This window comes from Pinus tabuliformis, chromosome 1_1 (assembly GCF_031772625.1).
Source record: "Pinus tabuliformis cultivar Carrire ecotype Pingquan chromosome 1_1, CPIR1, whole genome shotgun sequence".
In the NCBI taxonomy this organism is placed as follows: Eukaryota; Viridiplantae; Streptophyta; class Pinopsida; order Pinales; family Pinaceae; genus Pinus; species Pinus tabuliformis.
In genome coordinates, this window is record NC_142297.1 from 438,493,485 (window position 1) to 438,565,573 (window position 72,089).

A 72,089-nucleotide genomic window follows, 5' to 3' on the forward strand; every position below is an offset into this window, starting at 1 on the left:
AGTTTTTCATATTTACAATTGTTAATATGCATGTTACAAAACTGAGGCTTAATAGAACTATCAATATGCATATTACAAAACTTGGGCCTAGAAAAGTAATTGAAGATAAATCTTCTTGATATTGATGATGATATTGTCAATAAAAAATGTAAAGGTTCCTTTTAGTGAATACGCATGTAACATGAAAACAGTTGTAGAGATGTTCTACTTATATTCTGCAAAGGATATTTGTAGGAGTCTTGGAGACAAGATTTGAAGAAGATCGTTTGAGAGGATGGAATCTAGCTTGCCATCTACATATTTTATTGTACATTGTAAACTATGTTCATAAGAAAACAATTTTTTGTCACCACAGTTTGTGAAATAAAGAATTTTATCAACTGGACAGTCTGTTGTTCTAATTAGTTGCTTATAGTTGTTGCAGAATAGCTTGTATGGTGGGAAAAACATATAAGTGGGTTTGATAATGTCAATATCTACAGTAGTTCGATTAGGAATACAAATATTTTTGTTAGGTTAATTCAACTAAAAAATTTGTTGAACATTTGTTTCTGGTAGAGTCTATAAATAAGAATAATTTGAAATGCAATTGAGAACTTTCCTCGAGCTTTTTTAGGCAAGAGTATGTAGGTGATATTTTGTCAATTCATCATTAAGTGGCTCAAAGAAGATTGATAAGCATGTACATATGGTATGTGATTCTCTTGGTCCACTTCGAACCATGTTTTTGAAAAGGAGAAAGATTGTCTTTCCCCTTACTATATCTTGTTGTAGTTGAACAAATTTGTGTTCGTGTTGTTTGGCCAAAAACACCTGAAAAAAATTAATTGAAATTTTTATTATTTGCAAGAAAAATAGCATTAAAGCATAGATCCTTTTAGCAAGATAAAGAAAAGATGCACACGTAAAAATAAATGCATAATAAAACAAAACAATTGACACAATATCGTGGTGCAGTCACTGTTTGTTTCATTGTCTTTGACATATATTTCAAATTGGCAATTGTTTTGTTGGCATCCTGTGACCAGCATTGTGAAGCTTCCAACTGAATAATCTATACTTGCTTCTAAAATCATCATAGCAATTATAGTGTATGGAGTAAGTCGACGTTCATAACAAAGCATGGGTATTGTCTAAATGACAGATGCTAGAGTCAAGGAGATGCAGTGGCTAGCATCACCTCTTTCATATTTTCTTTTCTTAGTGACGTTGAACCTTGTTATACGAACACTTTTCCTAATAGAGAAAAAGGAGACAATTTGAGAGATTAGTTTATCACTTATGTTGATGGTTATTGTAAGTTGTTCGTGCACATCAACAAGGTTGGCGTGTACAACTTGTGCCTTCGGTGGTGAGGAGGACACTGGAATAGAAGAAGGATCATATAACACTAACACATCACCTTCAAAAATATTTGTTAAACTTCCCATGCAGATGTTGATTATAGACGATGCCACTATTTATCCCTTTGCTATTTTTTCTTTTGCTTGCCTGATATTTTAGAAAGAGTAAAATGGCAAAAGGAAAAGCGAAATTAATTGGTGTATAAATACGAAGACTAAAGACACTAAAATGGAAAAAGAAAATGTAAAATTTAAGTAATGTATAAATGCAAAGATTGGTCGGCGTGTTCTTGATTGCGAAAGGAAAACGAGTGAACCGTTTGTCCAAATGGCTAGATTCATTTCCGCTTGTTGCACTATCGGCTTTATTATTAGATTCGGTCCTGCTTATTGCACTCTCTTATTTAGGATTTGAAATTTTCCCTATTGGTACACCTATGGAAACACAACATATGGAAACAAATATATTCTAAAGCAATTATTGAAAACATTCCACGGGAGTTAGATGTTTGAAACACTAGTTGTGTAACTCAAAGATATTTCAGTTTTGACACAGCGAATTTACTAATGAAAATAGGAAGCCATGAAATTAGAAAACAAAAAAAAATAGATGCACTGTCGATCCTAAAGCAAGATACATTATTGTGCCTGGATTGCTGCAAACGAGGGATGCAGACAAATTTGGTTTTTGTTGTGATTAGAAATGCAACAAAGCATATACCATGTTTTGATTAGAGTTGTAGCAAAGCATAAATTATGCCATGATCTAACCAATATGCATTGGCAAGATTGATTTCACATTTCTCAATAGGAAAATTTGTCCAGATATGATCTATTGTTTTTTTTAATCGTGGGCATAACTTGTTATTTCTTGCAAGTTTTCAGTTTTCATATATTTTGTAAGAGCTCGACTGCAAGTTGTTTCTAATTGAATATCAATGTTAAAATCACCAATGATTAAGAAGACACAATTAACATGTGTAGTTTGCGATTTTTCTTTTCTAATCATTTCTATTATTGTAGACATGTTCAAATGGCGTTGGATAAATATTGATTAAGCAAATTGGTTGTTGGAAGTAGATTTCAATTGGCATTAGTTCAATTTTGTTGTTACAAAATGATTTTGTTTCTTTGATCAATATATTCTTCTCTACACAAGTAAGGATGCCATGCATGTAATTTTCTATGGCAAAGTTTAATGGTAGGAATTGTTTGTTTTTGGTTGGAATGTACAAGTGTGTTTCTTGAAAACATAGAATCATATTGTCCAATAAGTTTGTGTCATGGATGATGTCACTAAGATGTGCATGTAGACTGCATGTATTTAAAGTTGCAATTGATAAAACATTTGGGTTGGTAGGCTTTTTTTTGGTAAATTCCAGTTTCCATGAAGCAATTGTTTCTAGTCGTTTCATTTCATCTAATATTTTGTTTTGTACATGAAAGTTTTGGGGTGTTAGTTTGTTAATCAAGTATAACGAGTCAATGGTTTTAACACGTGATAGTGAAGTATACACTAGCCCATGCTTGGTGACACCAGTTGGGTCAAATGCAACTTGATCCAATATTAGTCCTTGTGTTTGGTGTATTGTTTGTGCACAAGCTAATTGTATTGGGAATTGTTTCCGTATTTTGATTTGTGATTTGTTGTGAGACATTGCTAATGCTTTTGCAATTTGAAAAATTGGTGTCCAAGTTGACAATATATTTATCTCATATAGCTCTTTGAATTTGTTTCTTTGATGCTTTCAAATGTTTACATCTGGAAATTCTATCCAAACAATGTCAGATCCATTCTTATTGGATGAGTAGCATCTGAGAATTCCTTCATCACCATTGGCTAATCCATCATTGGTATTTTAGTTTCGTGTATATAACTCAACTAACATGTTTTGTTTGACTATTATTTTTTACGGCAATGCTATTGTCTTTTCAAAATAAAAATAATTTGATCCGGAAATTTCATGCTCATGGTTAGCATTCAGTGTTATTTGTTGACCATGTGCTAGTGAAAGAATTTTTGTATTATGATTATGAACATCCTTGTTTCAGTAGAAAATGTATGGGAAAAGTGGATTTAAAGGTGCTAACCTATGGTAATTTTCATTAATGTATGAAATATTTGTATTGGTTTACTTGTTTAATCTCATCCTATTTAGGACATTGATGAAGATCTGGTATTTTTTACGCATTGATCTATACAATTGATAACATTTTATTTTCTCTGTCCAAAAGCCATATGAAATTATGTTTTTGTTGATTCTTGGGTTTTCAAATATAAGAGAGTCTCTTACTGGGCTTACTTGGTAGAGATCACCAGAAAATATCATGTCAACATTATTGAAATATGAAGTTGGTGTATGCAAGATTTGACGGAGTCGCTTACCAATATGATAAAGCACTGTCGCACCAACAAGTGACGCCTCATCTATAAGAACTACACGGAGTTGTTCAAAGTTATTTGATAATGTATCTAACTTTTCATTGTTTAGGGAAGAACAATCATTGTTGTTAAAGGGCAAATAGAATGTAGAATGTAATGTGACACCGCCTGCGTTGAATGCATCCTTTCCTATATGTGATGTGATTATTCCTTTTAACTGTGATGGATTATGTGCCATTATGTATGCATACTAAGCACTGGAAATATGCTAGTGCTGTAAATGTTTTTCCTATTCCTGCACCTCCTGTCAAGAACAAATGACTTGGTTCATCTGGCCTATAGAGTTTTCTTGCTATCACATCAGCAACTAATTTTTCTTGTTCCGGGTTTAATTATCGCATTAACTTATAATACTCTATGTCTTATAGTATATTTGGTTATTTGACACTTTCATATGGTCTTGTAGATAGTAGAGTAAAGTTCTTTGCATCCTGAAAATGATGCAAATCACTTTGGAAATCATAGGTTTCGTATTTTTGATTGACACATTTGTCAAATATTGTATTCTTTGTTTCGTTTTCTTCTAGGCTATCTATGTCAAATAATTGTTTAGTATGTGTTTCTATTGCATTGATTGCATCATCTATGTCACCCCGTGTAGGTCCTATAACAAATCTATTTTTTTTTCATTTTGCCTAATTATTTTTTCCAATGAAACATATGCAAATTGCCAACTTCGGTGATGTTGCTTGATCATAGTCTCATTGACCCAATATGGATAGTATAACATTAATTGTTCTCTACAATAATTTTCAATGTCTTTGTATTTTTTATATCTCACGCATCGAATGTCATATGGCTTATTTGCTTGTTTTCGTTTTTGTCCTTTGTTTGTATAACTATATGAAAATTCTGCTAAAAATATAGCATCAATAGCTACAGGTCGTAGAATATAATAGTCAATAATTGATGGACACATTATGCCTTCAGAGTCATTTGGTTCCTTTTGCAAGTGTTTTTTTCTTTTCAAAACAAATGCATGTTCTTCTATAGGAGATATGTTAATGAAAATACATTTTCACATTAGAGAACTTTTGAGGTCTAAAATGGGCCTCCTAAGAAAAATGTACAACCAAAATAAACTTTATAAGAACCAATAGGATTCAATATGATGATGTCAACCATGGGGGATGATTCACCATTTTAGGGGTAAAACAGAAAAAGATTAAAAAATAATAAAATAATAAAACTACTTTTTCAACTTGTATTTTCAACTTATCTTCCTAAGGTTTTACTCAAATTTCAAGCAAGAGTACTCATTGGACTCAAAATTTAATTCCTCGTCCAAGGCATACCCATGTTTCATAATTTTGATGGACACTTCTACACAAAAAATGAGTAATACATAGAAAAACGTTATTGCAATCATGTTTTTCATGTATTTCTCATTTTTCATGTAGAAGGGTCCATCAAAAGTATGCAACATGGGTCCTCCTTGGATAAGGAATAAAATTATGCATCCAACAAGTGTTCCCACTCAAAATTTGAGAAAACCCATAGGGAGATAAGTTGAAAATACAAGTTAAAAATATTTTCTTTTTTCCCTCTAAAATTTGATGATGTAATGTAAACTTATTTTATTATTTCCACTGTTATTTTATAATTTTCTTAGGTGGCTGATTTTAGACCTCAAAATTCCCCTAATGGTGAACTACAGTTTAATGGAAGCGATAGCACGATGTTCACTACTTGTTGTGCAGACATTTGTTGCATGTTTACTAAAGCTTTCCCTAGACAATTAATAGTGTTCATGATATCAAATTTTGTTTCAAGGTGGTTTTCACATATGTTCTTAAAGGTTGATGTAAGTGTTTTATCTTCTTTTGTCATATAGGAACTATAGTACATTGCAACAACATATGAATCGAGCACAAATAGGGAGTCAGTGTTTGAAATCCAAATTTTTGGGATGTGTTGAGCAAAGCTATTTGTCCAGGTGTCAATTGGCTTTCTTCATAGGAGTAAAGTTGTGTGATTTAATGTACATTTGATAGCATGTATGTATTCATCATTTGTTAATCCAATGCTATGCAAGAAGCTATCAAATGTATCCTTTTCATCATAACTGACATCGTTTATTGTGTCAAATATTAGCTTTGCATTTGTTTTCGTTTTAGCACTATCAAATTCAAGAGGTTCAAGTATTTTCATTGTTTTCATTGGAGGTATTGGGAAATTAAATCTGCAATTAGAATTTTTATGTTTCCTATAGGTTCTTGTGTGACAATTATGTTGGATTGTTCTAAGGTATTTTGTTAGAACTAATGAATCAGTTGATAAGTATTTATCAACAAAATTTTCAACATCAATGTTTGTGTCTTTACCATAGATCGGTGCATATTTTATCCATAATAAGCCATGTTCATGCTCACTTCCTCTGTTTTGGAATTTTTTGACGTAGAAGTAGTCATCAATTTCTCCATAATACTTGTAATCATGAGCTATTAATTGACGCAAAGCATCCATCCTAGATCTATAGTAATGTGCACAAGTTACAGGATCATTTCTTATTAATGAGTGTGCCTCATTTTCTTCTAATTCATTTTTGTTTGGTCTCATAATGTTTTGCCTTACATGTTTCAATGCATTTATCAAAGGCTCCCAAAGATGCTCTGCGCTACTAAAGGACATGAAAAAAGTAGGTGGACCTAGTTGTCAAATCATTACATATAGCTTTTTACGTATTTGTTGATGGTAGTATAGTGAAGTGCAAATTGTTCTTAAGTCCATGTACCAAATATCATATTTCAAAATGCAAACCAAATTTGGTTTGGATTTGACATGTTTTGCAAGTAGTTTTCTTCCTTTCAACTGACCTTTTCTAATTCTAATCTGCATAATATTCAGTACCTGGTTTATGATAATATGAATTTCTTTATAAAACATGTTAGTTGTATGGTAAGGAAAGTCATGATTTTAATGAAGGACTTCCCATTGACAAAAAAATTTATATGTAAAGTTTTTCAATGGAGCATTTGGGCGTTTGTTTCCATAGAATAATGATGGAAAACTCGTTTCTTCTAATTATTTATCTTGGAAAATTCCTAATGGCATATAGCTTGCAACAGGTGCAATATTATTTTTCCTATTTACAAGGTCATGGATAGTATGTGGATCAGTGAAACCATGAACCAATGTTTTTGTGATCAGTTCATCAATATCCTAATTATCATTTTCACTATCTTCAATGTCAGATGTATTGTTGTATGCTTCTTGGTTTTCTATGAACACTTGTTTCCAATTGTCGTCTATGTTGGCATTTTCTAACTTGTAAAGAGTTTTTTTGCATAATTGTTTTAATGCTTTCATAACTATGTGAACTCGAACCTGACCAAATACATAGGAAATTTTGAATTTTAAATACTTTTTTAGCACAATAACCACTGTGTCAGTGTCTTTTATGTTTCAGGGCAACACAAATTGAATTCTGCATATGTTAGTTGGGACATCGATGACTCCTCGAGTTAAACCTAGCTATGGTTTTTTTATGTCGATGGGTCATTTCCTTTATTTGCAAAAAGGGAAATCATAATGCCACTAGTATTTCTTCTAGTTTAGTAAGCTAAGTAAGCATTCTAGTGCCTTTATTTCATCTTATTTTGGCAGGAACTGCATATTTAGGAATTGTGTCATCTAAAAATGCTTTTTTGCAAAGCCTACAGATGAAGCAACCGTTATTTTTTACATTTTCAAATATAGGTTTTTCAATTTCATGGGAACAATCTAGTGGTTTTCTAATGTTCTTTGTGTCTTCTTTGGTTCACTTATTTCACTGTCAAAACATATATTCTAAAGAAAGTTTTTTCACATATTGAACAATGAAAGATAGGTGTATCATTTATATGTTCTCGATATTTTTGTTCAAACATTGATATTTGTGTTGAATTGTTTCTTAATATTTTTATTGATCTTGACTGACACAAATCTTCTAGTACTACTTGTTTCATTGTTGTGTTACATGCAAGGTTTATTTTACATCTTTTTTGAGTTTCTTCGAATAATGCCTTTAAGCAGATGGAAAGATAAGTTGTGCTATTGCTTGTTTAAGGAAGAAGATGGTTTGAATTTGTGTGAAATTAGTTGATCTATTGCTTCAAACTTGTTTACAGCATTGTGTTTCAAACACTGCATTGATTCAAAGTTGACATTATCCTTAGTGTTAATGTCAATTAGAACATGAGATGTTTTTTGTGGATTGATGCTCTAAATCTTCTAGCACTAGTTTATGTTTCATCGTTGTTGTGTTATAGGCAAGTTTGATTTTATGTATTTTCAACTTCCTTCGAATAATGTCTTTAACGAGACACAAAGATAAACTTTTTTTGTCCTTGTTTAAGCTACAAGATGCTTTAAACTAGGTTGCACCAAGATCAACTATTGCCTCACGTGCTTTGAATTTGGTTGCAGCAAGTTCACTTATTATTCGACTTTTAATTTTGCCTATTTGTTGTAAAGGGTTCATAGTAGACATGACCTATACTTGTTTCAAATTACAATATGTTCAAATCTCTAAGCATTGCTTTTGAATTACATATTTTCTTGAACATGAACATTATAATTGCAGACCAAATGAAAAGATGTATGTTTAGCATTTTTTCTAACCAAGCAAAGACAAATAGATCACCTTCAGTGTTTCCTTTGTTATAGGGTAATGCTAATTGTTTTATGTATTCCTGCAAAGTAGTTATTTTTTTGTACTTTTTTATACAACGAAAGTATGTATGCTCTGTGATGCATCTAATTGTCAATGGGTCATTTTGAACAACTTCATTTCAAAATGTTTGTGCAATGATAAGTCGAAGGCATGGCACACTATATTCATTATCTAGAAGATAAAAAATTGTTTCAAATGCACTCTCACCATATATGCTATTGAACATGGGCACCCTATCGAGGTTGGTCATGGCCCTAAATGTTCGATGTTCAAATATGGATAAGTTAATTTGTTCATATGCAATGTTTGTTTGCTGCCAGAAGGCAGAATCCATGATAGGGTCATTTTTGCAAAGCAATGGCTCAAAGTGGCCATTTATAGGATCTTCATCATGAAATAGTATATCATAAGTATTTGTTGCAATTTTTGAATTAAAGTGCAAATACATTTTCATTTTTGTTTTGGACCAAATTCTAATTGGAATTTTCAACCAATTTGATAACCAATGTATACAAAAAATGTCTCCCCATAGTCCTCGAGATTCTAGAGGTATATCAATTGAAGTTGATCTAGACATTTTTGCTAAATACAAATCACGATTACTGATGTTGTGCATTTCTGTTAATGACTCTTCATGGAGCTCATTTTGATAAAACATAATTGTTTCCTTGTCCTTTTCTGTTAAACATTTTAAAAAATACTCTACTATTCCTTTTCTTAATTCTATTGATGTATATGTACAATGTAGTAAAAGTTGTAAACTATCAAACAAATAGTCTCCAATCACATATGAGAAATTGTTTACTCGAAACAAGTTATTCTTTTCTAAGACAAATGCCAATTTCTATTTTTGAGATGATGTACACATGGTGATGCTTATGCTTATTATGTCAATGCAACTGTAAATGCTAGCATGTATATTGTGTACCTATTAAATTGCAAGTGCCAATGTCTACTAACCTATTCCAGTGAAACTTCAACAAGTGTCAAGTGCGCTGTTTTAGTAGAAAGACATGCAAAACCCAAAAATATGATGTATTAGTATATAAATCTAAGGATCAATGTTATATTTATGATCTACATATTTATATTCCTTTCATTGCATCTGTATAAATTTTACATATGTTGGTTACATGCTAGACATGAATGGTTCTTATTTTAATATAGTAAAGGTCATATGCAAAAAAATATATACACATACTAAATATGAACTAATCATGAATTTGGATCTCATCTAACTCCACTAACTTTTAATCAGAGAATATACTGTAACAGAGTGCGGGATTTATTTTGCAACAGATTGCACATATGCAACGCTGTGAGATATTTGTTTCTATATTTTTAATATTCTTAGAAAATTATTATTACCACTCTGAATCCACTGTTTTTCCTAAATTTGGGTGAAGCTTTTTTCCAACCTTTTGGACACCCACACCCACATTTCATAGGTTCCATAAACTTGTGCAAGCCCACATACAAAACATATATTGAACTGCTGCAAAATGTGTTCCCAAATGTGGTCACGAGGAAACCCGAAATGATAAAGAATCGAGAATTGGACACTTTGTTATAATAGGTTTGTTGTACTACTACAATGTGCAGTTTAGTTGTATAAAATTCTTGATTTTATAGTGAAGGTAGGGAGGTGTAGAACAATAGAAAGAGTTCAAGTTGTTAGGGCCAGGTTATGATCTTCATATGAGATTTTTACTTATCTAAGAATCATGAAGAGGATCCTACACTACAAGAATATGACTCTATCCATTCATCAAATAAGAGAAAGAATCGAAAAGTAAACTCTTGTTTATCACAGGTTTGTTGTACTTCTAGAGTGTGTAGTTTGACTGTATAAAATTCTTGATTTTATAGTGAAGATAAGGAGGTGTAGAACGTGTGCAATTTGGCTGTATAAAATTCTTGTTTTTATAGTGAATATAGGGAGGTGTAGAACAATCTAAAGAGTTCATGTTGTTAGGGCCAGGTTATGATCTTCATATGAGTATTTTACTTATCTAAGAATCCTGAAGAGGATCCCACACTACAAGAATATGACTCTAACCATTCATCAGATAGGAGAAAGCGCTTTCTGCACGTTATGAATCTTTATGAGAACCAATGTGAATGCACCGTTTCTTAAAAATGTAATTGCGCACCAAATGATACATATTCAAAATATCATAGTTTAGATAGTGCTAAAGACCAATGCCAACAATTGTATTGGTCATGGAAAGCTCACCAAGCAGACCAAAAGGGATAGATGTTTTTCTAATATGTCTATGATGGATTCTTTCAACCATCGGTTTTATTATTCTAGAAAAGTTTAATGAAAGTAAACATTTTCTTTAAGCGGGTTAGTTTAAGATGTCTGTGATGGGTCCTTCCATCAATTGGGTTACTATTCTTCAAACTTTAACATAAGAAATTGATGTTTTTAGATAAGCAATGTGCCTATAATGAGTTCTATTGATTTTTTTACTTTCAAGCTTTTTATCTCAAAAAACCATTATGTCTAGTGGTTATCACACAATTAAAGGGAGAATCAATCTGCTTGAAAGGATAACCCTACATTAGATATAGAGTGTTGGGACACAGGTGTAAAAAGATGGCAGTGATCAGTCGTAAATTCTTGCTTGTTTGATTTATATTGCTTTGCATGTTTTCTTTTTCCCTACTCTTGCTTTGCACTAGAAGTGAAAAGGATTGAACTTGAAGAGAGCAAAAAAACTAGATTTATAGGATCATGATAAACAACTTTGGGGGCAGCGTTTTATAATCAACAATTTTCCCATATTGTAGGAAACATGGAAAGTCTCAAAAGTAGAGATTTGCATTCCACCTCGTATCTTCAAAGGCTAAGTTTTCAAGCACACAATTTTGCTAGGGTCTAGGGAAAAGACAATGAATTTCAGTGAAAACTGAAGAGACCTCCAATTTTCATAGCACCGACGAAGTTGAAGGGATCAAACATAAAAGATGCTCCCATAAAAACATGGAAAACATCCCAAAAATAGCAGTGATATTATTAATCATTAATAAAAAATTCACAGAATGCAACATTCAATTCCACCATTTGAAATTAAATGGAAAAAACAAAACAAAAAAATTCATTGTAGGGAGATGTATTTGGCTTGGAGCAGCAAGAAAATCAACATATGGTGCAGGCAGTCACATGCTACAAGTTTGTAGGTTAGTTGGGTCATTGGTTTAAATCAAGTATAAGCATAGATTGGACAGAGCGTTGTGTGCATTACAGAGCGTTGTGTGCATTAAGTTGGGTCATTGGTTTAAATCAAGTATAAGCATAGATTGGACAGAGCGTTGTGTGCATGCATTAAGAAAGCACTTGGAGACGAAGATGTTTAGCTGCAAACACCACACCTCGTTAGCTATGCATATGTTTTGTTCCAAGAAGGAGTTCCTTAAGCGTACAAATATGATTTATTGCAGCTACATCACTTTATTGGAGAGGATGCCTAAAGTGCATGAACCATACAAGTCACCAGTCTCCTACTGTATTAACAAGCATAGCTTGGGCCATATTGATTGTTTCTGGAGGATCCACAGAACCTCGATCAGAATACTACAATTGTTATTGTAAACAGGGCCATGCCTATCATGCTTTCACATCTGATTATACAATGATGAAAACTCATTGTCTATAAAGCTAGCTACTCTTCCTTTGCACTAGAGGTGACAAGGATTGAACTTAGAGAGAGCAAACGAACTAGATTTATAGGATCATGATAAACAAATTTGGGGGCATCACTTTATATTGAACAATTTGTCCATATTGTAGGAAACATGGAAAGTGTCAAAAGTAAATATTTTCATTTCCACCTCATATGTTCAAAGGCTAAGTTTTCAAGAACACAATTTCACTAGGGTCTAGGGAAGAGGAAATGAATTTCAGTGAAAATTGAAGAGACCTCCCAATTCACAGAGCTCTAACTGCAATAAGAAAGAGAGGATCCTATGTGTTTGGAGGCAGAAAATTTTCAAGGTGTCCAAAATGTGGGGATCCTTCCGATACATTTTACCAATGCCCCCAACTCAAACATCCCAAAACAAAAAAGAAATATTTTTACTTATCTAAGAATCCTGAAGAGGACTCCACACTACAAGGATATGACTGTAGCCCATCATTAGATAGGAGAAAGCACTTTTTGTGGGTTATGAATCTTTATGAGAACCAATGTGAATGCACCGTTTCTGAAAACTACAATTGTTGAACAAATTATACATATTCAAAAGATTAGAGTTTAGATAGTGCCAAGGGCCAATGCCAACCATTGTATTGATCATGGAAAGCTCACCAAGCAGTCCAACAGAGACACTAGCATGCAGGATGTACTTGTTTTATGGCAGAGACTAAGGGATCGCCCTAAACCTTATTTAATAATAAGGCCATACAAAAATGGAAGATGGATAACCAAAGAATCAGATGGTTTAGATGTTCAATAAACTATACTTGGAAGAGGAAAAGATAAAGAAAAATGGCAAGAGGATAAATTTGATTCTGATTCATCTAGTTCAAATATCCTTAGCAATGTAACAGGAACCATCGATTTTTCTGAGTACTCACTACTATTAATCTGTTCACTTGCCAAAAGAGCTTAGTCAAAACTCTGCGAGTCAAACTCGCGTTGAGCAAGTTTGACTCGTTGACCAAGTTTGACTCGTGAGTTTGCCGATTTGCCGACTTTCCCAATTTCTGGTTCCACTGACTCAGCGAGCAGGGATTTAGTTTTAGGTTTTCACTTTAGTATCTTAAAGGTTGGTTTAACGTTGAAAACCAGCCACTGTCCATCAACTGTCTGGTGTCCAGTGCCCCGATTTGTCACAGAGTCGACCAACCGTTGTCCATCAACTGTTTGATGTCCACTGTCCCGATTTGCCACACAGTCGACCAGCCGTTGTCCATCAAGACAATTCCAGGGACTAAGACAACTCCAGCCATTGTTCACCAGGACGACTCGAGTCGTTGTTCACACTACATAGTTCATCACAGTTTTGTATCGTTGTTTAAGGTCGATGTCACCTTCAGTTTTAAACTTTTATATACAAAGTTGCTAGTGGTTCATCAGTTGGAAATATTCGAACCGATTAATTCGAGTATTGTGTTTAAATTTTAAAATTTAATTCAAGATGTTATATATTTGTTCGATCCCAAGCTCCAGGGGATGGACTCTATCTGGGGTTTCGTTCTAAGCTCACTAAAAAATCACAAACGATTTATGTCATAGTGATAGTGTTGGTTTTTCCAACACTTCTCCTTACTGAAAAATCAATGTACTCCATTCCCATCATTTCTCTTAGCTTCTGGTACTTGTATTTGCCAATAGGTTTGGTGAAAATTAAAATAAGAGCTTTGTTCTACAGTCTACTATCTGACAAATTTGTATTTTACTACTCTCTTCATGTAATCATCTAAAATCATGAAAAAGTACTTTCCATATGTAGACTGCCACAAAATACACCATCCTTGGCCAATTGTAATGCACTTCAATTATTACACCACAAGAGTTATTGATGAATCCTTTACCACACCAATGTCTGCTAGAATTCATCTTAGCCATACTGCTTCACATGCAGCGGTTAGAAGTATATGGTTCAGGACCAATAGATAGACTCTGTTTGGGCCTTTTGTTGGTTTTACTTTGTGGGTTTTCCTAATTACTTTAAACCTTTAAACCAAGATCTACTCCTTTGTAAGAAATTGAAATTAATGCACAGCGGAACTTACTTTCCATCTTCAAATGCTCCTGGTCTTTGCTTGAGTTGTTGGCTCTTGAATCCTTCCAAGAACTTGCAATCCTTTTCTCTGGCTATCCTAAATGACAGAGTATCTAGTCTTCAATGGAGCAGACAATTTTTCTGAGTGATTGCAAGCCTTGGAGACTCAACCCTTTTATAGCAGTGCAAAACCCCAATCCTAGGGCAACCTAAAATTTAGCTGAAGCAAGTCTGTCAAGAAATCTGAAATTTCCGATTTCATCAGATTTTGAAATCGGGAACTTTCCAGAAAAACTGAATTAGTTTCTGATTTCCTTATTCAGCTCAAGTTTAAAACTGCTATTACTTTAATCAACTATAATCGGTCCATTAACAATTATAATTGTTTAATTTTATTCTATATGTATTTGTATCCAAATCCTTATTTAAATACGTATAATGCCATGACTTAATTAATCACATTATTTGGCATATTATAAATGTAATCTTGCTGACAGTATTTGACATCATAATCATGATGCACGTATGTCCAACTTAATTATTGCAATTAGACGTCTCTAAATCCAACAATCTCCCACATGGACAAGTGCAACCTTTTGATTATATGTCCTTAACTTTATTGCATGCAACTTTTCTGTCTTTACTTATCGTATTTCTTAAACAATTCCGTCCATTAATTATGCTAACAAAGGACTTAAGCGGCATTTGTCACATTTATTCGCAACTGAACTGACATAAATCACGCTGCTAACATAACTGAATGACATGAATCTGATTTGGACATATAGTTTAGAAATTACACGCAAGTGTGATTAGACGTGCCTATTTCTAATTGAGTCACCTTTACTTTACTGTATGAGGCCAAAAACTTAAACTTTAAAGAAAGAAATAATGAAACTGAAACTGAATGCAACTTGTATATATCATCAAAATTGTTTACAATTGCATTACATAGAACATCAAAAAGAACTTAAAACATATTCAGACTCCCACATTTTTCTAATTATCCTAAACAGATATTACACCCATACAAGCAACATGTTGGTGAAACTTCTTGGGTGGTAATCCTTTAGTAAGAGGATCCGCAATCATGGAGTCTGTACCTATGTGTTTTATACATAATTCATTATTCTGCACTCTCTCTTTTACAACCAAAAACTTAATGTCAATGTACTTCGACTTTGACGAACTTCAGTTGTTCGTTGCGTATAACACTGCTGAATTGTTGTCACATAATAATTTGAGTGGTTTCTGAATAGAATCCACAATTTTCAGACTTGTGACGAAGTTCTTCAGCCATACGCCATGATTAGATGCTTCAAAACATGCAACAAATTCAGCTGCCATAGTGGAGGAGGCTACCAATGACTGTTTAGCGCTCTTCCATGACACGGCACCACCTGCCATCATAAAGATGTATCCTGATGTTGACTTCATGCTGTCAACACATCCTCCAAAATCAGAATCGGTGTATCCAATGACCTTGAGCTGTTCCGATCTCCGATACGTGAGCATATAGTCCCTTGTTCTCTTTAGGTATCTCAATACTCGCTTGGCTGCCTTCCAGTGTTCCATACCTGGGTTACTCAAATATCTCCCTAGCATTCCTGTAATGAACGCAATATCCGGATGCGTGCATACTTGTGCATACATGATGCTACCCACGGCTGAGGCATAGGGAATATCTTTCATGAGGTTTTTATCTAAGTCAGTTTGGGGACATTGTTTCAGACTAAACTTATCTCCTTTTGATATAGGCGTATCTCCTGGTTTGTTGTTTTGCATGCCAAATCTTGTTAGAATCTTATCGATATAGTTCCTCTGGGATAACCTCATAATACCTTGAGATCTATCTCTAAGTATTTCAATCCCTAGAACAAATGATGCATCACCAAGATCTTTCATTTCAAAGTTCTTAAATAAAAAATTCTTAGTTTGATGCAACATGTCCTTATCGTTACTGGCAAGCAATATGTCATCTACATATAAAACCAAGAAAATAAATTTACTCCCACAAAACTTAAGGTATATACATTCATCTACTATGTTAGACTCAAAACCAAATGAGCTAATAACTTGGTGAAACTTATAATACCATTGTCGAGATGCTTGTTTTAGCCCATTGATAGATTTCTTAAGTCTGCAAACCATAGACCCTACATCACCTGATACAAAGTTTTCTGGCTGCTTCATATAGATCGTTTCATCAATGTCACCATTGAGAAACGCCGTCTTTACATCCATCTGATGAAGTTCTAAATCATAATGTGCTACAAGCGCCAATATAATCCTTAAAGAGTCTTTCGATGAAACTGGAGAGAAAGTCGCTTTATAATCAATGCCTTCTTTCTGTGTGAAACCTTTCGCAACAAGACGTGCCTTGTATTTTTCAAAATTGCCTTTAGAATCCCGCTTAGTCTTAAATATCCATTTGCAACCAACGGGTTTCTTGTCTTTAGGCAACGGAACGATATCCCAAACGTCATTGTCATACATAGATTTCATCTCTTCATTCATGGCATTAATCCACATTTGAGAGTTAGAGCTTTCCACAGCTTGTTTGATATTAACAGGATCATTTTCAAACATGCCAATGTCAAACTCATGTTCTTGAAGATATGCATAATCCTTTGATTGTGTAGATCTTTTCTCTCTAGTAGATCTCCTAATTGGCACAGGCTCTAGATTTTCTTGAGGTTCATTTACAACTTGATCTTCAACAGGAGGAAGAACATCATTACCAACTTCTGACTCTCCCACAGGCCCTAGGCCATCAACATTTGTCATGTCAATGTGAGGGTTTGGGTTGGGTTCAGGTCCATTTGTGTTCTCTATTCCATGTTGAGTTTCTAACTGAGTTGTTTGGGATGATGAAGTTTGCACATTGTCAAAAGATGTATTTCTAAACACAATCGGAATTTGAACAAAACTAGGACTTTGGTCCATAGTCTCATTCGCATTCGTCTCTTCTTCTTCAAAAATACTATCTTTTGTCATATCTCCCCCCACAAACTCATTATCTTCAAAAAAATTTGCACTTCCTGACTCGAAAACTGTATGTTCTGTTGGATTATAGAATTTGAACCCCCTAGATCGTTCAGAATAGCCTATAAAGTAACAACTAACGGTTCTTTCGTCCAGTTTCTTTTTGCTTGGCTTATAAGGCCTAGCTTCACATGGACATCCCCAAACTCTCAAATGATTCAAGCTAGGCTTGCGCCCAACCCATAACTCGTAAGGGGTCTTGTTAGCTACTTTAGTAGGCACTCTATTAAGTATGTATGCTGCAGTCTTTAAGGCTTCTCCCCACAAATTCTCAGGTAGAGTTGTACGAGCAATCATACTTCTCACCATGTCTTTAAGGGTGCGATTTCGTCGCTCAGCAACACCATTCATTGCAGGCGAACCTGGCAACGTATACTGAGGCACAATTTCGCATTCCTCTAAGTATTTTGCAAAGGGACCTTGACGCTGTTCTCCTGATCCATCATAACGACCGTAGTATTCACCACCACGATCAGAACGAATGGACTTTATACGTTTGTTAAGTTGTAACTCAACTTCCGTTTTGAACTTTATGAATACGTCTAATGCTTCCGCCTTTTCTTTTATTAAGTAAATATGACCATATCTTGAATAATCATCTATGAATGTGATAAAGTAACGGTCACCATTTCTTGTAGCCTTTGGAAAAGGACCACAGATATCCGTATGAATTAATTCTAAGACATCATTACACCTTTTTGCATCATGCTTACGTTTATTAGTTTGTTTTCCCTTTATACAATTTACACAATCACTTAAGTTTGTAAAATCTAAAGGTTGGAGAATTTCGTTAGACACAAGACGTTCTATCCTTTTCATAGAGATATGTCCTAATCGTTTGTGCCATAATGTTGCAGATTTCTCGCAAGTTAATTTACGTTTTTTATTATCTATATGCAGTGCCTCTGAATGTGAAGTGTCTATATCTAGAAAATAAAGATTATCATAGGAAGACAGGATACCAGAAGCAAGAAGCTTAGAATCTTGACACAAACTGAAATTTCCATTACCAAATGAACATACATAACCAATTTTGTCCAAATAAGATACAGAAATTAGGTTCCTTCTGAAAGATGGAACCACTAAAGCATCAAAACTTAAATAAAATCCTGTCTTACATAATAATCTAAATTTTCCTATGCTTTCCACTTCTACTTTGTTGCCATTTCCTACGTAAACGTAGCGCTCTGCCTCACTTGGCTTGCGATGGCTTAGGCAACCCTGCATCGACATACTGATGTTAGTCGTTGCACCTGAATCTATCCACCAAGTATATCTAGATACAGAACTTAAATTAACTTCAGAACAAACTAAAGCAAGAGACATACCTTTCTTTGCCAACCATGCATGATAGTTGGTGCAGAATTTCTTTGTATGTCCTGGCGCTTTGCAGAAAAAACAGTTCCTTTCTTCTGCTTTCGCAGAAGTATCTTCCTTCTTGTTTTTCTGCGCGGCATTGTTTGCAGCTACCTTGGTAGGTCCCTTTTCCTTGGCAGTAAACTTGCGCTTCTTGCCTTTACCTTTAGGATTAGATGTTACTACATGAGCACTTTCTCCCTTAGTCATTTTCTGTCTCTCTTCCTCCTGCACCAACTGAGCCTCAAACTCAGGTAGTGTCCACGTCTCTCTTTGACAATTATAAGTCATCTTGAATTGACCAAAGTTAGACGGGAGAGACAGGAAAATGAACTCAATGAGAACCTCATCAGAGATGTCATAATTATGCCCTTTCAAGGTACGTTGCAGTCTTGTCATCTCAATAACATGCTCTCTAACCCCTTCTTTTCCCTTGTATTTTATTGTTGCCAACTTCACAAAGAGTGTACTAACTTCAGTCTTTTTACTCTTTGTGAATTTTTCTTCAAGGGCCTTAAGGTATGCAACAACGCCTGTCTCTGTATCAGGTATGATGCCTCGAAAGGTCTCATGGATCGTTTGCTTCATCACCATTATGCACATGCGATCTGAATGCTCCCATCTAGCAATATCAGCCTTCTCTTGAGGAGTTACCTCACTCTCTTTATTAGGCTTGGGGCGATCAAATCTCAGTGCTGTGTCCAATTGCATGATCCCTAAGACTAATTTCAGCTTTTCCTCCCACTGTTTGAAATTGTTCCCCATGAGGGGCTTAATCTGACTTAGACTTGACATTATGTTTGGATCTGAAAAATTCAAGAACAAGGAAATAATTTAGATACGATGTGTCACGATTTGATCCTTAATCATAATTCTAAAATCTATCTAAAGGCATGTGTAAAACTATTTGCTCCATTAAAACTTTAGCCAAAAAACACCATTCAGTAATGAAACACCTTTGGGTGCAATCATTACCTTCAGGCAACCCTTATGCACCAAACAACTTAGCAGGCGCCAACCCTCCTTTGGGAAAGCTAACACCCACATCCCTTGCCAGCACGTTACTTCAATTTGTCATGAGTCATCCTTGCAATCGTCTTACAGAGAGCGGTTCGTTTGCGAACATCAATGCTTGACTCATGCGAAAACAACACATGTATACCAAACACCGTCTTTAGTTAGATTCCAAAATTATGTCTAAAACCTAATCTAGGACGTACCTATAGAATCTACTCGTCCTATATAGAATACAGTATCTCATAACTCTTTTAAATTTAATATGTCAACTATATTCATCAAAATAATTATTAGGTTTTAGTAAAACTTTAGCAGTTTCTACAATGATTACCTTTTAGAAATGCTTCAATAATTTATTTAGAGAACACTAAATAATTTATTTAGAGAATACTAAATAATTTTATGGTTGCCATGATTAGCATCATTGTGATCAAATCCGAATTTAGTATTATATCAATAATTAACGTTAATACAAATTTTACGCCATAATTAGCATTATTGTGATAAAATCCGAATTTGGTATTATATCAGTAATTAACGTTAATACAAATTTTTTATGCCATAACTTTGAAGATCAAGGTTAACTCCATACACATAGCAGACCAAAACTAAGAACCAAAAGTTAACCCGTTATCCAGGTTAACATTGAATCCATGAGAGATGGAGATCGAATCCTATAAAGAAAAAACTTCAAAAATGATTTGTAAATGAAAACCTCTTTTTCACTTAACGAAATTGACACATTAACATGGTTAACCTCAAGTCCATGAGAGATGAGAGATCGAATCCCTTAAAGTAAACATCTTTAAAATGATTTGAACTGAAAACCCTTTTTCTTTTTACACAGTTAAAATTTACAATTCTAAAGATTTGATTTTGATTACATTGCTTGATAAATATGGATTTTGATAGCTCCAAACTTGGTAAAGTCTGGGCTTTAACCGATCCAAGGTGAGTTAAACAGATCCAAAGTTTATATATCAAACTGTACTCTGTAAATATCCAGGGTTTAGTAAATCCTAACAAGATAAATCCGAAGTTTAATAAATCCTGGATTACAGAGGATCACATCAAGGTCAAGAATTTCTCCATACTTGAATTCCAAGATTGGAATTGATTTGTCAAAAAAGAAAATAACCAAAAAGAGTACAGACTGCATCAAACTCTGGGGTTACAGAGAATCGCATCAAGTTCAAAAATTTCTCCATGCTCGAATTCCTCATCTTATAATTGATTTCTGAAACCATGAAATAACCAAAAGAGTACAGACTACATCGAACTCCAGGGTTACTGTGCATCAAACTCTAAGCTAACAGAGAATCACATCAAGTTCAAAATTTTCTCCGTTCTCGAATTGAGGAAAAAAAAGAAATTTTAAGGATCGAAAAAAATGACGGGAGAGACAGTTCTTACATAAGGGTGCTCCGATACCAATTGTTGGTTTTACTTTGTGGGTTTTCCTAATTACTTTAAACCTTTAAACCAAGATCTACTCCTTTGTAAGAAATTGAAATTAATGCACAGCGGAACTTACTTTCCATCTTCAAATGCTCCTGGTCTTTGCTTGAGTTGTTGGCTCTTGAATCCTTCCAAGAACTTGCAATCCTTTTCTCTGGCTATCCTAAATGACAGAGTATCTAGTCTTCAATGGAGCAGACAATTTTTCTGAGTGATTGCAAGCCTTGGAGACTCAACCCTTTTATAGCAGTGCAAAACCCCAATCCTAGGGCAACCTAAAATTTAGCTGAAGCAAGTCTGTCAAGAAATCTGAAATTTCAGATTTCATCAGATTTTGAAATCGGGAACTTTCCAGAAAAACTGAATTAGTTTCTGATTTCCTTATTCAGCTCAAGTTTAAAACTGCTATTACTTTAATCAACTATAATCGGTCCATTAACAATTATAATTGTTTAATTTTATTCTATATGTATTTGTATCCAAATCCTATTTAAATACGTATAATGCCATGACTTAATTAATCACATTATTTGGCATATTTTAATCACTACATAAATGTAATCTTGCTGACAGTATTTGACATCATAATCATGATGCACGTATGTCCAACTTAATTATTGCAATTAGACGTCTCTAAATCCAACACCTTTTTGTTTTAAACTTCTAAGCTCATTGAAAAGCACAAGTGGATTATGTGATTGGGGATAGGAAAAAAATAGACGTGTGAAAAAGGCTATGTGATTCTACAATGTTCAGTGATACCACACAACATATCATGATAAAGTTGCAGCTCTCTCATTAGAATTTATTAATGGCTTGAGAATACAACCAATTTTTTAATTTTTAATTTTTATTGTTTTTTATAGGAGCCAAATTAAACAGAAGGCACGACTCCAAATCTTATCAAAAGCCACAATTTAAACACAAGTCCAAAACAACAACAATGCCAAGGGAGAAGGACTTTGCTTGGGCTTATTATGACAAGATTCCCGGAGACCCCAAGCTCCTTTGTAAATTTTGCAAAGTGAAATGTAGTGGAGGCATTTATAGATTCAAGTACCACCTTGCACAGATACCTGACCACGATATATGTCTCTGCAACAAGGTTGAAGAAAATGTCAAACCTTGGCCATTGATATGTTGAGTCAGCATAATGCCAAGAAAGCAAAGAAGTAAAAAGAAATAGGAATTCTTGGAGTTGACGATTTTTCTTCCACTACCCCCTTTTCATTTCCCTATGTTGAATCCTCAATGTTGTTTCCAAGTTTCCCACACATGCCTCCAAATCCAACTCAAACTCAAGGCCAACTGAATCCTCCTACATTCAACACTAGTGGTGGAAACATAAACACCTTTTTTGCTCCCCGCACAAAACCCGGTTCCTAACCTACCTTGGATGTCACTGGTTGGAAAAAAACATCCAGAGTCACGCAAGGAAGGCCATTGCTAACTATTGATACTATTTTGACATTCCTTTCTAATGTTCTAAAAGTCCTTATTGGCAAGCTATGATTGATGAAGTTGTTGTTGCAGATCTAGGGTTCAAAGCCCCTTCATCAGAGAGCCTTAGGACATATTTGTTATTAGAGAGTGTTGAAGATGTCATGCTTGTGCTATCTAAGTTTTTTTCATCATGGGTAGAAACAGGGCGCACCATCATGAGTGATGGATGGACAGAAAAGAGGAATAGAACTTTAATAAATTTCCTTGTATCTTGTCTAGTAGGAACAATGTTTCTCAAATCAATGGATGCCTCAGACAAGGTTAAGACTGCCCAACTTATTTGTGAAATGATGGATGAAGTCATTCAAGAAGTGGGAGAAGAACATGTACAAATTGTCACCGACAATGCAAGTAATTATATGGTTGCTGGTAAAAGTTTTGAGATTAGGTGCCCCACTATTTTTTGGACCTCTTGTGTTGACCATTTCATAGATTTAATGCTTGAGGACATTGGTAAGATTCATTGGATACATGAGGTTGTGTAGAAGGAAAAATCCATAACCAAATACCTATAAAACTACACTATTATCCTAAACACCATGAGAAAATATACTGAAGGTGAGGAAATTGTTCGACCTGCAGTGACTAAATTTGCAACATGTTTTATATCTTTGCAATTTGTGGTTGAGAAAAAGATAAATATGAAGAGGATGTTCTTGGCACCTTAATGGATGGCATTTAAACATTCCAAGGCCCTTGAAGGCATTGAAATTGTTGCACTTGTGTTTGATGAAGGTTTCTGGAAAGATGTCGAAGAGATTATTATTGTGACAGAGTCCCTTGTTAGAGTTCTCAAGTACTTCAAGTCTTTTAACTTTTTTTATTTTTAAAATTTCATTTCAAGCTTCTATTTATTTTCAATGTTTAATATTTCTTTAATTTAAAAACTTGAACTTTCAGGATGGTTGATAATGACAAACCCGCTATGGGTTACATTTATGAGGCAATGGATCTTGCAAAGGAGGCCATCAAAAGAAGATATGGGGATGAGGAGGCAAATTATATGGCTGTTTGGGACATTATTAATGCATGTTGGGATAGGAAATTGCATTCCCCCTTACATGTTGCTGGGTACTTCTTAAACCCACAGTATTTTTATGATAAGAGCAAATTTAATGAGGATGGGGAGGTTGGCAGAGGACATATGACATGCATGGAAAGGTGTTTCCCTGATCCAGAATTTCAAAGTCGTGTCTTTTCCTAACAACAATATTATAGGGTGTTAAATTATTTGCCTATACCAGTGCTATACAAGAAAGGTCTAAGATGTTGCCTGGTACCCTTTGAGGCTTGAAGGCTTCGTCAATTCATTAAATTTGTTTACACTTTATTTTGTATGTTAAATGTTTTATTAAATTTTGTTGTCTTTTTAAGTTTTTACTATTTTGTATTTAGTGTTTAGTGTTTAGTATTTACTATTTAGTACTTCTACTCACAAACCCTTGCCACTTGCAAGGTCTTTGGTGGCAAAAATTTGGTAGTGATAGGCCAGATTTGAAGAGATTTGCCATTTGAATCTTAAACCAAGCATGCAATGCTTCAGGTTGCGAGCATAACTGGAGCATGTTTGAGAAAATACATTCTTAGAAGCGCAACAGATTGACACAAAAGCACTTAAATGACCTTATATTTGTCCATTTCAATCTACGACTTTGCAAAAAGCAAATACTAGGTGAGAGCTTGAATTTGAAGGCTTCATAATCTAATTTGCACTATAAATTTTAAACTTTAAAGTTCAAAGTCAAACTTTAATTCACATTTTGATGTCTCATGATAATGACAGGTTTGGATCATTCACCAATCGAACTTGAAGAGATAGATCTGCAAACTACAAATGCAACGGATTGGGTCCAATTAGAGGAGGCTCCTCTTTTAAGCCTACAGGATTTGGAGAACTTTGAGAGTCAAGCAAGTGAAAGAGTGGGAGGAATGGCTTTTAGTTCTCAGTCTTAAGAGTCTTAGATGCTTAGTTACTAATTTTTTTTATGATTAGTATGCAGTTTTTTGTAAACTTTTAGAAGAAGATGCTTCTGGTTCTATGTAGTCACTAGTTAGGAGTCAGGACTCGGTACTTTGGATCATGTTTGGACTCATAACATATATGAGATACTTATTTATTCATGATATTTTGGACATCTATTGATATTATGCATTGTTTGGGCGTGGATTTATTGAATATCAATGAAATTTGTTTTTTTTTCAATATATGTCTATATTTTTATTTATTGAATTCACTATTTTTTGTCGAATTTTTCCCCATCTGAAAAACTCTTTGCTCTTTTGATTCGTCGATTTATTGCCAATTCTGAGTCCGGTAACATTGATCCTTAGAAGAAAGCAATGGGCTTTTATCAACCAAGAACAACCATCAATTGAAATTAATGTTCTTCCTTTACTTGACGAGAAAAAAAAGGCTAGGGAAAAAAAAAAATTGATTTGGAAAGCCTTCATATTGCATACCAGCAATTGTGGAAAGAAGTCAAGATTTTACATCAACAAGTTAAAGAGTTACAAGTGGACACATTCAAAAGGATCTTGAATGGAATGCATTTGACCATGAAAGAAGAGTTCATATAAATCGTCTTTCATACAACACTGAAACTATGCCTCCCTTAGAAGTTCCTACAAACCCCATTGTAGACATGGGAAATATGAGGATGTTTGCAGTTCAACATCAGAAGGTTATAGTTAAGTATTACTGTATTAATCCATGATGAAAGGAAGATATTGAATGCACTCTTTTTATATGGGATCTGCATTTTTCTTCATGGGCATCAAACATGTTAGATCCCTTTATTAGAAAGCTTATAATGCCTTAGTTAAAACCATGGGTAACAAAAAGAGCCAAAATGAGTATTAGCTCTCAGTTGGAAGGGTATGTTTAGATAAATATTTTATTTGTTCTATCCTTCTGCTATCTTTTTCTCTCTCTTTTGATTATATCCTGAGAAGTGCATTGGATTAATATTTCTTGGACTACAACTCTACTTTATTTTGTTCATTGTATTGTTGCTTTTATTAACCATTGCAACAATGATTTCTAAAGCTTCCTCAACATATTTATCCCGTTCTTGCAGGGTTGTTTTTAATTTATCAATAGATGGAAGCAGTGAGCTAGAGACGAGCTCTCACCAATTGTAGTTTTTTCTTTCAGCCAGAGAGAACACATCCGGGGAGAATGAAATATTTTGGTGTTGTATAGTATGTGCTTTCAATATTTCTCCTTACCATGTGGGTCTTTTGTAGTTTAGATTGTTTGACTTATTGGTGGATGGTTTTAATTGAATTTTGAAATTATTTATTACGCTAATTGCAAAGAAATTAAAAATTTTAAATATTTTTCATCATCATTTGATAAAGTTTATAGATTTCAGCTATTATAATTTAGAGATTATGATGCAATAAATTTACAAATTGCAAAATTTATAATTTATTATGTATTATTGGTTTAAAGCAAGTATAAGCATATATTTGATGTTGTCTTTAAAACACATTAGGCAATGACAAAAATCATTGTCTATAAGTTCTTGTAACCTATACGAATGCAAAAAAAGAAGAGAATGAAAGGCTAAAGCTAGCTACTCTTGCTTTGCACTAGATGTGACAAGGATTGAACTTAGAGAGAGAAAACCAACTATATTTATAGGATCATGATAAACAAATTTGGGGGCAGCACTTTATATTCAAAAATTTGTCCATATTGCAGGACATGGAAAGTATCAAAAGTAGAGATTTGCATTTCCACCTCATATGTGCAAAGTCAAAGTTTTCAAGCACACAATTTTGCTAGGGTCTCGGGAAGAGGCAATTAATTTCAGTGAAAACTGAAGAGACCTCCAAATTCGCAGCGTCAATAAGGTTGAAGGGATGAAACATAAAATATGCTCCTGAAAAACATGGAAAACATCCCAAAAAATAGCAGTGATATTATTAATTATTAATAAAAAAATCACACAATGCAACATTCCATTCCACCATTTGAAATTAAATGGAAAATTTCATTTTAAGGAGATGTATTTGGCTTAGCTGTGATATTATTAATCATTAGTCAAAAAATCAAACAATGCAACATTCAATTCCACCATTTGAAATTAAATGGAAAATGTTTTTTTCATTTTAAGGAGATGTATTTGCCTTGGAGCACCAAGAAAATCAACTTGCGGTGCAGGTTGGTGCAGGCAGTCACATGCTACAAGTGTGCAAGTAGTTGGGTTATTGGTTTAAAGCAGGAATAAGCATATATTGCACAGAGTGTTGTGTGCATGCATTTAAAAAACAGTTGGAGACAAAGATGTCTAGCTACAAACACCACACCTCGTTAGCTATGGATAGGTCTCGTGCCAAGGAGTTCCTGGCCAGTCTACTACTGTACTATCAAGCACAACTTGGGCCATATTGATTTTTTCTGGAGGATCCATAGAACCTCGATCAGAATACCACAATTGGTATTGTAAATAGAGCCACGCCTATCATGCTTTCAAATCTCATTAGAAAATGACAAAAACGCATTGTCTATAAGTTTTTGTAACCTATAGAATGCAAGAAGAGAAGAGAATGAAAGGCCAAAGCTATAAGCAGAAGCAAAAAAAGCACGCACGTAGGTAAATACATGAGGTTTTGTTAACTGTTTGAAAATTGTTGCGATTTGGATTTTCTAATTAGGCTTTATGCTAAAAGAAAGAATGATGTTGTTTTGTAGAAAGATCAAAAATACCCTACAAACATGCTTTTCTTGTAGCTCATTTATCCCCTTTTGTCTGAAGAAGGTTATCAAGCACTCCAATAGAACATTGAAAAATACAGGAGGTTTATAAATAGGTGGATGAAGATTGTTGTGATGCAGGAAAGAAAAGGGTATGGTTTTTCAAAAATATCAATAACACCATAAAAATGTTCTTTTGAAACTTGCTTACAACTTCGATGTCGTAAACTCCTTTTGTGTTGTAGTAAGAAAAAGATATTGCAACCCTCCTCGAGATCAAGAACAACCTTTCTTTGTGCCCATTGAAACTCTTGAGATTGTTGTAGCAGAAGATCTTGAGATTGTTGTAGCAGAAGAGGAATGGGGTGATCAGAAGAAAGCATAGATGTGGGAATCCAGCGTTGATGATTTCCCGTAAATGGCCAACAGAATGGTGAAGGTATCGTCAACTTCTAAAGCGAAGATTGGGGCATTGGATATGACTTTATAGACCCACCTGACTGCAAAGAATTGGAAGACACCATCGAATTCACTGTTGGTGAGAATTGTGTTGATTTAGACGAGCAGCCACTCCTTGACACACAAATCGAATCTACCTTGCCAATGAACATGTTGCATCCAATGAATGGAAAGGGCTGTTTTCTCTTCTAATATCATATTTATCCGTAATAATAATAATAAATAGAGAATATTAGAGAACTAATTGGTATAGCTTACGAATATGCCAACAAGCATTGTGTTACTACAATGTACAGACAGATCTCTGATTACATATGGCATTTATCATTAAATTAATTCTTAATGTGTTTGGGTGAGTAATCAATTTGTCAATTTTTGAATTTGAACCTGAACTTTAATGGTGACAATTCCCAATTCACCTGCGAACCTAAATTCAAATTCAAAATCGCTATCTTGCATTTTGGGAAAGCTCGCTACTGGGAAAGCGCGAGACTACTGTGAAGCAAAACAGGAATCTGCATTCTTCACCGTGCCAGGATGACGGTTCAAAAATATTCTCCCTCGCCCGAGTAGCTATATAAGCCACGACTTGGAAGAACTATGGCCTGAATCCTAATAAAAACCATTAACCCGATATATGTCAGTACTTCCATGCTCATTAGCAGAGGAGAGGTACATGTTATTAAAATTAACCTTACATTACATTTACACCGAGTTCTTAAGATAGACACCTGGCCAAAAATAAAAATTATAATGCTTAGTGAAATTAAACGTCCAAAATTCTTGACCTAAGTTTTAATTATCGTCGATATTGCAACATGCCAACACATTTGCATGGATTGCAAGTGTCATTTAAAAATGGCGTTGGTCTTATTTTTACTCCTGGCAAAGTCGAGCATTTGTTCTTTGTTCTGCTCAGTCTTAACATAGCTCACTTAGCAGCCCAACTAGCACCAGAAATTCTCACCGATCTGGCACATACCGAATTGACTAGCTCCCTAGTTCGCCTATGGCTCTTCCTTAGTGCCAATGAATGTGAATTATTTTCTCCATCATCCCCAATATCCCTATGCTTCTGTAGAGTGTTCCACAACCTCTGAGTGACTTTCTCATCCTTAAATCGCTAGAGCAAGTGTACTTGGGGATTGCGTCGATGAGGATCCGTTGGAGGAGTTGTAGCAAGGTGAGTAAAAGATGATTGAGGAATAGCATATTGAAGTTCTTATGAACTTCATTAAGCCAAGATTCTTTGTTCAAACCCAAGAAACTCCGTTGAATAATGTTTGCGTAATTTATTGGTTAGTCTATAAATTGATCGTGGCATAGCATAGTACAAAAGTTTCAGTGACAATGTAGCCAAAAAGATTCAATTATGTGATTCTTCTATGAAGGGAAGTTGTAATAAGTAATGGATCACAAAACAATGAACAATTTTCAGGAAATCATCACAATTAATGCTGCGAAGTACTCAAGGAATTTGAAGTTAAGGTTCTGGTACAAGATTCAAGTTTCCTGTTATAATTATACCTTAGCCTCTATCGTAAGTATAGTCAACAAGTGTTGTTTTTGTCTCTTTATTCTTGTAGGTTGGAATGGTATCCTCCCATCAATTAAGGTTGGTTGTTCCTCTTGAGGTGCAAAGAGAGGGCAAAAATATAGACGGTGATGAACTAGCAGTTATTGAAAAGCTCAAATCGGAGTCACAAAGGTAACTTTGATTCCTTGTGTACTGTATACATTCCAATTTAGTTCAATATTACTTATATTAAAGTTGGAAATCTCTTGGCTATAAAACTTCTGTAATGAGCTTACAGTGAGTGTCACTGAAATTGAAATGCTCGCTTACAGCCAGTGTCACTGAAATTGAAATGCTCTGTTTTATTTCATATAGTTATGTACATTGAAGCATGCTCAGAAGAGTCACATAGTATTAGCACCAATAGTTGTGCTAGTTTGTCTGAATCTAGATGTTCACCAGCAACAACAAATTACAACATGAGGTAACTGTTTTCTTAATATGTTTTCAAAAACAGCCTAGTAATACAGATTGGTTACTAATATCCTAGTAACATATACTAATACTTGCAAAACTAATTTCTTACTGATATGCTTGAAGTAATTACTGATTACTGATAATATCTAAAAAAAGAAGTTCTGACAAAAAAAAAAATTCTAACAAGGAATAGTGAAGCAGCGTAACCAGGGTTCAGAAGATTGTGGCCAAAGTCAGTGAAGCCACATGTACAGAAGAACCTGAGCATTAGTCCAGATTGACAACAATTCTGAAATTGAAATGCTTTAGGTTCCTAGGTTATAGACCTCTTCACCTCGAAAAAAAATGCCAAATAAGACCTCAAATTCGCTGATAGGTTAAGAATGAGAGCTTTCAATGTTCAATAGCCCCAGCAAAAAATGCATTAATAAAAGTTTGGTTAAGAAATCATTATTCTACGTAAGGCTCAGAGTTCAGTAATCCGTGCTGCCTATGGCAAGGACTAAAAAAGGATATAAAAATGATAATTCTAATAAAAGCATTTCTGCATTTCTGGTACATACATCATGACACCATGGAACCACATACCAATTAACCTCTAAAGCATACCGTCAACGACACAATGTGCAGCGAGCGAGCGGAGGTCAAAGACCAACACTGTAACTATGAAGTACTTTCATTGCAATCTCAGCCCCTGCTGCCCTTGCTCCATTCTTGCATCAGAAGATTAAATGCGGCGGCTTTCTTTACTTCTGCCCCACCGACGCGGAGTTTACTGCAATGCTGTATATTTAGCATCTTCAACGATTTCAAATATCCGAAACCCTCCAGTACTTCTAAGTTACAGCAGTGTTCCACGTTTAGCTCTTCAAGATCTGTCAACGGCGCCAAACCCCTTATGCTCTGCAGTTTCCCACACCCTCTGGCAACAAGCTTCCTCAACGAGGTCAAATGTTGGAGACTTGGAAGTTCTCGTAACTCGCAGCAGCCTTCCACGTCTAGCAGTCGAAGTTCTGTCAACTGCCCCAACCCCTCTATGCTCTGCAGTTTCCCACACCTGGTGGCATAAAGGTACCTCAACGACTTCAAATGTTTAATACCTGGAAGTTCTTCTAAATCCCAGCAGTCAACTACGTTTACTACTGTAAGATTTGACAGCTGCGCCAACCCCGCTATGCTTTTCAGCTTCACACAGCCCGAAGTGGCCAACGTCTCCAAAGATACCAACCTTTCAAGACTTGGCAGCCACTGCAGTTTCCCACACCCACTGACATAAAGGTCCCGTAACGAGGTCAAATGTTCGAGACCTGGTAGTTCTTCTAACTCACAGCAGTCCTCCACCTCTAGCACTTCAAGTTTTGTCAACTGTGCCAAGCCCTCTGTGCTCTCCGGACAGTTAACGATACCCTCATCCGAACGTATCGACGTTTGGAGACCTGGCAGCTCCTCTCCTCTGTCAAACCCTAGGTTCTTCTGCCCTCTCATTTTCTTCAGTGCATAACATTTCTTCAACTTTAGCGACAGTAGTGTTGTTGGCAATGCTCCAACCTCCACCAGTCTTTCACATTGACGGATTTCGAGACGTTGAAGGTCAGGGCAAACGTCTTTGGGAAATGATACCTTTGATATTTTTATGTCAAACAGTTTCAATTCCTCGAGCAGAAGCATGCAACTGACAGTGGAATTATTTTTCTGAGGGACACGGGGCGGTAATGCTAAGTAATCTACACCTGCAGTCTTTATTTCCAACTTTTTCAACCGATTCAACCGTCTGATGGAACCGGGCAAACCCTTCAATTGGAAGCAATTTAATACCCTCAGATTCTGTAAGCTCTGTAGCTTACCAATGGAATTGGGCAAACATGTCAGACCCCTGCAATTTTCAAGGATCAATTGCTCTAAGTTTCTTAGGTTAGAGAGAGAATCTGGCAGCTTTTCCAACATTTCACTGTTACTCTCTAAATGCAGAACTCTTAGATTAATTAGATTTCCAATATCATCTGGTAGTTTTGTTAAGCTTGTGCCCAATAAAATTACTTCTCTCAATAACCTGTTATTTGCTACCTGAGGCAAATCTTCAATACTCAAACAATATGAGAGATATAAGCGTTCAAGTGTGCTTATCTTTCCAAAACATTCACGGGATATAGTCAACTGGCCACAATGTTGCAACGACAAATATTCAAGTCGCATCAAAGTCCCAAAGGAATTGGGAAGCAGCTTCAAATTGCAGCAACTGTGTAACTCAATATGTTGGAGGTTTTGCAACTTCCCAAAACAATCTGGCAGCGACTCTATAGAACAGCTCCTCAACTCTAGGTGCTTCAAGGACTGCAGATGACAGAATTCATTTGGGAAAGTTTTCAGCTCTCCATGTTCCAGAACAATCTTCTCCAAATACTTCAGCTTCTTTATGGAGTTTGGAATCTTTAAGAGAGGAGCATTTATATGCAACTCCCTCAACTCCACAGCTTCCTGCAATTTTCACATTTCCAAAGTGATGTTAACGACTTGTATGTCACGTGCAGCAATTGGATCAAATTCGAAAGGCAGGTCAAACATTATTCTTTTATTTAAAAATAAATAAATAAAAAATCGTCAAAGCAATGTATGCAGGTTTCAAATAGCTTTATTTTTTAATTACAACGGAAAAATAATATTAAATTATATATATTGAAAAACTGAAATATTACAATTTTAAGATTAAAATAAATTAATAAATATACATTGTTTAATTTTGAAATATAGTTATAAAACTAATTGAATGTAGGTTTAATCAAGATAGATCTTTATTTGCAACAGACATCAATAAAAAAAAATGGTATTATCCTATCCAAACCACTACCAAATAATGTGAAAACATTTTAAACCATATTTTTTTGAATTCATCAAAAACATATTTGATGATTGAAAAATATATATTAGATTTGAGTGGAATATTTTTCAAGTTAATTTTAATCAAGAACCATTTACTATAATGTGTAGATTAATTGATCCACTTGGGATTTAGTTTCTTCCCGGCTACAGGTTTAAATCTCATGAAATTAAAGAGGGGAATTGTTTTTGGAGAAATTAAACTACATCCCAAAACTTATAAAAAGAATTGCAATCTATCAGTATTTCCAATTTATTTTCTTAAAAAAATAATAATCTTCAAATGCTTTAATTCCAAAGTAAGAGAAGTTTGACAATTTACCTCAAAATTACTTTCTCCCCATACTGTTTTCAATTTGCTCCCATCTACATGTAATACCCTTAAATTATCCCTGCGAATCCAGAAAGGCAGGCAAGAGTATGGACATCGATACCATCTGAGCCATATGAGATGTCTTGACTGGACGCTGCTAAATATGATTTTTAGACAATCACCTTCAGCCCTAAGCAGCTCCAACATCCTCATCCCCAGGAAATGGTTGCCCAGCTCCACTGGGTTTTCGAAAGGAGGGGTAGATCTTTGTTCAACCATGTGAATTCCACGCACCTAAATGTCTCCTCAAAAAGTATTAGAAACAATGTCGATATCTTTAAAAAATTGAGAAATCAGAAGATACAATTGAAAGTTAATCTAAAACTTTAAAAAGCATAATTGTTCCTCAGAAAGTATTAAGAACAATGCCGATATCCTTCAAAAATCTAAGAATTCAGAAGATACAATATTGGGAATTTGCTCCTTTGAAAGTCAATTTAAAGCTTCAAAATACCTACCGGTGATTGATCCTGTAGACAATGAAGAAGGTTATGAGTTGGGCGCCAAAGCCGATGGGGAGTTTCGTTCTTTGCAATATCTCTGCCAAGGTCTCTCAGGTGATCGTGCATTCTTATACGGTTCTTGCGGTCCACCTCCACCAGACACCGGCTCTGCAAGATCCAGATCCCCTGATATCCTCCCCACTCCGATCCGTCCCATACTCGTATAGCAGTTTCCCTGTCTTCTCCTATGAAGAAGCAGGCGATGTCTAAGAATATTTGCTTCTGATGTATATCAAGACCGTCATAGCTAATTCTCAGTCTGTTCTGTACATCCTCTGGTAGTATTTTAGAGATTTTGTCCAATTCGGCTGTCCAATAAATCAAATCGTTTATTCCCCTCAGATGTTCTCCTAACACTGTGAGAGATAACGGCAATCCTTGGCACGCAACAGAAATTTTTTTAACCAAATCCTCGAATCCTGCAACTGGTTGCGGTTGCCCGAAGGCATGTAGGCAGAAGAGTTCTCTTGAGTGTTGTTCATTGAGACATTTTAACATATAAATGGAGGATTCTTTGATATCTTTGTTTACAAGAACCTGCTTATCCCGAGAAGTAACTATGATTAAGCTACTGGGATGAAGGGCATCCCTAGCTGGTAAGAGTAACGCATTCAGCTGCGAAGGATGATCCACATTATCTAAAATAATGAGGGCTTGTTTGGATGAGAGATTCCGTCTGAGCTTTCCTTTACCTTCCTCAGTGCTGCGTATTTGCTCATCCAGTTGAGTCAAGTCCTTCATAAGGTCACTCTGCAAGGTAGTTAAAGAATTTTCTCTGATGTCAAATAAAAAGCAAGATCGCCTGTAATTTGATCGTTCACGGTTAAAGATTTCTTTAGCTAATGTGGTTTTGCCAATCCCACCAAACCCCACAACTCCTATAACTCTAATTACCCCACTTTGCTGCTGCTTCAATAACTCTTCAAATTCTTTTACTTTTTGATCCAAACCTATTGGATATTTGGACACTTCCAGAGCTGGTTTTTTAACCTTTTGCAATACTAGCTGCACGATCTCATCTAGAATCGGACTCTTGTCCCTGAATAATATTTTTTTAACCTTTTGCAAAACTAGCTGCCCGATCTCATTGAGAATCGGCTTCTTGTCCCTGAATAAATTTCACAACAAAATTAATAATGTATTATCTACAATCAATCCAACAAACTTTAAAGATAATAGTAGTATCAAGAGAAATTTGAAGAGCTGGGGTTTATACCCATTATTCTCCTGCTCCAGTTCAAAACCGTATATATATGAAACATAAGAAAGAGCGTTTCTCCATTTTTCAATGGTGTTGGAGTCGTAACGCGGCCTCTCTTGCTGCGTTTGAGAGTCGATTGATTTCTTGTTTTGGAGAACCTTCAGCGCTTCAGCATACATTCCTTTTTTCCACCTAAGATCTGCAACCTTCACACGGTAGAAGATTGGAATGATGGTTGACTGGCCTGTTTCCATCGTCTCCAACATAAGTAGGAGCTCATTTAGACACCACTCTGATTCGGCATAATGAGGAGAGAAAATTGCCAGATGGACGGAGGCTGTCCGAATAGCGTTCGCTATTTGAGACGCGAAGAAGTCTCCCTTCTCCATCTCCTTGTCCAGAAAGACTCGCAATTGATGTGCAGTAAGGGCAGAGTGGAGATAGGTAGCGATGGATGACTTGGTATCTGGCCCGCGGTGGTTGATAAACACGTCATAAGGATCGCTGTTGGCATACGAGGGAAATGCAGAGCAGGTGGAAGAGGATGGTAAGGATGTATGATGAGGAGCCTGTGTGAAGTTAAGGTTTGCCATGGATAGATAAACAATAATAAAAAGATATAAAGATGAAATGTTTTTGCAGAGATCAAAAATTACAACCCCAGTATTATGGACCTCACGAATGTAAAATGGCTGCTAGGTACTTCCAAGTTACCAGCAGGTTCTGCCACTCTCTGAGTCGCTTCCAGGACGTTCAGCTCTCTCTGTACCAGTTGCTTGGAAGAAAAATGCAATCACTTCAATTTGGTTAAGTCGCGAGTTTACCCTTCTAATTTGTTCAGTAAAGCAGGAGCAAAATTATATCTTCACTATTTTGATTCGAAACCCTAATTTCAGCTTTGGGAATCCAAAGTTTTGATGTGGTGCACTGGTACCTAATACCAATCAGCGTGGGCATTGGAAAAAACGTTGGTCGTGGGCGCATCTTGTCCGTGTTGTCACCGTCAGCATATTACGCGTTTGCACATGACTAGTGCCCTTAGTTGCTTTCGTTACGAAACCTCTGATTCTCTGTCTCGGGTTGCTTCTGTCAGACGAAGGCTTTCTGCATTCACATCTCAAAACAGTGGGCATTTAATTTTATGGCAGATTTGAAATGTTTGATTCTATTGTCAAATCGCAATCCACTAGGAGGTCCGTGCAATTAAATAGTTGGAACTGGGCAATGAGTAATTTACAGTGAACACCGAAAATGGTAGTTGATTAATTTTTTTAAGGTGGGTATGTTGTCATTATCTGATTTTTATTTTTTATTTTTTTTGGGGTATATTGTAACTATTTGGTTTTTGTTTATTGCGTAAAGAAAAAATTATATTTTGAAAAAAAAAAAAAAAAATCATTTTTTAAACTAGCACAAAATAATGTTTCAAAATAAATTCTAATTTTAAGTTATAATTTTATTCGTGTATATATGGTAAATATCCATCCACAACTTTAGCGCTATAACTGCCTAGGTCGGATAGGGACGTTACGAGTCTTAAACGACAAGATCATTTCCAGCACTCTCCTACATTATTTTAATTACACTGTAATGAAGAAAATGAAGAGATTTAAACAATATCATTTCTAGCACTTTCTTACATTAATTATATTGTAATGAAGAAATTTAAACAATACCATTTTCAGCGCTTTCTTAAATTAAATTATATTGTAATGAAGAAAATTTGATCGTCTATAACTTTGGATTTGATTGCATTCACTATTACACCAAGGCCATTTTTAAGACATTTTCTTTAAAGAAAAGAAATTTTTTGTCTTAAAAAGTTACTTTTTATTTTATTTTAGTTATTTTATATTAAAATTTAATTCAATTGTATTTTCTTAAATGTATAATTTAAGACAAAAATAGTTTGACACAAAAATATTTTAAGACAAAATTTTATATTTAAGAGAAAAACAACTTAAAACAAATATATTTTAAGATAATTTTAAATTTAAGACAAAAACAATTTATGATAAAAAATTTTTAAGACAAAACTTTATATTTAAGACAAAAACAGTTTGAGACAAAAATATTTTAAGACAACTTTATATTTAAGACAATGACAACTTAAGAAGAAACTCATTTAAGACAATTAACAATTAAGACAAAAACATATCAATTTAAGAAAATATTATCTAACAACTACAAAATTGACTCTGATAGTGCACCCTAAGTTTGTCAGCTCACAGGCTAGTACTGTATCACGCCTATACCAACATTGTTATTTCACTTTCCATTCATGTTATCTTATATAAAGACAATGACTTGTTGGGCTCTTCATTTTGTGGGGGTAGCCGACTCTGAAGAACGTGAAAACATTCCGTGGCAAGATTTCCCAGACATTAATTACTCTTTTGTCCCTTTGATCTCTATTGATACGATTAGAGACAACTTGTGTGTCGTTACATTCAACACTGCTACACGGAGGGGAATTTTAAGACAAAATAAACCTTTTGTCTTAAAATTTTCAATATGAGGCGCAAGTAAAAAAGGTAAAGGAATAGGGGTTCGTCTTTACGTTATTGATGGATTCTTCGGGAAGTAGAGCGATGGAGGTCGACAACAACTAATGGGATTTAGGGCGATCAAGGCTGACAATAGAGGTGTGCTTCATGAGAGGAGCAGTGGAGGCACTTTCAATGGACGTGGATAGGTAGTAACATAGTTGGAGTACTTTTCAGGGTCTCCATCAATTGTGTTTTAATATGTGTTTTTTGATTGTTTTATTTATTTTGAACGCTACTTATATCCATTGGTTGTTGTTATTAGCACATTGTTGTGCTGGATTGGAAACATGGTTTAGATTCACTTGAAGGATTGTTGAAAAATGCAGCAAGAAATTCTCAATTTGATTTTGTCTTACTTAAATTGAGAAAAATTGAATTTCCACATTAGCAGAAAACTTGGATGCAATTAACTTGTATGACATTGCTTGTGCCACCCATTTTATTCAATAAATTTGAGTTGGAGGAGTTAGAGTTCAGTTAAGCATGCGTGATTGCTAATTTGTAGCAATCAAAGTCAATTATCTCAAGTTGTTTTCAGTTAAACTAGTTCTAACTATTGGAGGAACTAGTGGAAGGTCAGTTGTGCAGTGGGACTTCAGTCAAACGCAGTGATCATCTATTTAACTGATCAATCAGCCTAAAATAGCTAATGCATGCAAACAATTCGAGTTCCCTAGCTATGGTGAGATTCCAAGGCGGTGTAACATTATTTGTAGACTAGTCTTGAGAGTACAGGCGTTGCATGCAGTCAAATGATCAACCTTAGGAATTGCGCAATCCATTTTGGAAAAATTCCTAAATAATAGGGGCCTAATTGCCCAAGGAAATAGGGGCTCAAGTAGAGGCAGAAATTAACAAAGTTTGGGTCTGAGCTTCTCAGTGAGCAGAGAGATAGGTTATTCACTTACAATTTGCGCACAATTGAGTAAAGCAATTGTAATACATCTATATTCATCAAATTGATGCAAGAAGGCATTGGAGTTTTTAGCATATTGCTTTCCCCAGGAAAAATATTGTGTGCATGTGTTTTATTTCTTATTGCATGTCTAAAATTTTTTATTCTAAATTGTGACTTAACTTCTGTAGAGTAGTAGAGTAGGTTTGTGTCTTGTGATTTTGAGAAACCTTCATGAGAAGTTGCAAATCTACACCATAAGTTATACATTGTATCACAGCAGGATTCACATTAGAGCAGGAATTTCGAATTTGTTTCTCAAGAGGTTTGAATTTGCAGTTCAGTGTAACAAGATCTCTTAAGAGATGAGAATACGACCTTTAATGAGCTGAGGCTAGAGTATGCCTTGGAAGGCAACTCTAATTTCATTGGATGGAAAGATTGCATGGAGGAGGTATTCAATGACAATGGATTGCTAGAATACATCAAGAGAGATGTTACAAAGCCAAAAAAATGTTATGCCCAAAACCTTGATCAATGGAAGAAAGATGTAGCCAAGGTGTTGAGAATAATATTAGAGGGAGTATGGGACCACATTGTCAGCAATCTCCATGGGAAAGAAAATCCTTATGCAATGTGGTAGGCATTGACAAATCTGTTCTAGAATAGTAGTGACCACATAAAGTTAGTGCTCAAGGATAAACATTGAAATATGGAGATGTAGAAGAATGACTTTATCCTACAATATCTAAGGAGGTTCACACAAGTTCGTGATGAACTTGTAGGAGTTGGTGTTACTGTTTCAAAGGATGACTTGGTAAGGATAGCCCTTCCAGGCCTTCCCAAGAGTTGGCATAGATATCAAGAATAAGTGAACAAGAGGGAGAAACTGTCAAATTGGGAACGCTTATGGTACGATTTGGTGCAAGAGGAAATAAGGTAGTATACCAGAGATGGGACCTCATCCAACGGCAAGGATGAAGAAAATTTTTCATTGGTTGGAAAAGGAAAGAAGGGAAAAGGGAAGAAATCTCAAACAAAACTAGAATCCAACCAAGGGGGAAATAATAAAGATTTGTCAAAAATTAAATGCTTCCATTGTCATGAATATGGGCACTATGCCACGAAGTTCCCACAGAAAAAGGAAAGCAAGAAGACCTTAGGAGGAGCAATGGGTGAAGCCCTGGCTTCATAGTTCGAGCTTGACTTTACCCTTATCACATGCATTTCCAACACAGTGATGGGGGGCATGTGGTACTTGGACTCAGGTGCATTGTTTCGCATGACAGGGTGTAGAGAGTTTTTCAGTGACCTGGAGGAGAAATATCTCCAGATGCACATCAAACTAGGGGATGATAGAAGGTACAACATGACCAATATTGGTATAGTCACCTGTCAGACGGAGTCAAGCTCCCCTCTCAGGCTCAAGGATGTCATGTTTTTTCTAGGGCTAAAGAAAAATATCATCTCTGTTGCAATTTTGGAAGACCGTGGTTATGATGTGATTGTCAATAAAGGAAAATAATTCCTGAGATACATAGCCATGGGACTAGTGAAGAAGGTCGTGGTTTGTGTGAAGAGTTTGTATAAGTTAGATGTGGAAGACTTTGTTGCATGAAGCACTAAGGAAGATAAAGTGTAGGGTCACGATGTAGGTGAACTTTACCACATAAGTCTAGGCCATTTGCATCATGGCACCTTGAATATTTTACAACAAATATCCACTGGTCTGGCTAAAGGATCACTTGAGAAAGAGGATGTATGAAAAGGATAATTCCATGATCGGACAAAAAAGCCCATGTAGACCAAGAAAGAATCCACTCTGATGTCTATGGACTTTTCTCGATAGCCTCCACTGCCAGACACAAATATTTTGTCATTTTTATTGATGACTTCTAACAGAAGTGTTGGATCTCTTCATGCGAAAGAAAGATGAGACATTCTCCAAATTCATAGAATTCAAGGTATTGGTCGAGAAAGAAACCAACAATAAGGTGAAGGATCTCAAGAGCGATAATGGAGGTGAGTACATGTCGAATTAATTTAAAAATATATGTGGGAAAGAAGGCATCCGATGAGAGTTGACAACACCCCACAACCCACATCAGAATGGGGTGGTTCAGAGAAAGAACCGTAGAATTTTGGGAGCAGCGAGGGTGATGTTGCATGGCCAAAGCCTACCTCTGCATTTGTGGGTTGAGGCATGCAATACAACAATCTATTTGTAGAACCGAAGCCCTCATCAGATTCTTGGCATGATTACCCTGGAGGCTTTCTCAAGAAAAAAGTTGGATGTGTCGCACTTCAATATTTTTGTAGCCTCCATTTACTGCCATGTCTCCAAAGAATCAAGGAAGTAGCTTCATTCGACCGTAGAATTGGGGGTATTTGTGGGTTACACAGAAAATCCCCACAACTAACATGTGTACTTACCTTCCCTCAGAATGATATTTGTGCAAAGGGATGTAAAATTTGATGAGGAGAAAGTGATGTGGTGCTCTCTTGAGAGGGAGCTTTAGGTCCCACCAAAATATGAGCTTTTAGCTCCAAAGGATGAACCTCGGGAAGTTGTAGAGCAGCCACAAATTGAGGAGCAGAGAGTGGAGACATTCACTCAAGCAAAACCATCCAAAGAAGGTAGAAAAAGAACTAAGGAAGTTGATAGACTTGTGCAAGATGCGAGGGAGAATGTGGGATATCCTTCAAATTTGCATGAGAAAAGGAGGTCACCTGAGAGGTAGACTAACTACATGGCTCTTATGAATGAGCTTATAGAGATCGAGCCATCCTATTTTGAGGAAGAAATAGAGAAACATGTATGGGTTGATGCAATGGTGGAGGAATATGAATCCATTGCAAAGAACTTTGTTTGGGAAAAGGTCCCAAGGCCATCATATAAATCAATAGCTGGTTCGAGATGGATCTTCAAGTTGAAAAAGTCAACAGACGGAAGCATATATAAGGCTAGATTTGTGGCCAAGGGGTACTCTCAAGTTGAGGGAATTGACTGTGAGGAGACCTTTCCTCTTGTAGAAAGGTACTCATCCATAAGATCAATTCTTTCTTTGGCTATACATATGGGGTGGAATATCCACCAAATGGGTGTAAAGACAACATTTCTCAATGGGGTTATTGAGGAGGAGGTGTACATAGAGTAACAAAAAGGCTTTGAGACATTTGATCAAGAGTCTCATGTGTGCAGACTCAAGCGAGTGTTGTACGATCTCGAACAAACACTTCGTGCTTAGTACACCAAGATCGATAGCTATCTCACCGATTTGGGCTTCACCATAAGTGAAGCGGATGAAAACCTCATCACGTCTTGATAGAAAGTAAATTTCTTATTATTGTCTTATATGTTGATCATTTTATTTTAACTAGTGATGAGTAGTTGATCATATCTTGCAAGGAGGACCTTGTAAGGGAATTTGAAATGAAGGACATGGGTCTCATGCACTACTTTCTTGGGTTGGAAGTATGACAAGGTGATGGGGAATTGTTTTTCTCTCAAGGCAAGTATGCAAATGAGATATTGCAAAGATTCTACATGGAGAGTTGTAAACCCATGGAGAAACCTCTAACGAACAATTAGAGGAAGGAGGACACCATTTCATGTGAAGAAGTGGATGTTACCATTTATCAGCAGCTAGTGGTTTCACTCACGTATCTTGTGAACACATGACCAGATATGTGCTATGCAATCAACCAGCTAATCCAAGCTATGGTTAGGTCAAACAAATTATTTTGGAAGGCAACTAAGCATGTTTTATGGTAACTCAGAGGCACTACCCAGTTTGGACTATGGTACAGACGAGCAGAGGGAGTGAAGTTACGTGGTTCACAAATGCAGATTGGGCACGAAGTCCATCAAACCAAAAGAGTACATCAAGTGGAATTTTCAGTGTTGGGTCCGTAGTTGGTTATTGGTATGACAAGAAGCAAAGATCTATGGTGCTCAGCTTGACAGAAGCATAATACATGGCTGCAAGTCAAGCAACATGTAGGGAAATATGGATGAGAAAAATACTACTTAGACTATTTGGTCAGATGATGAATCCAACTGTGATAATCAGAGTTGCATCAATCTCTATGAGAATCATGTATTTCACTAACAATCCAAGCATATGTATATATCCAGCATCACCATTTACAAGACTATGTGCAGATGATGTTGCGACACTCCATTCTGATAGAGGAACAAGATATTGACATTTTGACAAAAGATTTGTCAAGAGGGAAGTTTGAGTTCCATAGGTGCAAGATAGGGGTGGTTGATAATCCCTTTCTTGCAGAAAGGCAATCTTGAAAAATGTAACAAGAATTTCTCAATTTGATTTTTCCTTGATTAAATTGAGAAAATTTGAATTTCCACATCAACAGATAGCTTGGAGGCAGTTAACTTGTGTGACATGGCTTGGGTCGCCTAGTTTACTCAGTAAATTCGAGTTGGAGGAGTTAGAGTTCAGTTAAGCATGTATGGTTGCTAATTTGTAGCAATCAAAGTTAGTTGTATTAAATTGTTTTCAGTTACACTAGTTCCAACTGCTCGAGGAACTAGTGGAAGGCCAATTGTGTAGTGGGACTTCAGTCAAACTCAGTGATCATCCAATTAACTGATCAATAAACTAAAAATAGCTAGTCCATGGAGAATTTGATTTCCCCAGCTATGGTGGAGATTCCAAGGAAGTGTAACATAAATTGTATACTAGTCTTGAGTGTATAGGTGTTGCATGTAGTTAGATGATCAACCTTGGGAATTGTGCAATCCATTTTGTAAAAATTCCTAAATAATAGGGGCCTAATTTGTCAAGGAATTGTGCAAGGAAATATGAGCTCAATTAGCGGTAAAAATTTACTAAGTCTGGGTCAGAGCTTCTCATTGAGCAGAGAGATATGTTATTCACTTGTAGGTTGTGCTTAGTTGAGCAAAGAAATTGTAATACATCTCTATTCGTCATATTAATGCAAGCAGACATTGGGGTTTTTAGAATAATGCTTTCCCTAGGAAAAATATTGTGTGCATGTGTGTTATTTCTTATTGCATGTATGAAATTTTTGTTCTAAATTGTGAATTAACTTCCACGGAGAAATAGAGTAGGTTTTTGTCTTGTGACTTTGATTAAAATTTCATGAGTAGTTGCAAATCTACACCATAATTTCTACAAGGATGGTGGAGGCAAATTACAAAATATTCGTTGGTAGACAATATGCCTACTTCAAAATATCTATGACAACTTTTGCGAGAAGCAGACATTGAGCATAAAAGATTGGATTGTGGAAGAATTAATCACAAAATTCACAACGTCGGTAATTTTGGTTTCAGGTGTGGAGGTAGATGGATTAAATGTAATTTTGGCTACAAGTGTGTAGGTAGACAAGCCACGGTACTCCTTTGATTTTTGTCGATGATGTTACTATTTGGTAGATTATCTGTTCTGGAATGGAGACACATTTATTGTATTATTGACCTCTTTTGGTCGGTCTTTGGACTCCTTATGAATAATATTAAATCTCATATGATTTCTTCTTACCCAGATGATGCATTGCTGCTGGAGATTTATCATATTTTTGGTGTTATTTGCACTACATTGGATGCAGATTTTAAATATCTTAGATTTATGCTCCAACCTAATTGTTATGGAATTAAGGATTGAAGCTGACTTATAGAGAAAATCCACTGTAAACATTTATCATGGGCACACAGGTGGCTCTCCCTAAGAGGCAAGTTGACTCTAGTTTGAGCAGTCTTTCAGAGCATCTTTCTATACTAGCTTCATATTTTCACTCTGCCTAAGAATATCATTAAAAGTATCTTTTCGGATTCATTTTGACATGGGACAATTTGTGTCATAAAGGAAAGAGTGGGCCTAGTTGTTATTTACTATGTATGGAGGCAATGGATGACCCGACTAATCTATTTCTTTGATTCTCCTTAGAAAAATCAAATTGAATGGTGTATTTAAGATGTTGCATCGACAGGTGGATTAGAACTACTCTCTTGTGGTTGATTGTATTCGGGACTAGATTATTGAATATAAAACATTTGGACCACTTTCAATATACATTGGGGTTCGACCCAAAGAATGCATTACTGTCCCAAGCTCCTTTGTTGTGATACATCCACCTCCATCCTTGTCAAACAAGCTAAAAGCCTCCCTGAACTTAGACAAAACCTCCATTCCATATTCCTTTAGTAGATAAAACCCTTCTCTCATCTTCTGACCATGCTAATGTACCCTCCATCCCATATTTTCTCATGATCCCAATCTAAAACACCATTTCATTCAAGGATGGGGATTTTGATACGTACTCTAACCATATTTGTTAGATACTTTCCCCCTTTTATTGCTTATGGTTTCTTGAGTTGACCTCCTCTAAACATGCCCTACTCTCCTTAAATTATTTGGAAGGTAGCCTTTGGCTGCTAACCCCATTTTACCGAAGATCCTTGACACGTCCCTTGAAATTTTGATTCAGCCCCATGATCTGTTTTATGCTAGTGAGTCGAAATCTTTATATTGCTTTCCCACATCTTCCTTCAAGACCAACAACTGTACCACTAGTTCTAAGAATCTTGTGGTTACTATAACCACAATAAATGCATATTGTGTTGTAACATCATTTGGTTTTGATAAGTTAATCTATTAGTCAAAAATAAATTCAAAATGTTAAGATAGGATATGGATGCAAAAGAAAGAAAAATTAAAATGTTAGGACAATTTTGTATTTTATAGGCATATGTTAGAGCCTAGATTTGCCTCAGGCTGAAAAGACAAGGTTCTAGGTCCACACCAAACCACGCTCAGCCTCGTAGCTAGCCCTACGAGGACAGGAGAGGGCTCTCTCTGGGTCAATCTCAGCGAAAGATAATCAAATGGGGCTTGAGATGACTGATTTAACAACTAATCTTAGGCTAGGTATGAAGTGCAAGGATTTAATTTGAGTTTTGGGGGTTTTGTTGGAAAAAGGGAAAGGCAAATTTTGGGTCTGGGGATGAGGCCAGATTTTTGCAGAGTTCAGGTAGGGGCAAGATAGGCAGTAGTTTTGATGCTTTGGATTAAATGAATGGGTGGATCAGACTGGTGAGGAGCTAAGGAGGGCAAGAGGGTCTCAAGGGTCCTCCTCAAACAGATGAAAACATATAGAATTAAACAAATTTTAAAGGCAAAGCATAGCAGTCCAATGAATTCTACCTTAATCACTCATTTGTTTAATTGCAGAAGAAAAGAGAAGGGAAGATGATACACATAAACATCAATGAACTTACAAATACATAGAGAAAAACACCATCAAAACATAGAGCCACATGGATCCCAACAAGTGCTGCAAAACCGTGGTCTTTCCTTTGCCAAAATTGCAGAAATGAAATGTACAATAAAATGCCAAGCAATCCCAAGTATCCAACCCTGAAAATGACTGAGAAATTACATGATATAGACAAGCCTAACTCCTTCCCGTGCTTCTAGGGGTTGAGTTCATCATTCTAGGAGCTGTTTGAACCAATTCTAAACAAGGAACTGAAATGTAGGTAATCAAACAACTTGCCCCTATATGCTAGGAAACTGATTCATTCATTTAATTTTCACTTTTTAGTGAATGAATCCTCTAGAACAAGTAAAAATGTGCCAATATTACATCATGGTTATCAAATTACATCATGAAAGGTCAAGAGTAACATTAAAAAGCAAAACTGGGTGAATTTCTGAGCTGAACAGTGAAAAATAGGCAAAAATCCTCTATGCGCCGCACCTGATTCTCTGTGCATCGCACCACTTTGGAGCCGAATTTGAGTCACTTCCTGAAGTCCAAATTGAGCCCAAGATAGCTTATTGGAAATCCCTGCTTGTCTACTTTCCAACCCAAGTGGAATTTCTGGATTTGGTGTCCATTTGCACCTCCAAATGTCTAATTTCCCAAGACTGCTTCCTGTGTGTCAAAATAGGGGTAGTGAGGTCATTTTTTGAGTGTTTTTGGCCTCTTGAGGACTCAAAACCTGCCAAAATTTCTTGGCCATGCACCAACAACCATAATTTATCATGACAAATCCAGAAATGCAAAGTTTTTTGGATTTGGAGCCCTCTAGCAAAAGCGAGCGCCACGTGGCGCGGCGCATAGGGAGGCAAAACCTGTTTTTTAGTGTAAAAAATTTCAAAATGCCAAAAATTACTCCAAATTTCTTGAAATTTGGGCTGGACCTTCTCTATCAAATGTCATGCTGGGCTAAGAGTCTTCGGCCAATATCCGAAGACGATCATGCTCCTTTTGCCTCTTTTGCTTCCTTATTGCCTTCTTTAATTTTGCCTTTAGATTCCTTATTCGTGCCTTGCAAACCTTGTTTCGTGCCATGTAGTGGAAAGCCATGTGTCTCAGCAATGCTTTGTCCCTATCAGCCTTGTCCAGCAGTCCCTCTAAGTGGATGTTGACTCTTTCGAGCCAAGACTCACGATCAGCATTAATCTCTTGCTCCAATGAAGTGAATTCAATCCTCCTTCTTTGGACAGCTTGACGATTCTCCCTGATGTTTTGTAATTCCATAATCGCCTGCTGATCTTCAAGCTGCTTATTCCTTTGCTCCAAGTATTTTATATTCCACTTAGCCCTCTCTAGGTTGAGGGTCAAGGCTTTGATCTCTGTCTGCTGCTCCTGGATGATCTCTCTAAGGTTGGCACTTTGTGGGCCCATATCTGTGTCGTCATCCTGAATGAGAATGAAGTCGGTCTCTCGTTCACCTGAAGGCCCCTCATCCTGCATTGGCCTCTTGCCTTTTTCCTGTACCTGTGGTGCTGATGTCGGAAGTGAGGCCCCTTCCACACCCGGTGGAGATAACACTCGCTTAGCTGCCGCAAACAACTGCCTGGTACCCTTCTGATAAGTAATGAAAACCGGTATAGTAGCAGTGAGTGGATCATGGCCTTCATGTTGATGAGAAGGTCCTCCTGTCACATGCTCAGCCTCTGTAGATCCCTGTGAAGCTCTGAAAAAGTCACGGGAGATAAAATCATCCCAAGTGATGCCCTGTAATCCAAGCTGATGAACCACCACAATCTTGATGAGAGCAAAATGATAAACACTATTAAGTTGCTGCTGAGGGGTTTTGTGTTGCACAAGGGTGGTCATCCTCTCTATGTTCCGGCATATGAAATAAGGAATGTTCATCATCCATACCCGGGTGAAATGCATGAGCAACCTGATGTGATAAGCATATAAACGAGAGAACCGTCCCTCACAGCTGAAATACTTCATGATTAATTTAATTAGTGGAGCATATTCATCTTTAAGATATTGGAACGGAAACACTCTTTTGAGTTGCCTCAAGAAATCGAGTTTAATATATGGCTCATAATACTACCGGTCAATCTTCTTCCTCTTGTTCCATGGTTCTCCAATGTTTGGTATGCTGGTTGCCAATTAAATGGTTTCTGATGTTAGTGTAAAAGTGACACCAGCTAAGGTAGCTTGATCTCCATGTAAATGCAGCACAAATAGACGAGCCGCAACATAGCTGAGCGGCCCGAAAAGTTCCAACTGGGACTCCAAATGAAACTGAATGAGACACCTAAAATGAAATGCAATAAGAGAAATGATCTCTGACGGAGGGATGACCAGACCGACTCTAACAGCATCCATATCAATAAAATGATAGAATTTAGTTGCCCTAAAGAAAGAAGGCAAAATAAAAATAAAATGTTAGGGAAGCAAAAAGAAAAACAAAGGCTTCATTTTTTTTTTTTATAAAAATAAATGTAAAGGCTGCTAGTCTAAATGCGTCACATTAGAAAAATGTTAAATTTTGTTAATTTATGATTAATTCCTTAATCAAGATTAATTATTTGGTTATAAACTTTGGCATTTAAAATTATATTATAAAGCACATATTTGATTAGACCCAAGTCAAAAAACAACAAAAATTCTTGTCGGCTTTAAATAAGAAGAGTGCATGATTCAACGGTTGATCTACTCCCCGCCTGGATGAACAACAGGGAGAGATTTTGCACCCCCTTGATTGTTTCTTGTTAACATGACGGGGGGTCCGCAAAGCGTTTTCTATGGCGGACATCCCAAACTTACGTGTCGCCAACATATCACTCCACACACACCACCCCCCCCCCCAACAAACCACTCATGGTTTCCTACTGCCAATGGCTCTTTCACCCTGCCAAAGCCATTATCCCTCAACCAATCCTGAGCCACCACCTCACATACCCATTGCCTATTCGTCCCATTCGTTACCCCCTTACATGCTTATTGCCCTGCTGTCATGCCCGTTATATCCACCTGTTTTAGATCTGTTCCTATGCATTGAAAGCTACTACGTTATGAATAAAATCGTTATCCCTTCCCGCATGTTATAAATAAAACTAAACCTGCCTCTTCATCACTTTTCTCTGACTATTTTCAATTATTTGTAGGTTTATAGTTTTGCAGCACTTCTTTCTATCTACTCAATCTGTTACTAATAACCGCTCCTTCTCCTGTCTACCAGCATGGCTCCAAAAGAAAAAACTAAGAAGCAGAGTGTAGAGGAAAGTACTACTACTCTAACCCAGCTTGACCTTGACCATATTTTACTTGTGGATTCACTGTTCAAAATTCTAGAAGCCAAATGTGAGTTTGATTTCTATGAAATGCATTTGTGGCTCAAACAGAATTATCTCGACAAGCAAGATCCCATTAGGTTTCTGAAATCTCTGTTAACTTTCTTTAGTTTCTTGAAGACACATGAGTTCCCTAACCTTATTATCTGGTGTCAATCCAAGTATGATCCTGTGAAAAGAGTAGTCATGGCTTAGAATGAAGACATTCTAATAACCATTTATGCTGAAACCATAAATCAAATGCTCTTAATTCCTCAAGTTGACTCTTTAACTTAGTTTTCACCACCAACACTTATGGATCTGTACCATAAGTTAACTTTCCCACAGAGAGCACAAATTTTTGAAATAATTTTGCCTGAGGATGCAGAATTTCCCAAAAGAAATCCACCTTACTCATTTGCCATGTTTCCTGAAGCCTCCAGACATTACATTTCCTTGATTTCCTATTTATTATGATACCCTGATGACTAGTCTGTTGATGAGACTATCCATGGTTTCCTATCAATTTTTAATAAATATCAACAACCAACATTCATGTATAATTACAGCCAATTCTTGGCTGATAATATACATGAACAATTCATGAACTTCACTGTGCAGGGAGTGTTCAATTACATCTCTGTAATTTTCCACATGTTTCTTTTTCAGTAGGTTGATCTATTACCTATCAAACTCAGCAAGCATGATGAACAAGGAGTGAATCAATCAGTGATTCACTGGACATAAATAGTCAGAACAAATTCTACCACCTCTTCACTTCTAGAATTTGTTGGTGCATTCATACATCTAGTGGCACAGCTCCTTAACAGTCAGACATATCCCAATATTGGGGATGAAATTAAAAGGATTCTACACTTAAGTGAACAAACGAAAACTGGTGACTGGTATCTATAATAGAACTATACTGAGATAAGACTATATGTTTGTGATATTGCACCATATAATCTGCCCAAATATGTTCCTATGAGAATATTTTCTCTAGAATATATTAGGCAGATGATTCACATGGATGAGCTACATTTTGTGTTAGGTAAAAGGAAGTCTCAATTCAAGCTTAAAGCATAGATTGGATCATTTATTTGCAACACCAGATCAGCTGGTGTTGAGGCAGATACATTGTTGAGGAAGATGAATTTTCAGCCCAGTTTCACCTGGTCCTATGATCCTTTTGGAATCATTTCTGCTTTGAGAGTTAGTTTCAAGATGACTCCTTATAACCATACTCCAAGGCTAGAAATAGAAAAATTTATGAATCAAGAAACATGGGTTGATGGGACTCTTCAAGAGGAAGATGAGGAGGTCGTGTCTACCCCCACTAAATATACTCCAGTTGCTCAGAGAAAGCAACGGAAAAGGCTGAGAGAGGAAAATTCATCTACTGAAGATATTCTGAAAGGATTCATTTTTCAAGAAAATAAGCCTAAGGTTAGCTTGGTCAGATTAGCAGAAGAGACTCCACCAGTGATCATTGATCTTGGAGATCCAAAAGTGTCTAAATCAGCAGGAGTTAGTGCTTCAACCACTCCTCCCACAATTAGTGCTTCAAATACTCCTCCTACAACTTCATCTTCTAGAGAGCTTCTAGAAATTATTCAGTCCACAGGAGCTAGCTCTTCGGATGATCAAAATATATTCTCAAGGTTCCTAGAAATTAAGAAGAAAAATGAGACTTTTAAGTCCAATGTGTACAACCAGTTCTGGAAACAAACTTCAACCTCCCAACATAGGCTTCTTTCTGATTTTGACAGTGAGAAAGGCAGAATGCAAATGGCTTTTTTACAAGCTCAGATTCCATTTCCTAAATCACCATCAGATTACAAAAAGACCATGTTTTCATTTGATACCAGTCAAATCCATTCAATTGATCAGATGGACATGTAAAGACAAACTAGTGAGATGTTGTTTTCTACTATGACGACTACAACTATGTCTCTTTCTAAACTTAGGACCGCGCTATCTAATGTTCAGTCCCAACTTAAGTTAGAAAATATTTCTTCTCTAGCTAAAGACAATAGAATAAAATCATTAGAGGATATTGTGATTAATGTGGGATATGATCCCAAAGATGTAAAAGCTGCAGAGCTGCTCCTTAAGAAGAAGCAGACATTGCTGCATTGAAAAAATAGTTAAAGTTACCTTCAACAGAAGATCCTCTGACCAAGGATATGGCAGAGAGTGAATGACAAAAGGAGGATATGCTCAAGCTTATCATTGAGTAGAATATATAGTTGAAAAAATGGAAGAGCAGATTGAGGAGTTATTGAAGGAGAAGGAAGCAACACAGCTTGCCATGATTCCACTCACAGTAGTCCCTATAGCAGTTGCAGGTACAGAGCCTAGTTCGTCAGCAACAACCATTGAGTCTACATCAACACTAGCTGATCCAGCCAGATTATCATAGGATTTGTCCATACAAAATCAGTAAAACCAAAAATTACTACAGAAATTCCAAAATATAGAATTGAAAAAAGTACAAAAGGATACCTTGTATTTGTAAGAAATGCGGAAGACTAAAAAATTGGAACTTAAAATCCAGAAGTTAGAGAGTGAGTCCCTGATGCTAGACACTTTGGCTCATGCCAAGGGAAGTATTTGGATGAAAATCAACCAATCCATGACAGAGGTATGGCCATCCATACAGATTATTTTTGAGCACTAAGAACTCATTACTAGATGCAGAGGAGTGATTGAAGAACATAAAGTATCCTTGAAGACTAAGCTAGCGGAAGTAGAAGATATGATCAAGGTTTTAAATTCAAAAAGAAAAGAAGAATTAGAAGAAATAAACATATTTGACATAACAACTACCATCTTAGAGATCAAGAAGGTATTACAAAATATGAATTTGATCAATTTATTAAAAACTAAATGTCAAACCCTGAATATTTTTGTCAAAAGATTTCACTCAAAGTTTAATGTCTTCAATCAGAAATTGTTGCCATGATTAGTAGGTTTGAATGATAAATTTATTAGATTAGATGATTATTGAAAAGAGTTATATGTTGTTGCAGTAGACAGAACCAAATTTTCAGGGGTTAAAGGACAGATAACATGGAGGGCTTTCTAGAATCCTTGGTGTTTGATTTAACCATCTTCCATGAAATTAAACATTTGTTTCTCACCAAGCCCAATTTCAAGAGATACATAGAGGTGGGTGAAACATTTAGGAAGATGGTGAATGTAGAAATCCCAAGTGAACAAAGATGGGATCAATTGTGTGAAACAATTTAGTAATTTCTCATTTTAACAGCACGACAGCTCATCAGTGTTTTCAGGACATCTCATCAGTGTTTTTAGGACAACTCATTAGTGTTTTCAGGCCAGATCATCAATAAATTCCCAAACGATAGAGCCACCTCTTCAGCAGTTTCTCGGTTCCTATTATATTGTTCTATTTTTATAATTTTGTACTATTTTGGTATTCCATTCCAAACAGATTCTATATCTTTTGCAAAATTTGGTATAAATAACTCCCCCTTTGAGTTTTTATGGGTTGAACCCTTGAATGATCTATCAATTAGATTTGTATTAAGATGGAGCATTTTCGGAATAATAAAAGATCATGGATTTACCTCATATGGTTTGTTTCTCAGTGAGTTGTATTTCATATCGTTTATTCATTATGTTTTCTTCATATAGTTTATGTCTCTTACAATTATCCGATTTAAAATTTGACTGAGTTTCAGTCTCATTTTGGATCCTCTATGAAGTTGTGGCTTTAAATAAGAAAATAATTTATAGAACTGTTTGTTATTGTAAGTTCTTCTTTAAATATAAATTACACCAGATCTCTGTAGCAGTTTAATTATATTTTGTTAATTACTAAAACATTGTTTTCTTAATTTCTTCTTGTAACTGGTCAAGTATCCAGTCTGGATACTAAAATCATTTATACTTCTCTATGCTCTACCTTTCCATCCCATTTGAACTTAATTAACTATATGCAGTTAAAGAACAACCTTTTATTTAACTTGGAATCTATCTAAGTTTAAAAGCACCTGTTTATAAATTGTTCACTGGTCATCCAAACATTCAAAGAAAGAAAACATTATAGATGCTTTGGCATAACTAATTGACCTAGAGTTATCTTAAAGGACAACATTAGATTGGCGCCATTGCCAGGGAGCGAAGGATTGAAAGTTAGATTTTCCTTGGGGCAACAATTTTCCCTTTTCCTTTAAGGTGAATAAAGGATAGGATATAGGTCAAAATATTTCACTCGGAGATTCCATTGGTCCAAGTCGACTCCTTTTAAGCATACTAGATCACGTTCTGATTCTGAGATTGTTAACCCTCTACTAGATCTAGAAAGACTTATTAGAGGAGCCTCTTCAAGGAGAAGATGAAGAACTTCTTCTTCTTCTTCAAATTTACACCCTGAAGACATATCGTATGTAGATCCTTCTACATTTGTCCCATCCAATCCTGATTGGAATGAACTACCTCATAGGGTTTTTGAACTCCATTCAAGAGGACTAGATCTTCCATCAACATTTTTAATACAATCACTTGAGTCATATCAAGTGCCATCCATTCCTATAAAGTCACCTTCATCTGAGGAACTAGAATTGGATTTACATTTACCTGAATTCAAGCCTACAGACTTCATTTCTCCAACTCCTTATTATGTTCCATCAACTTCTACTAATCTTGAAGAGACATTCTTTATCTATTCGAATCCTTTGTTTGATAACAAGGAAGACTTTCCATCACGAGTTCAGAAGTTGGTTATTAAAACCCCTTTGAAATATATAAGGAGGTCTCCTCCTTCTTTCTCTCCCCTACAGATTAGTACCCCTACCGATTCTTCTTCATCATCTCCATCTTCATCCTCTTCCTCTTCATCATCTACACGGTCACCCTAGACTCCTCCTGCTATCATGGCTTTTCAGCCCATTGTACAAGCAAGTCCTTCCTCAAAACTTAACAAATTTTCCTGATGGATATCTTAAGCATCTACCAAGATTAAATTGTGAAACTGGCCCTTCAGTAGAAGATCATGTGTCGAATTTCCTAGATTTTGCTGATAATATGAACATAGAGCATGAAAATGTTTACATGAGATTATTTGTGCAATCTTTTGAAGGAAATGTTAGGATCTGGTTTAGACAACTTAGACCTGATTCTATTAGAACATGGAATGAGCTTATAACTATCTTCAAGAATCAATGGGGGGTAAAGAAGGACCCTGTCTACTTTCTTACTGAATTTGAAGAATTAAAAAGAAACCCCGGTGAACCAGTACCTGAATTTATCAAAAGATTTAATAAACTCTATCGTAAAATGCCTGCTAATTGTAAACCACCAGTAGCAGTTGCAAAAGTTAGATTTTCTAAAGCATTCGAAGATGACTTTGTAGTTATTCTAAGAGAAAGAGTATCCAATACATTAGAAGATATGCAAACAAATGCTATAGAGGTCGAAGCTAATAGGTCTTCTTCTAGCAATCTTAAAGCTAAAGAAGAGAAAGAAGAAAGAAAATTGAAAGCTAAGATTGATGACTCATCTTCTTCCAAATCTAAACTTGAAGATCAAAAAATTGATGAAATTACATCTTTACTTAGAAACCTTTCCAATAGGATCTCTAAAATTGAATCACAACCTAGAACTACTCAGCAAACTGCTGCCAGGCCTCAAGCTCAAACTCCATTTTGAAGAGCTCCTCAAATGCAGATTCTTCAAAGACCAGGTTCTGATAAAAAATTCCAACCACCTTTGTTGATTGATGATCAACGACCCCAAGATGTAGGTCCTTTAATTACTGAAGATGTCAATAATTTTGATTCTTCAAGTAGTACAAATGTCAATAGTACCTACATCTTCCTCTCAATCTTTCGAACATGAGCAAGGAGATGCTCAACTTTCTAAATATCAAGCATTTTATGAATTCTTGATTGCAGAGTTAAATAAGAGATATGATCTAAGACCTAGATCAGGCCTAGGTAGACCTCCAAAAGCTACTACTGTAATTGAACCTGTAATAAAATCTATCCAAACTCAAACCCCAAATCCTCAAACTACAGAGTCATCCACTGAAACCATTTCATCTGATAAAACCATTTTGACAACTTTTGATATTGAGAAAGAGTTGGAAAGAGTCAAGATTCCTATTCCTTTAGCTGAACTTTTCAAAAAGTCTAGTTATCAAAATCAAGTATCTAAATGGATACAATCTTCTAGTGTAGATGCCGAGGGAGATATTATAAGTCTACAAGATGAAAAACCCTCTGTAGTTTTTGGCCCAAGTTCTGACATGATTGATGAGATTGTTCCACCTTTTTATGTAACTTTAAAGGTCCATTATTTTCTCTTGTATAATTGTAGGTTTGACTCTTGAGCTTCTCACAACCTTATGCCAAAGGTAATTATGGACCAACTCTGATTAGAAGTTACTTGCACCTATCATGACCTTTACACCTTTGATTCAAAGAAAGTACCATGCTTAGGGCTGATCAAAGACCTAGTTGTGACTTTAGCCCAAATACCTGTTAAGAGTATAGTTTTAGACATAGTTGTCACTGATATTCCTGCCAAGTTTGGTATGCTTCTATCAAGATCATGATGTGCCAAACTTGGAGGATCCCTTCAGATGGACATGTCTTTTGCTACTATTCCAGTTTATGGAGGTGATCATTTAAGGTTATATAGAGAAGTTAGATTCCTCCATACTGTTTGTAAGGCTCACCAAGCAAAAAATCACCCCATCTATGCAGTAGATCAAGATTTTGGTTGCTTTCAGTTATCATTACAACATTCATCAAACTCTCAACTTTCCATTGAAAATACAGTTTCTAAACCTAGGATTGTTGAATCAGATATCTGGAAACTCTATTTTGATGTCTCTTGCTCAAAGGAAGGGGCAAGAGTAGGGATTGTTTTAATCTCACCAAATAAAGAAAATATAACCCAATTATGTAAACTTGAATTTAAAGTCCCTAATAATGTGGTTGAGTATGAAGGTTTTCTTCTTGGTCTTGAACTAGCTAAGAGTCTAAAAGTTCAAAACTTAAGTGTCTTTTCTGAATTTGAACTAATAGTCAAGCAAGTTAGAAACCTATGTCAAACAAATCACCCAAGACTTAGATCTTACAGAAATGAAGTTTGGGATACAATTGAAAACTTCTTCCAAGGATTTAACGTAACTGCTAAACCCAGAGATGAGAATATGCATGCTAACTCGCTTGTTGTTTCAACAAGCTCTTTCAAAATCCCTGACCCAGTGTTGCTAGAATATCAGATTCAAGTTAAGTACAGACCATCAATTCCTGATAACCTTAAACACTGGCAGATTTTTGAGGATGAAGAACAGCTAAAATCTTTTCTTCAAGTCATTGATGAATTTTCAAATATGCAAATTGAAGAATATCAAAAAGATGTTCAAGAGTCAAATCAACAAAGTCCAGAAACTTCATTCAATCCTAAAATCCTTGATCATGACATCATTCAATTATCTAACAATTTTATTCCCAAAGGATTAGTTCCAGTGGAAAAACTCTTTGAAAATAACGATGTCTCTAAAAACACTTTATCCAATTCTCCTAAAGAAGAAATTGAAGAGTGCACTATTGGGACTTTAGATGAAGTTAGAAATGTTAAAATATCATCATCTTTGCCTTTGGATGTGAAACTAAAATATTTCGATCTTCTTAAAGATTACAAAGATATTTTTTCCTGGTCTTATAATTAATTAAAAACTTATGATACATCCTTGATTGAGCACAAAATTCCTTTAAAACCAGAGGAAAAACCCTTCCAACAAAAATTAAGAACAATTACTCCCATACTTCTTCCAACCATTGAGAAAGAACTCAAAAAGCTGCTTGATGTTCACATCATAGTACCTTTGAGGTATTCTAATTGGGTGGTTAACCTAGTTCCCGTTAGGAAGAAAAATGGTGAGATCAAGTTATGTGTAGATTTTCAGAATCTGAATAAACCTTCTTTAAAGGATAACTACCCCCTCCCCAAAATGGACCATCTACTTCAAAAAGTTCCAAGTGAAAATAATATTTCTATGCTAGATGGATTTTCTGGTTACAACAAGATCATGGTGAATCAAGCTGACCAAGACAATACTGCTTTTACTACTCCCTTGGGTACATTTATGTATGCCAGGATGCCATATAGATTGACAAACGCTGGAGCCACATTCCAGAGAGCCATGGATTTAGCATTTTTTGGTAAGACATCCGAATTCACTGTCATTTATCTAGATGATTTAACTGTTTTCTTTGATTCTGATGAAAATCATTTAAAACACTTGAGCAAGGTTTTTGACAGGTGCAAAAAGTATGGTATATCCATAAATCCAAATAAGTCTTTATTTGCTGTAACGGAAGGGAAATTATTGGGACATATTATCTCCAAGGAGGGACTTTTCATTGATCCAAAGGGAGTTTAAGCTATTCAAACTTTTTCTTTGCCTAGGAACAAAAAAAAGATACAAACTTTTCTTGGGAAAATTAGTTTTCTCAGAAGATTTATCCCTAATTATGCCGAGATAGTAAAAGACATAACTGATATGTTAAAAAAGAACAATGAAGTAAAATGGATAGTTTCTACAGGATATGCTTTTGATTAGATCAAAAAGGCTATATTTGAAGCCCCTACATTAGCCAGTCCTAATTACTCTCCCCCTTTTAACATATTTTCTTTTGCATCAAAAACCACTTTAGCAGTTGTACTGTTATAGAAGAACATAAATGGTAATGACCAATCCATGGCCTTCTTTAGTAAAGTCATGAGGGATGACGAAATTAGATATGATATTATAGAAAAGAAAGCTTATGCTTTAATCCAAGCCCTCAAAGCCTTTAGAACCTATGTTCCGCGTTCACACGTTACAGCCTATGTTCCTAATCATGTTGTTAAAATTGTTTTGACCCAACCTGATACTGATGGAAGGAGAGGGAAATGGATTGCTAAAATTCTTGAATTTGATCTTGAGATTAAGACCATAAAGCTAGTGAAAGTTCAAGGTTTGGCCAAATTGCTAGCTGAATCCAATTGCAAAGTATTGGGGATAAATCTGGTTTCTCAACTTGCGGAAGGGGAGAATCCACAAGAACCTCCCTCTTCAGATCAAGCCATTATTATTCACATAAATCAGAAATATATACTCTCTGATTGGTATTCTGATATTGTATAGTTTCTTAGAGACTTTCAATGTCTAGATGAACTTGACTTAAAGTAGTGTAAAAGCCTGAAGCTCAAAGCAATTAAATATTGTATTATCAATGCTAATTTATATTGGAAATATCCTCTCAACATCCTTCTTCTTTGTTTGAGTAAAATTGAAACAGAGGGAATTATAGATCAGTTCCATGCAAGGTTTTGTGGTGGAAACTATGCCTGGAGAGCAATACCCTACAAAATTTTGAAGGCGGGTTTCTACTGGTCCACACTATTTAAAGAAATTGGAGCAAGAGTTAGAAGTTGCACACAATGTCAAATATTTGCAGGGAAACAAAAGCTGTCAGCACTCCCTCTTGTCCCAGTATTGGTTCAAGCACCTTTTCTACAATGAGGCTTGGACTTCATAGGGAAGATTCATCCACATTCAAGTAATCAATATAGATGGATTCTTACTACCACATACTATTTTACCAAATGGGTAGAGGCTATACCTGTTAAAAATGAAACTGATACGATTATGATTAAGTTCCTTGAGGAGAATATTTTATCAAGTTTTGGATGTCCTCAACAGATTGTCATAGACAATGCAACAACTTTTAGTAGTGTTAAAATGATTAAGTTCTGTAAAAATATTCAATCTTGTTACATCATTCTACAGCTTACTATCCACATGGCAATGGGATAGCAGAGTCCTCCAACAAGAACTTAATTAAGGTTATTAAGAAGACTCTTGAAGATCATAAAAATAGTTTGGACAATCACCTTATACATGCAATTTGGGAAAACAGGGTTTCTCCTAAGAGGTCAATAGGCAAGTCTCCTCTCCAATTAGTTTATGGTAAGGAAGAAGTTTTTCCCACTCATTTAGCTTTACATGTTATGAGATTCCTTCAGGAATCCTATGAAGAAAAAGATAATTTCTCAAGAAGGATTAATCAAATTATCGAGTTAAATGAGGACAGGGATGAAATTCAATACAAGCTAAGGAAATATCAAAAAAATATGAAGGCGTTGTTTGACAGAAAGGCCAGAGAAAGGAAGTTCAAGAAAGCTGACCTAGTGCTTAGATGGGATACCAGGAGGGAGGATAAATGCAAGCATGCAAAATTTGACAACCTTTGGTTTGGTCCATTTAGTATTGTAGAAGTCAAAGGGAATAACACATTCATCCTACAGAATTTAGAAGGAGAGTATTCCTCATTACCAGTCAATGGGAAATACTTGAAAAATTATATTGAGTATTAGATTTTCATCCATTCATTCATCATCTGTAAATATTCGAAGAGTTCATTTTATTTTGAAAAAATTGCAAGTGTGTAGTTGTTTCAGCAAAGACTCCATAGCCCGTGGAGAAGGCACTTGGATCTGCTTGTTCTATGCATCCCACAGGGGGAAGCAGTCCCCAGCTGGAGCCAATGTTGTAACATCATTTGGTTTTGATAAGTTAGTATATTAGTCAAAAATAAATTCAAAATGTTAAGATAGGATATGGATGCAAAAGAAAGAAAATTTAAAATGTTAGGACAAATTTGTATTTTACAGGCATCCATATCAATAAAATGATAGGAGTTAGTTGCCCTAAAGAAAGAAGGCAAAAGAAAAATAAAATGTTAGGGAAGCAAAAAGAAAAACAAACGCTTCATTTTTTTTATAAAAACAAATGCAAAGGCTGCTAGTCTAAATGCGCCACATTAGAAAAATGTCAAAATTTTGTTAATTTATTATTAATTCCTTAATCGAGATTAACTCTTTGGTTATAAACTTTGGCATTTCAAATTATATTATAAAGCACATAATTGATTAGACCCAAGTCAATAAATAGAAAAAAGTCTGGTCGGCTTTAAATAAGCAGAGTGCATGATTCAACGGTTGATCTATTCCCCAACTGTATCAACGACGGGGAGAGATTTCAAACCCCCCTTGACCATTTCTCGTTAACGCGACCGGGAGGGGGTTAACAAAGAGGTTTCTATGGCGTATGCCCCAACCTTGTGTGTCACCACCATATCACTCTACACCCCCCACTAAAAACCACAAATTACTTACTACCCCCCCTCCCACAAACCACTCGTGGATTCCTACCGTCAACGGCTCTTTCACCCCACCAAAGCCATTATCCCTCAACCAATCCTGGGCCGCCACCTCACATACCTGTTTCTTATTCATTCCATCCGTTACCCCCTTACACGCTTACTGCCCTACCATCATGCCCGTTATATCCACCCGTTGTAGCGTTGTTCCTGTGCATTGAAAGCTGCTACAATTATGAATAAAACTATTATCCCTTCTTGCATGTTATAAATAAAACTAAACCTACCTCTTCGTCACTTTTCTCTCATTATTTTCAATTATTTTCAGGTTTACAGTTTTGCAACACTTCTTCCTATCTGCTCAGTCTGTTACTAATAATCGCTCCTTCTCCTGTCTGCCAACATGGCCCCAAAAGAAAAAACTAAGAAGAAGAGTGCAGAGGAAAGTACTGCTACTCCAACCCAGCTTGACCTTGACCATATTCCGCTTGTGGATTCACTGTTCAAAATTGCAGAAACCAAATGTGAGTTCGATTTCTATGAACTGCATTTGTGGCTCAAACAAAATTATCTCAACAAGCAAGATCCCATTAGGTTTTTGGAATCTCTATTACCTTTCTTTAGTTTCCCGAAGACACATGAGTTCCCTGACCTTATTACCTGGTGTCAAGCCAAGTATGATCCTGTGAAAAGAGCAGTCATGGCTCAGAATGGAGACATTTTGATAACCATTTCTGTTGAAACCATAAATCAAATGCTCTTAATTCCTCAATTTGACTCTTTAACTCAGTTTTCACTTGCAACAATTATGGATCTGTACCATAAGTTAACTTTCCCATAGAGAGCACAAATTTTTGAAATATTTTTGCCTGAGGATGCAAAATTTCCCAAAAGAAATCCACCTTACTCATCTGCCATGTTTCCTGAAGCCTGCAGACATTGAATTTCCTTGCTTTCCTATTTATTAGGATACACTGATGACCAGTCTGTTGATGAGACTATCCTTGGTTTCCTATCCATTTTTAATAAAGATAAACAACCAACTTTCATGTATAATTACAGCCAATTCTTGGATGATAATATACATGAAAAATTCATGAACTTCATTGTGCATGGAGTGTTCAATTACAGCTCTGTAATTTTCCACATGTTTCTTTTTTAGCAGGGTGATTTGTTACCTATCAAACTCAGCAAGCAGGATGAAAAAGGAGTGAATCAATCAATGATTCACTGGACAGAAATAGTCAGAACAACTTCTACCACCTCTTCGTTTGCAGAATTTGTTGATGCATTCATACATCTAGTGGCACAACTCCTTAACAATCAGAGAGAACCCAGGATTGGGGATGAAATTAAACAGATTCTACATTTAAGTGAACAAACAAAAACTGGTGACTGGTATCTATACCAGAACTATATTGAGATAAGAGTATATGGTTGTGAGCTTGCACCATATAATATGCCCAATATGTTCCTATCAGAATATTTTCTCTGGAATATATTAGGCAGATGATTCACATGGATGAGCTACATTTTGTGTTAAGAAAAAGGTAGTCTCAATTCAAGCTTAAAGCACAGGTTGGATCATTTATTTGCAACACCAGATCAGTTGGCATTGAGGTAGATACATTGTTGAGGAAGATGAATTTTTAGCCCAATTTCACCTGGTCCTATGATCCTTTTGGAATCATTTCTTCTTTGAGAGTTAGTTTCAAGATGACTCCTTATAACCATACTCCAAGGCTAGAAATAGAAAAAATTATGAATCAAGAAACATGGGTTGATGGGACTCTTCAAGAGGCAGATGAGCAGGTAGTGTCTACCCCCACTGAACAGACTCTAGTTGCTCAGAGAAAGAAACTGAAAAGGCTAAGAGAGGAATCTTCATCTACTGAAGATATTCTGAAAGGATTCAATTTTCAACAAAAGATTCCTAAGGTTAGCTTGGTCACATCAGCAGAAGAGACTCCACGAGTGATCATTGATCTTGGAGATCCATAAGTGTCTACATCAGCAGGAGTTAGTGCTTCAACCACTCCTCCCACAATTAGTGCTTCAACTACTCCTCCTACAACTTCACCTTCTAGAGAGCCCCTAGAAATTATTTAGTCCACAGGAACTAGCTCTTTGGGTGGTCAAAATATATTTTCAAGGTTCATAGAAATTAAGCAAAAAAATGAGACTTTAAAGTCCAATGTGTACAACCAGTTCTGGAAACAAAGTTCAACCTCCCAACATAGGCTTCGTTCTGATTTTGACAGTGAGAAAGGCATAATGCAAATGGATTTCTTACAAGCTCAGATTCCATTTCCTAAATCACCATCAAATTAAAAAAATATTGTGTTTTCATTTGATACCAGTCGAATCCATCCAATTGATCAGATGGATATGCACAGACAGACTGGTGAGATGCTATTTTTTACTATAACAACTACATCTATGTCTCTTTCTAAACTTAGCACTACCCTATCTAATGTTCAGTCCCAACTTAAGTTAGAAAAGATTTCTTCTCTAGCTAAAGACAACAGAATAAAATCATTAGAGGATTTTGTGATTAAAGTGGGATATGATCCCAAAGATGTAAAAGTTGCAGAGCTACTCCTTAAGAAGAAAGATGCAGACATTGTTGCATTGAAAAAAAGGTTAAATTTGCCTTCAACAAAAGATCCTCTGACCAAGGATATGGTTGAGAGTGAACAACAAAAGGAGGATATGCTCAAGCTTATCATTAAGTATAATATACAGTTGAATAAAATGGAAGAGCATATTGAGGAGTTATTGAAGGAGAAGGAAGCAACACAACTTGCCATGGTTCCACTCACAGTAGTCCCTATAGAAGTTGCAAGTACAGAGCCTAGTTTGTCATCAACAGCCATTAAGTCTACGTCAACATCAGCTGATCCAGCCATATTATCACAGGAATTGTCCATACAACAACAGGGAAAACCAGAAATTACTATAGAAATTCCAAAATCTAGAATTGCAAAAAGTACAAAATGATACCTTGTATCTGCAAGAAATGCAGAGGACTCACAAATTGGAACTTAAAATCCAGAAGTTAGAAAGTGAGTCCCTAATGGCAGACACTTTGGCTCATGCCAAGGAAAGTATTTGGATAAAAATTAGCCAATCCATGATAGAGGTATGGCCATCCATACAGATTATTTTTGGGCAGCAAGAACTCATTACTAGATGCAGAGGAGTGATTGAAGAACAGAAAGCAGGCTTGAAGACCAAGCCAGAAGAAGCCCTAGAAATGATCAAGGTATTAAATTCAAAAAGCAAAGAAGAATTAGAAGAAATAAACGTGTCTGACAGAACATCTACCATCTTAGAGATCAATAAGGTATTACAAAAAAGTAATTTGATCAATTAGTTAGAAACTAAATGTCAAACCCTGAATATGTCTGTCAAAAGATTTCACTCAAAGTTTAATGTCTTAAATCAGAAAGGGTTTCCAGGATTAGTAGGTTTGAATGATAAATTTATTAGATTAGATGATTATTGAAAAGAGTTATATGCTATTGCAGTAGACAGAACCAAATTTGTAGGGGTTAAAGGACAAATAACAGGGAGGGCTTTTCTAGAATCCTTGGTGTTTGATTTAACCATCTTCTGTGAAATTAAACATTTGTTTCTCACCAAGCCTAATTTCGAGAGATACACAGAGGTGGATGAAACATTTAGGAAAATGGTGAATGTATAAATCCCAAGTGAACAAAGATGGGATCAATTGTGTGAAACAATTGAGTAATTTCTCATTTTAACAACAGGATAGCTCATCAGTGTTTTCAAGACAGCTCATTAGTGTTTTCAGGCCAGATCATCAACAGATTCCCAAACGATAGAGCCACCTCTTCATCAGTTTCTCGATTCCTATTATATTGTTCTATTTTTGTAATTTTGTACTATTTTGGTATTCCATTCCAAACAGATTGTAGATATTTTGCAAAATTTGGTATAAATAACTCCCCCTTTGAGTTATTATGGGTTGAACTGTTGAACGAGCTATCAAGCAGATTTGTATTAAGCTGGAGCATTTTTGGAATTTATGTCTCTTACAACTATCCAATTTAAAATTTAACTGAGTTTCTGTCTCATTTTGGATCCTCTGTGAAGTTGTGATTTTAAATAAGAGAATAATTTACAGAACTATTTGTTATTGTAAGTTCCTAATTTAAATATAAATTACACTATATCTCTGTAGCAGTTTAGTTATATTTTGTTAATTAAGAAAATACAGTTTTCTTAATTTCTTCTTGTAATTGGTTAAGTATTCAGTCTGGATACTAAAATCATTTATACGTCTCTATGCTCTACCTTTCCATCCCATTTGAGCTTAATTAACTATATGCAGTTAAAGAACAACCTTTTTTTTAACTTGGAAATCTATCTAAGTTTAAAAGCACCTGTTTATAAATTGTTCACTGGTCATCCAAACATTTAAAACAACAAAACATTATAGATGCTTTGGCATAATTAATTGACCTAAAGTTATCTCAAAGGAAAACATATTGTATTTTAGAGGAGACAAGAATTGTATATTTCCCTTTGGGATACTCCAAAAATATTTTGATGCACCCTATTTCTCTGATACTCTAGTCTACTTTATGACCTTAATTCCCCTTCCATGTTCATCCATGTGGATGCACTTTATGATGTTCTAGGACAACCTAAAGTCCTTTTCAACTCCCTCTCATTTTCCTTGTCATGTTTTATAGGACTTGTGTATCCAACAAGAAATTTGGGAGATGAATGCCAACAAGGTAGCAAATCAAGGGGTTTTCAAGTCATTTATTTAGGGTTCCCACTAGCATAGTCCCAGCATATGATTGGCCCAATCCCTAAATTGGGGTCTAGTATTATTTAAATTTTTTATTAGATGATCATGGTGGGCCATACTTTCTAAGCTAAATGTTATGACTCTTCATAGGATGTTATTGGATATGCTTGAGGAGACACTTCTTTGGCTAAAGGGTTAAGGAAGGATTTTTATTTCAATATAAAACCATCAACCATATCCTCAAGATTTTTCCCATCAACCATATCCTGAACATATCGAACCATCAATCAAGAATGCGATTGAGGTGAAGCATGGGCATCCTCTCTCGCCCAAGTTGTTCAGGATATATATCAATGAGCATGATTCCTTTTTGTAGGAGCATATTCAACCCTCGCGTCTTTCAACATGTCTTGGTCTCCATTCTCCTCATATTGATGATGTGTTCCTCTTAGAATCTACCTTGGAGGGCCTTCAAAGGATCAACCTTGGGAAAATTAGGTTTTATGATCTTTAATGGCTTGAAGAATGTAGTGGGTTATGCTTGGAAATTCATATTATAATTTGAAGTCTAACAAGATATCTACTGCAAACACGATCTGTACCAAAATTATAGGTTTCAAAGAAAAATTTCATGAGAGAAAGTAAGCTTGGTTAAGGATATCATTAGGAAGTTAGGAGTATGCCGTACTCATGTTTTTTGTTGTAAAAACATTTTTCATTTGAATGACTAGAAATAACAGTGACAAAAGTATGACATAATGCAAATATCGCAACTATGACCGAAAATTGCTTGCAACCGAGTGTAATGTAGGTGAGCATTAAGTGAATTGAGAACAATTAATTACAAGTTATTCTGGGACACAACCCCCATCCAACTTCCAATAGTGATTCCTTGTGCTAAACAACACTGGTTGATTTGACTAAATAGCTCAAGAAAACTCTCCAATTATGAAATGAAATGCCAAAATAGAATAATCATAATGATTCTCCAACCTTCCTTTTATTTTTTCTTTCACTTCCTCATACCATGGTTTGATCCTTCCCATGGTTCGATTTCCATGCTTGGTAACTCCACAACTTAACTTTATTTTCTTTTTCTTTTAATAAGTCCCAACCATTACCTTTTATCCATAATTTATTAAATATCTCCACAACTTATTTCTCCAAATTATATATATATATCTATATATCTATATCTATATCTATATATATATATATATATATATTGGGGATATGGCAGTCCTCCTCTCCCAAATGTTGCTTGTCCTCAAGCAACTGTAGTGTTAGATTCTATAAAATTTGTTCTCCTTCCTAAATGGCATCTTATTCAGGCAAATACTTCCACTTGACAAGGAATTCTATAATAGTCCAACTCCTCAACTTCCTTTCCCTCTCCTGTAATATGGCCTCTGGTGTCAAAATCAAATTCCCCTCATCATCTAATGGTGGTAACTCAGTGGCAGTCACTAATCATTGTCCCAAGGGCTTTTTAAGGCAAGTGAAATGGAATACATTATGCACCCTGCTTCCTGGTGGAAGCTCCAACTCATAAGCTACCTCTCTTGCTCATCAGATCACCCTAAATTACCCATAAAAATGAGGTTGAAGATTTTTAACTCCCTTATGCTTTACTGTGGATTGCTTATATGGCTGCAATCTCAGGAAAAGAAAATCTTCCACGTCAAAATGTCCATCTGCTCTGCCCCTATTTTCATATAACTTCTGTTGGTTTTGTGCCATCTTCAAAATATCCTTGAGTGCTCAGGGATATCTCGGCTCTGATGTATCCAATCTTTAGCCCCTAGAGCTTTGCTATCTCTAAAAACTATATCAACAAAAGTCAGTGCATCATAACCATATAAAGCATGAAAGGTTGTCATACCTATGGAGATATGATATGCGGTGTCGTAGAAATATTCCCCAAGGTGCAACAACTTCACCCATGCTCTCTGTTGTCTAGTCACATTGTTGCGTAGATATCCCTCCAACCACTTATTTACTATCTTCATCTGCCCATCTGTCTGACAGTGGTAGCTAGTGTTGGGATTCAACTTTGTACCCACAAGGTGAAATAACTCCTACCAAAATCCTCCAATAAATCTAACATCCCTATCACTAACAATCATCTTAGGCATCCCATGCAACCTAAACACTTCCCAGAAAAATAACTCGACCACCTATGATGCTAAATTTCGAGCTAGAATGACAAAAAAGTGTGCAAACTTTGTCAGCCTATCAACAACAACACATATACAATCTCTCCCCTCTATTGTTGGAAATATTGTAATAAATTCCATTAATATACTCTCCCACTTCCTATTAGGAATAGGAAGAGGTTGTAGTAACCCAGCAAGATGTGTCTACTCTCCCTTGTTCATTTGGCATGCATCACACTCCTTGACATGCCTCAAAACATCCTCCTTAAGACCCCACCAAGTGAAACGCTACCTAATGGCCCTGTAAGTCTTGTAGAATCCTTGATGCCCTGCCAAAGGTGATTCATGATATGTGTGGAGGATCTTCTCCCTCAATTGTGATCCTGACACCAAATAAATCCTATCTTTGTAATAGTTGACATCATCCATAACCTGGTACTTTTCACCGCCATGAGTACCATCCAAGACCTCACATGTCTGCCGATCTCATAATGGCAGCGAAAAGCAGTCTTAGGGATGTCCTTCTCCCTCACCCACATCTAGTGGTACCTAAGCTCAGTTCTATCTTAGAGAAGTACTGGGCTCCTCTAAGCTCTTCCATCAACTCATCAATGCACATAACGGGGTACTTGTTCTTAAATGTCTTCTTGTTGAGGGCCTTGTAGCCTATGCACATGTGAAGGGTCCCATCCTTCTTCTTAACCAACACTACAGAAGAAGCATAAGGACTTGAGCTAGGCCTGATATGCCCCAACCTCAACAACTCTTGTATAGCTTTCTCAATCTCTGAATGCCTCTACGGTCAACCAACTGTGCATCAATAAAATTTTGGGTTGCCCCACTGTCCACCAAGATGGATACACATTGTCCCTGCAGTGTGCCTCTGATTGCCAAAATTTCAAAATTTGGATTTTCCATGTCAAAATTTTAATTGGGGATGTGAAACTATAGCCATGAGCCTCCATAAGAACCTGTGTATAAGAGCTTAGCAAAGTTTCTAGTAGTTGTTGGGAGCCACCGTTAAAGTGAAGGTTAAAATGTTTAGTTTTAAAGATAATCAAGTGTATGCGATGTTCATTTTTAGATGATTGACACAATAAGGAAAGAAGACAAAAGACAAAAGAAAGACGACAATCATGGGTCATAAAGCAAGACTGAAGCAAACCAAGAAAATAAATCAAAAGGAAAAGCCAAAGTATTTCAAAGATCTCATATATTTTCTCGCCACAGTCAGGGAATATAAAAGACCAGTAGATGAAATAGAACAATTCGAGGATGAATGGATTAGGATAGAGCTGATAAAACTTCCAAAATTTACTGGTAAAAAATTTATTTTTTGGGATCTGTCAAAATGAAATCTTTTCTTCAATGTAAAGAACTATTTGAGCATCGTTCTAATAACCCATATGATGAGGCATGTCATGCCTTATTATTGGATCTTATAAAACATGCATTGGATGATAAGTGCTTGTGCAAGGTAGCAACAACTACATCTTCCTAGGAATCATGGAAGACCTTGGAAGTAGAATTTGGTATAAAGGAAAGTGACATAAAGCAACAAATTCTATTACAATTCCCTTAACTAGAATGGGCCTTTTCCATCAGTTGAGTTGTCATATGAACCCATGTGAAGCAAGATGGAATCAATGTTCATTTGAAAACTAATGTTATGAACATAATTGGGTGTTTTGAACATGAATAAATCTTTGTGTGGTCCTTTTAATCGTTTTAGAGACACCTCTCTTGGAATCTAGTGAAATATGCATGAAAAATATGAAAAATAGTGATGTTAAATTTCACTTTTAATAATGGTGAGGTCGATAAATGAGTACATTTCTAGAATACTAGGTGAAGAGGTCTAAGGATCAATAAGTGATAATCCCGGCATCAATAATTTGTAGAGAATACTAGTCAAATATGGTATCACTAAAGTTTGGAACTTATACAATGCTAATAAGTCCAACTAGCTTGGGAAAAAGGACTTCTACAAAGTAGAAGATGGAACAAAAGAACTTCTACAAAGTAGAAGGTTGTTCCATTTCCCTGGCCACATTTCAATGAAAAGCTTTAAATTTATAAGGATGTAAGACATCATATCCTTCCTAAGAGAATGATAAGAAATCTACATTTTATGGGTGTCAAAACATGTTGAAACATTTAATAGGATGTTGCATGAAAATCTATAACATGCAAGACACACATAACTTTCTTCTCTCTCCTAACATGAGATAGACAAGTGTCCAACAAGTACCAATTCAACCCTCTAAACTTTGTCCACAAATTATCTTTCAACTATCCAAAATGAACTCAATCAAAGTCTTGACTTAGATTTGTACTAGGGTCAAATTTAGGCCTTCTTTACTGTCCCAAAAAGCTCGGTCTTCACCACATAATAGACTCTGATTTCAACTCTGAATGGGATTAGATATTATCACAGACAAGGCTTGAACTTCACCCTTAGAATGGGCTCGAAATTCATCACAAAATAGGCTTGGAATTTATCTTAGATAAGCTTTGATTTCACAAATTCCATAGAGATGGTGTTCCATTAGGGGCTTGCTCAAGTCTTGACCTAGTCACCATAGGGTTTCATAGGGTCTCAGAAACATGATTGAGCTTGGTTTGGTGTAGCTGGTCAAGTGTGAGACTAAGTCAAATTTAATAAATTATATCATAAAAATTGTTGAAGCTATGAAATTCCATTTTTGTAGCTAGACCATCCATTAGAATATGACAAAATATAATATCAATAGGTTGGAATAATTTTGTTTCTACATAATTTTCTAACTTATTAGTTTGGTTCATATTCATAGTTTCTTATTAGAGTACACTACTACACTAAAACATTATTTTAAAACAAAATTATCGTACTAAAATTATCCCGACTATTTTAATAGTATTAATTAAAACAAAAGAACCTTGACTATTTTAATTGTCTTAATTAACAAAAAAGAAAAAATATTTATGGCGGGACTTTATAGCATGTTTAAAATCCCATGTTAGAAAGAGAATATGTGGGCAAGCTCTATTTCCTTCATTTGGGGAAGCCCTTGGTGATGGAGAGCTCCAAATTGTGAGTGATACCCAACAATATAACATCCTTCCTTCCATATAGAGATGCCCAGATCGATAGGCAACATTAGAGCATCCCCTCCATTGAGATCATTTCCCAGATAGATAATCATAGTCTACAATTGCACAGGTAACAGTAAAGGTAGCCACTAAGTTTTTACGAGCAGAGGCAGGGGAAAAGGTGACAAGCATACCCAACAGAGACAAGGGTAGACGCAACAAGAATACCCAGATAGAGAAGACATGACAAGCATACCCAGATAAATAATACACACAGGAAAAGGAAATGGCAAGCATACCTAGCAGATACAGTGGTAGACGCAGCAAGCATACCCAAATAGAGAATACACACGAGAAAAGGAAATGGCAAGCATACTCAGCAGATGTAGGGGAAGATGCAGAAAGCATACCTAGATAAAGAATACACATAGGAAAGACAATGACTAGGGCATGGGGAATTCCTCGAGCCTGCGCATCCTTTCCACTTTTGAAATTACCACTTTACGACTTCTGTCGTCATGGGAAATGAAGAGGTTTTTTTTAGTTGTTTAGAAGTTTGAATTTGGTTGAAAGAACCTAATTTAAGAATTTGGTAGATTTGGATCTGAGTTGAAGGGTTGTGCCGCTCTATGAGGAGCGGCTAGGCAATCATGGGAACACCCATTGCGGCGTTGCATCCACAATGGGAGAGAAATACAACAGTGAAATCTAGTTGTGGCAAGATGTGTCAGAATGCTCCATTGCGGTACTTCCACACCTCTTCTCTTCTTTGGAACTGCCACTATATTGTGTATGTTCCATATTTCTACCCACCTTCATATAGAACTCTATTTTTTCGACCTATATTGTCATTACTAGGTTGTTAATTCTCCCGTATCTTGTTTTTTTGGCACTCAGGTTCATGGTCGCTAGAGTAGTTGTGAGAGTCTTCAAAAACTAGGAGACAAGCCTCGGGATTTGTTACCCATAATCGAAGCCTATGAAAGTTATTGGGAGTCCTTGGAATGGTGAAAATTGGTCACTGGTGAAGGTCAAATATAAACTAGAAGTAACCCCCTTTCATAGCCACTTTCCAAAGCTTCATTATTGAAGGTCACAATTGCTAGGGAGATTCTCAATCCTTATTTTTGTCCATCCTCTCCCTCTTCAGAGTGGTGGGAGGATATGGGCTAAGGGATTGAATGCAAAACACATGAGGTAGCTGAGATGAAAGCCTAGGGTGGAAGCAGAGGGCCACTATTTGCACAATACACTTGACTTTCTAAAAATGCTCAACAAACTCTACCTCTAGCTCTTAGAAGGTGTTGGCAATGATGCTCCAAATTTTCCTGTTTCCCTCTCTCCGTCGGATCCAAAATAGATGACTCACACTATTGGTAAAGAACTAGACTGTGAGGCATGCCTAAAGTCTTGGTGCTCAAAGTTTTACCTTGTGAATAAACACGCATAATTATCGAAAACTATTTGTTCACGTAGGAACAGAGATCTAGAACAAAGGTAGAAATATTTCAGTAAATAGTCCTCAAATGGGAGTTGGCCATTTTGATTGGGCTATTCATTGGCTTCATTGGAGCCTTTGGGAACCTAGAAACACAAAACATTTCAGGGTTGGTGTTGTCACTCACTGCTCACTCACTGCTTTGCAAATGATCAGTTGTCTAGGATGCATAAGAACACTGAAGTGGAAGCCATTTCCTGAGCCACATAAGGTATCAGAGCTTGACTAGGCCCTCTCCATTGCATAGTGCCTGAAATGAGCTTTCCAATGGTATATAGAAGTCCAAAAAAGGACTCTTGGATCAAAAGTTAGAGCCTGTTGAAGATTTCCTTTGAAAAGCTCCCCGCATCCCGACGACCCCTGAGTTCCCGCAGTCCAGCAGGTTCCCATAGTCCCGTAGGTTCTCACAGTACCATAGGTTCCTGTAGTCTCGCATATTCCCACATCCTGTATCTCAGCGACCCCACAGTCCCGTAGGGCCCCACATCCTGTATCTCGACGACCCCAATGTCCCATAGATTGATGAGTTCTAAACTTAAAAGACCATGTGGGGCTGATCTTGCATTATGGTGTGACATTGCCGAGGAGGGCCAAAAACTAATTATAAAGGAAATGCATGACAAAACAAAGGTCAGGCCACCCCCTTCTCTCTCCTCCATGTGGTGAAATCCCACACTCCCGTAATCCCGCATCCTGTAGTCCCTCACCCCGCAACATCA

At 36.0% G+C, this 72,089-nt stretch overlaps 1 protein-coding gene across 3 annotated transcripts; it reads right to left on the minus strand.

The window, feature by feature from the left end:
* Positions 1-9,382: 9,382 nt before the first annotated feature.
* On the minus strand, positions 9,383-35,543 carry LOC149213611 (disease resistance protein Roq1-like). 3 transcript variants are annotated; one of them, XR_016250831.1, is made up of 6 exons: positions 34,673-35,543; positions 33,412-34,564; positions 32,903-33,187; positions 30,295-32,181; positions 29,914-29,995; positions 9,383-9,435 (listed from the first exon to the last, which is right to left on the minus strand). XR_016250831.1 is itself a non-coding variant. In XM_089392061.1 (4 exons), exons 1-4 carry the CDS (start codon positions 35,248-35,250, stop codon positions 30,394-30,396), a joined length of 3,735 nt encoding a protein of 1,244 aa, XP_089248187.1. In that variant the 5' UTR covers positions 35,251-35,543; the 3' UTR covers positions 30,131-30,393. The 3 variants fall into 3 exon arrangements, 2 of the variants coding, with proteins under 2 accessions (XP_089248187.1, XP_089248186.1); XM_089392061.1 differs by lacking the exons at positions 9,383-9,435; positions 29,914-29,995 and having other exon boundaries at positions 30,131-32,181; positions 33,412-34,495; XM_089392060.1 differs by lacking the exons at positions 9,383-9,435; positions 29,914-29,995 and having other exon boundaries at positions 30,131-32,181.
* Between the last annotated feature and the right edge of the window lie 36,546 nt (positions 35,544-72,089).

Bases quoted from the DNA above. Each gene is read 5' to 3' on its own strand.
- LOC149213611 (XM_089392060.1), bottom strand. From the start codon at position 35,250: ATGGCAAACCTTAACTTCACACAGGCTCCTCATCATACATCCTTACCA. The intron at 34,565-34,672 runs GTATAAACCCCA...AAATTTATTCAG, and splicing joins CTGGAGCAGGAGAATAATGG to GGACAAGAAGCCGATTCTCA. The intron at 32,182-32,902 runs GTAAATTGTCAA...TGAAAATTGCAG, and splicing joins GGGGAGAAAGTAATTTTGAG to GAAGCTGTGGAGTTGAGGGA.